We start from the raw sequence: 72,089 nt of genomic DNA, 5'->3' as shown, positions 1-72,089 counted from the left end.
GTGCTCTCCGCCCTGCGGCTCAACGCATCGGCTACCACATTAGCCTTGCCTGGGTGGTACAGGATCTCACAATCATAATCCTTGACCACATCCAACCACCTTCTCTGTCGCATATTTAGGTTGGGCTGATCCATCAAGTACCTCAAACTCTTATGGTCTGTGTAAATCGTACACCGAACCCAATACAAGTAGTGACGCCAAATCTTGAGGGTGAACACTACTGCCCCCAACTCAAGATCATGGGTGGGATATCTCGTCTCATGAGGCTTCAGCTGCCTTGATGCATATGCTATCACATGTGCTCTCTGCATCAGCACTGCTCCCAGCCCCAAAATCGATGCATCACAATATACCACAAAGTCCTCCATCCCTTCCGAGAGAGCCAATACCGGGGCTTCGTACAACCTTTGGTGAAGTGTCTCGAAGGAGGCCTGCTGCTCGGGACCCATGAAAAAGCAACACCCTTCCGGGTCAATCTAGTGAGTGGCACTGCGATCTTGGAGAAATCCTTGATAAATCTCCGATAATACCCCTGCCAACCCAAGGAAACTCCTGATCTCAGAGGGTGACTTCAGCACCTCCCAACTCATCACCGCCTCAACCTTGGCCGGATCGACCAATATCCCTTCCTGGTTAACAAGATGTCCTAAGAACTGGACCTCCCGCAACCAGAAATCACACTTGGAGAACTTTGCATAAAGCCTCTCCGATCTCAGAACCCCAAGGACCTCCCTCAAATGCTCCTCATGATGCTCCCTAGATCTCAAATATATCAGAATTTCATCGATAAATACAATCACCGACCGATCCAACATCGGCCTACATACTCGGTTCATGAGATCCATGAACACAGTCGGGGCATTGGTGAGCCCAAAAGGCATCACCACAAACTGATAATGCCCATAACGCGTCCTGAACGCTGTCTTCTGGACGTCCTCATCCCCCACTCTCACCTGGTGATATCCAGACCTCAAATCGATCTTGGAGAACCAAGATGCTCCCTATAACTGATCGAACAAATCGTCGATCCTCGGCAATAGGTAACGGTTCTTGACCGTCAGCTTGTTCAACTCCCGGTAATCAATGCACATCTGGTGTGAACCATCCTTCTTCTTGACGAACAGGATAGGCTCTCCCCACAACGAGCTGCTCGGCCGAATAAACCCCTTCCCCAGCAGCTCCTGAAGCTGCGAGGATAACTCTTGCATCTCTGGAGGTGCAAGACGATAAGGCACCTTAGCGATAGGCACGGCCCCCGGAACCAAGTCGATACTGAACTCCACTTGCCTCACAGGAGGCACTCCCGGCCACTCCTCGGGAAAAACATCTGGAAATTCACGCACCACCGGAACCTCCTCAACTGAGCTCGGCCTCTCGGGAGCCACCCGCGTATCCATCACATACGCCACAAAACCCCTACAGCCCTGCTGTAGACACTGCCTCGCCCTAGCAGCTGAACAAAAAGCTGATCCCGAACGTGTACCCTCGCCGTACACCGAAAGAACTCCCCCACTAGGGTCTCGTATGGTCACCAGCTGACGCTCGTAGTCGATAACTGCGCCGAATCTGCTCAACCAGTCCATGCCCACAATGACACAGACATCATCCATCGCAATAGGAACCAAGTCAATTAGAACCTCAACCCTGAAAATCTCTAACACACATCCCCGGAGAACCTCCGTGGCACAAATCACTCTCTCGTCAGCTATGGAAACTATCAGAGGCCGACTCAACGCCTCACGACTAACACTGATATGCTAACTAAAGGCCAGAGATACGAAAGACCGACTCGCACCCAAGTCAAATAATACTAAAGCAGGTATAGAATTCACAAGAAAAGTACCTACGCATAAACATGAAATAAGCATAGCATCCCATAAAATAATAATAAATACATGAAAGAATACATACCAGCCACAACATCAGGCGCCGCGCGGACCTCCTCCGCGGTCAACTGGAAAGCTCTCCCACGAGCCCTCGAAGCCTCGGCCTTCACTGGTCGAGTCTCAGCAGCCCTAGCAGCGGGTGCAGATCCCTGGTGAAGCTGAGGGCACTCGGCCTTCCGATGGCCGATCTGGTTGCAATGAAAGCAAACCATAAACACCTTGGGGCAATCCCTAGCAATGTGCCCCTCCTTGCCACACTTGTAGCAAGCACCTGATCGACATGTGTAAGTCCCTAATCTGCCCGTGTATCAGTCAAATCCGTTTGATGGTGCGGAAACCCAATCAAACGGATGATGTTAGGTAAAAATAGAAGAGAAGGAGAAGAAGAATAAGATGAATCTCGATTGTATTAATGATATGAATTAAAGCTCCAGATACAAACGATTCACACACACGTTTCTCTCTTCTCTCTGGCCATAAGCTCTCTAGTTCATCAATCATTACTCCTCACCCTAACACCTCTATTTATACATGTTGGATATGGGCCGGAAACATATGGGCCGTAAATGAGTTTACGGCCGTAAGGTGTTTACGGCCGTAAACTCAGCCGTAAACAAGACCGAAAATTCATAAATATTACACAAAAATATAATTGCCCAGAAAAGTAAAGTATAAACCATATTTTGACCCAACAATCTCCCCCTTGGTTTATAGCTTTCTTTTCTTAATGACCCAACAAGCTCCCCCTAAAAAGTAGCTGGCTTTCTTGATAATCTTCATTGGGAACTTGGCTTCAGCATTAAGCTTCAAATTCTTCACAGCATCAGGATGAACATATAAATCTTCCATGAATGACTTCATCTTGAGCAGTTGGGCTTTTCTTCAGAGTTTGGCATTGATCGCACATTGGGTGAGGAGGCTTGACGTACTGATTCTTGAAAGATGGCGCATTAAGCTTGAGAATCTTCAGAGAGAACATCAGAGAGAACAAATCTTTTGGATCACTTCAACAGGTTCATAGATAGCAGCAGACTAATTGAGGAGGCTTCAATGCAATCCGTCACATAATCTTCAATTGCAGCTTCACCTTGCTTCTAGGGTTGAAGGATTGAATGTTGAAAGAATAATCTTCAATTCTTGCTCCTTCGAATGCGAATTCTTCGATGCTCACGGACAAGGCTTTGGCTCAGAAATCTTCAACACAAACTCCATGAGTCTTATCTATACCTGAAATCACTTTTCAAGACAAAACTAAACTAAAAGAAAACTTAGCACACAAATTAAAACAGAAACAAAAATATTTTTGGATTTTTGATTTTTCTGAACAAGAAATAAAACAGAAATAACACTATTTTTGGATTTTTAATTTCTCTGATTTTTCTTTGATTTTCATTATTTTTAATTTTTAATTCTCCCATAATATTTAAATTAGAAGAAACAATGACAAATTTAACAAAAATAAAAATAAAAATGATATCTAACTTTAAGAGAGATTTGGGATCAAAGTTTTTAGACAGCCTTTATCCACTTATCGGTACCTTCCATATTCACATCTTTGTCTGATCGATCGTCGATATTGTGGTCCACTTAAACACGAACAATTTGTGACAGTTTTAGGACATACTATTTGTTACAAGACAAGGTGAACTTAAGTTCCTTAAAATTATATCTGATCCTAATTTCTTAGATACTATATCTTAAGGACCATTCATCTGACGACGACCAGGGATATTGTTGTCCACCTAAATTGAGCAGCGAGATCTATAGACAATCTGTGTGAGTTTAATTTTTAAGTGTACTGGAACGTGTTTCCCGCTTCCTGATATGCCCCAGCCATCAAGAACTTCCAGATTACTCCTTACATCGGGTGAGTAGACAACCATTCAGAGAGAGAAGAGATTCAGAATTCTATTGCTAACTACTTCAGAGGGGTTGAGAAGAAGAAGGTTGCATATGTTGTGTACCAGGTCGGATTAGAAGTCGCGCAAAGGAGACAACATATGGCTAACAGATGAGAAGTATTTCACACATATATTTCACACACATATATATATCCTGCAGAGAAATAGAGTTGCATATGTTGTGTACCAGGTCAGATTAGAAGTCGCACAAAGGAGACAACATATAACTAACAGACGGAAAGAAAGAAAATGATATTCTACAGACCTAATTTATCGGAATTTACCAGTCGCCCCATCCAACCGGAATTAAGGACAGAATCCGCACATCGAGGAAAAGTTAAGCCACGGTTCCAAGTACGGGTTCAATTAATGTGACGAGTAGATTCCCATATATATCTCCCTGCTCAACCTATCCGAGCGTCGTATTGTCAGGCTGAACGTATCTAACTAGGTCAAGATTTGTCAAGTCTATAAATTTCCTAAGTTCAACTCTCCCTAGTCAAGTCCATTTAAAAATTTTCGTGCCTACCGACGCATCAAGTCAGAGCATAGACCCTTCAACTTCGGGTACGTTATGCAGACTCAGGTTGCCTGTTATCACTTAATAATATCACTTCCCAAAACATCTCCCTCAAACACAGACTCATAATCAATATATTTTTTTTTATTTTCTGATTTTCTGATGTTTTTGGATTTTTTTTTTAAATTTTAAAATTTTTGTTTTGTTTTTATTTCTCCCCCTAAATTTGTGCATAGGAGAGATACAAAAGTAAATGCGCAAATTTAAACTATCCTAAAACAAAAATTAGTCTTTAAAGCGAATCAGGTTAAGAAAAACTTAGGAGTATAGAGAAGAAAACGCAAACCGTAATTCACCGATTGAATCTGCATCCAGAAGGTCTGAGAACAACACATGTAATCTCAGAATAGATCCGAAAATTCTTCATATCATTAAGAATTAACCCCGTGTGATCCCTTCTTTCCTTCCTTCTTTCCTTTCCCGCAAAGGACACATACTCTTGAACAAAATTCTGAGTGTTGTACAGTTGAGAGATGTCCCCAATCATATGCCAGGAGCAGCCACTACCAACAAACCGAAGTCTGATGATATGCCTCCATAGCTGCTCCAGCACAGAGCGGGATCAGTTGGTCTTTGGAACCCAGTCCATTTTGAAACTGGGTCGACCTTTGTCATCAACACACAATACTTTCTCCCATGACATATCCTGCTTATCACAAACAGAAGATGTAGAAACATTAGAGTCGTTAGTTGATTTGGGAGATTGAGCCTTCGGAACCCATTTGTAGTTGGGTTTAACCCATTTCTTTTTCGATCTGATGGGTGCCTTGGCACTTGATTTGGCACTTGAAGCCGATCTTCGAGATGACTTTGACCTAGCCGGTCTTGGTTTTGTTGGGGCATCTCTTGGATTGGACTTCTTGGTCGGCATTCCCTCCTTGCCCTTGGGATTTTGATTCTTGGCCTTCGAAGATTGATTCTTGGCCTTGGGAGTTACATTCTTGGCCTTCTTGACATTCCAGTCGTCAATATCTGAACGTGACCTTGAGGGGTTTCTTTTGGAGTATCTCCCTCTTGGTGCGTTTTTCCATCCTTGTGCGCAGTAGGGAACGTATGCGTGATTTGGACAGTTTCTGGCAATGTGTCCAGGTGTTCCACAGTGAAAACAAGTCTTTTTCTTCACTGTGAAGTTATCTCTTCCTGCCCCTGGTGGCGTATCCTTGCCTCGTTTCTTGTTGTTCCCACATGCACACTTGCCACAAGAACTCTGTTGCGTTGGAATGGGTGGCCTGTATTTTTCAACTGCAGGTTGATCAGAAGCAGTTGAGTTTGAAGCAATAGATTCAGAGTTCAAGGAGTCATCGGTTTGTTCAATAGTGTTCTCCTTGTTCTCATCTTCTGCTACTTTACCTGCACATGAAGTAGCAACATTAGTATCTTCAAAATTAATAACTCCTCCTGACACAAATCCAGCTCGTTTTCCATATTAAAGATGTGCCTCCTTGTCAATTTCTTTCTTTGTCATGGGGATGGATGTGTAGTTATGATTGAAAGGAGGAGGTACACTATCATATCCTAGACCCTTGTGTTGATTCCTTTTAAACTGTATGCTTTGGTCTATCACATTTGCAACCACCTCACTTGAGAAATCATATTTTCTAACATCAAGTTTGGCAGTTTCAAACTTTCCTTTCAAAGATTCAACTTCAGCCACTAGCTCAGCATTTTGTTTGACTACATAATCATAGTTTTCACATTTGTTACTGTAGTCTTCTTGAAGTTTCCTAAAGTCCTTGGTTTTTCCTTCTAACTCAGCCTTCAGGGGTTTCTGTCCTTTCCTGAGTTGATATCCTTTATATCTCAGGTCCTCAACTTCCCTTTTTAATACATCAATTTGTTCCCGAAGAAATTTAATCGTATCTTCACATGATTGAGAACATGAAACTTCACATGAATGAGAACACGACACTTCATTGACCGGAAGGTTTGCTGAACTCATTGTTTTTCGACAATTCAAAGCGTTAAGTTCTTCAATTATATCAGCCAAACTAAGACGATTAAGATCTTTTGTCTTCTTGATGTCAGCCACGTCCATGTCCCACGATTTTGGAAGAGAATTCAATAGCCTTTTGTTTATCTCAGATTTGGTCAAAAAGATCCCAGCAATATTCATCTCAGTAGTGAGAGTAGTAAATCGCTGCAACTGAGTTTCGAGCGTTTCTCCAGGGACATAATCGAAAAAGTTGAAATTTTGTCTTAACATATCCTGACGACTCTCTTTCATGTTTTCAAACCCCTCGTATACCTTAAAATCAATTAATTAAAAAAACAACTAGAAGCAAACGTCAAATTTAAAATGCCCCCTTTTTTTATTTTTTTTATTTTTTTTATTTTTAAAAACAACCTTAAAAGTCAAATTTTAAAAAAATTAAACTTCAAAAGTCAAACTTAAAAATCAAACCGAAAGGTTAAATTTGAAATTTTAAAAATTATAGGAAAAAGTCAAAGTTTAAAATCAAAATTTGAAATAAAAAGTCAAAATTAAAAATAAAAAATAAAAAATAAAAAATAAAAAATAAAAACAATTATTATTATTTAATTAATTAATTTATTATTTTATTTTAATTTTTTTTTAATTTGGATGAAAAAGGAATTTAAAAAATAAAAGAAATTTAGTTTTTGGGCAGAAAGTGTCAAATTGGCGAAACTTGAATGCCACTGGAAGTGTTTAAGAATTAAAAATGGAAGGCTAGTAACAGGTTCCTCCTTGGTTCAACTGGTAAGTCGGAGGGAAGGATGATTTAATAGACCCGGGTTCGATCCTTGCCAGACGCAAAGTTGTTGCCTTTTTATTGAAGCGCTTGCAGCTAGCTGCTGTAGAGCCGAGCTGATCTCCAAGCCGCCACGTCCGAGCTGAGCCGCCAAGCCGAGCCAAGAACTTCCAACTGAGTCGCAAAGCCGCCAAGCCGTAATCTCGGAAACCCTAGCCGTAAACGGTAATCCGCCGCCGGCCGTGAACAGTTTCCGGTCGTAAACAGTTTAAGATTACGTGAAAATTCGACTTTGAAGCTCCAAAACTCGATAAAAAACCTCTTTTATGTGAAAAACTCAAAGAACAAACCCCCCTTATTTTTGCGAGATCTATCCAAAAACGTAGAAATATTACGAAAATAAGATCAAATAATGCCCCAAATAGAGTTTACGGCCCAAGAACTCGGTGTTTACGGCCGTAAGCTTGGACCGTAAACAAAGAATATTTGATTTTTTGAAGAAACAATAAACCTTTTGACTGATACAACCTTGCTCTAATACCAATTGTAAGTCCCTAATCTGCCCGTGTATCAGTCAAATCCGTTTGATGGTGCGGAAACCCAATCAAACGGATGATGTTAGGTAAAAATTGAAGAGAAGGAGAAGAAGAATAAGATGAATCTCGATTGTATTAATGATATGAATTAAAGCTCCAGATACAAACGATTCACACACACGTTTCTCTCTTCTCTCTGGCCGTAAGCTCTCTAGTTCATCAATCATTACTCCTCACCCTAACACCTCTATTTATACATGTTGGATATGGGCCGGAAACATATGGGCCGTAAATGAGTTTACGGTCGTAAGGTGTTTACGGCCGTAAACTCGGCCGTAAACAAGACCGAAAATTCATAAATATTACACAAAAATATAATTGCCCAGAAAAGTAAAGTATAAACCATATTTTGACCCAACAACATGTCCCCTCATGACCCTTGTCGCACTTTCCGCAAGTGCGGCCCTTCTGGCCTCCCATCCTCGAATCGGCGGACTTAGTCCGCTTGGCAGCCGGCTGAGACTGAGCCAGCCGCCGATCCACCCGTTGAGACTCGGCCTCCTCCCTGGCTTGGGTCTCCAACTCAATCTCGCGCTTCCTGGCATTCGCCTGAAGCTCAGCAAAAGTCTGATATGACGAGTTCGATATGAACTCCCGGATATCCCTCCTTAACACTCCCAAATACCAGCTCATCCGAGCCTGCTCTGTGGACACCTGCTCTGGGCAGAACATCGCCCTCTCATGAAACTTCCACGTGATCACCGTGACAGAATCATTACCCTGCTTGAGGGTCAAGAACTCCTGAACCAACCGTTCCCTCTCCACCGGGGGAACGTACTCGTCTCTGAACATAGTAGTAAACCTCTCCCATGTCACAGCTGAAACCTCTGTCAGAGTGAAGTTCGCCGTCACGAACTTCCACCAATCCTTTGCTCCCAGGCGGAGCTGGTTCAAGGCGAACCGTACCCTCAGATGCTCGGGACATGAACAAGTGTAGAAGCATCCCTCGATATCAGCAATCCATCTCATCGCAGCGATCGGATCCAGCGTCCCATCAACCTCAGGTGGCTTCGTGTTGCTGAACTCCCAGAACAGCAACGAGTCACCTCCCTGTAGTCTGGCAGCGGCCACAACTGCGGTAGCTGCAGCGGCTGCAGCCTCAGTCAACGCGGCGTACTGCTCATCAAAGGTCTCCATCAGAGTGGTCTTAATAGACCCAAACATCTCCGGAATCTCAGCCCAGATCGCTGCAGCCACCTCCTCATGAATCATCTGACGAATCTTCTAGTCACTCACACTGCTCGTACTAGGCCTGTGGCGTGGTCCAACCATGATGCCTCTGAAATACAACATAGAAATATCAGAGACTCTACCGAGCATAATCGCACTCGATAACGCAACCTTACTCATTCTCCGATACCCAGGGATTCTTACTTGGGTCGCCCACCGACCCGGTGTCTTCGGTAGTACGGGCCCAATACTACCGACTACACCGCATCAGCATTCATCCCAAGTCCTCCTCCCCAAACCCCGGATCCTGAGTACTCTACTCTTGCCATGCACTAACTACCCACTCGCTCTCAAAGCATCTCATAGCAACAGATTTCCCTAGACTAAGGCATCACAAATCAGGCCACTCTAGTCCTATTATGAATACCTAGTCTTCTAGCATGCATATCATATCATATCTCATAACACAACATTGTAAGGGTATTTTGGGGATTTTTACCGTTCGGGCGCTGGCTGATCGTACACACTGCTTCATTCTTGTTTACCACAAAATCCTTAATAAAAATTTTATGCCTTTGTTTTTTTTTTTTTTGAAAGTTTTCCTCAAATCCTCGGTTTGAGTTCAGTTACGCCCGAAGGTGTACCCGAATCCCTCAAACCAAGGCTCTGATACCAACTTGTAACAACGAAATTTTAAAACAAAATTTTCATTTCTTAAAAATGTATTTCCATCCAAAATAAGGCATAAAGATCCAATGTATCATGTCATAATACAAATCATATAAAATCCCAAGATCATAAATCCTCCATCAGTGTGTACAGATCACATCGGCGCCTTCCCACGGTCCTCGCTAGTACCTGAAACACATACACAACAACTGTAAGCATAAATGCTTAGGGAGTTCCCCAAAATACAACCTACGCACATACGCCTTTCCAGGCCCCGACCTTCCGGTCCATGTGTCTCAGGGGACTTCCGTCCCGACTGGGTAAACCTTCCGGTCCTACCCATGCCAACCTTACAGTCGACATTACAACGCCTTCCGGCCCATAACATATTCGCCTTCCGGCCCATAACATATTCGCCTTCCGGCCCATAACATAATGCCTTCCGGCCCATATCAAGCATATCATAAATAGCACATATAACAATTAACTTATCACATATAGCACATATGTCTCATACCATATCCGACCTTCCGGTCACACAGTCAAAACCCTTCCGGGTACAGTATAGTGAGAAGACTCACCTCGTGAATATCAATAGCTAGCAAATCCCGAAATCAATCGTTCTCGATCCTCCGAGCTATAATCCCCCTATAACATCATATGTCTCTTATTAACACTTTTACCACTAAGGTTGACTACCCTTTTCAAGTCAACACTAGTCAACTCTGGTCAAGGGTCAACGGTCAACTTTGACCGGACTCGGCGAGTGCACTAGGGCGACTCGGCGAGTCTAGACGTTTTCACCAACTCTCTAGGATTCCCTTTTTGACACGTCGAGTATTACCCTGACTCGATGAGTTCCACCTGGTAAGAATCGCGGGGCCACCCCGACTCAACTCGCCGAGTCTCAAGAACAACTCGGCGAGTCCCAGTTCGACTCAGTCCACCTGTCAACCCTCTCTAACTCGCCCTGACTCACTGAGTCAACCTATAACTCGGTAGGACCACTCACTGAGTGGTTAAGGACAATCTTCATGCTACTCGCCGAGTCTGTTCGTCGGACTCGGCGAGTCCATGCCATGCAACAACTCAGACTTGCTTCTGAGGTCAGATCCGCTCCAACAATTCATAGATCTGGCCTTCCTAAGCTGATTCATCACGTAAAGTCCTTATCTTGGTGTTCATAACACACCCCATGGCTCATAAATGGTGTTTTGACCTTAGGCATAAGGATTCCAATCCAAAACCCCCTTGGATTCACAAAAAGCTTGGGCAAAGGGACACTCTGGACCTCCAAGGGTCCAGATCTATATTCTAAATCGCTTAAGGGGCCAAGGAAGCACTAGATCTAGCCTCAAAAGGGCTCAATAAGCCCTAAATCAATATAAACATCAACATAACAGAGAATAGCTCGAAGATAGTACCTCAAATGTGATGTTCTGGACCTCAAACCTTCAGGAAGTGGCTCCTCTTGTTTTCCCTTAGCTAATTCTTCCTTTCCCTTGCAAGATGACACCTCCAAGGTCAATAATGGCTTCCTACTTTGCTCCAAACGCTCACACTCACTAGGGTTTCACTCAAGGGACTGGTGAGCACAATTGACGGCCTAAAGGCCCTTTAAATAGGTCCCAAACCCGAGAAATTAGGGTTTCATTAAACAGCACGGACTCGCCGAGTCCAGGCGCGAACCCATGTCCAGAATCGCGATCCTACTCTGCGAGTCTGAGCTCCAACTCGCCGAGTCCCCTCACAAAACATCAAAATTATAAGCATAAAAGATACCTGGAAATCCGGGCTGTTACACCTTCGAACAATTTCAACCGATGATAATGAATGAATTAACCAACTATAAAAAATGGATAGATAACTAATCCAATGGTTCAACTTACTACTGAACAAAGCCCATGTGGAAATACACATACCAAACTCTGAAGTTGGTTGACAGATCAACAATTGCCCATCCTTGACTATACATAACGATTCGTACGACAAGCTAACCAATCTCTCAATAATAAGTATCAACTTAAGCGGCCCAAATGATTCTAGACCTAATCATTGGCATTTCAAAAAAGAATGACTAACTACAAAGAGATGTTCCCCCAACAGCTTCGATGAAAGGACAATGTCCACATCCCTAAAGGCATTAACCTGATAGAAACTAACTTTGCACTCGTGGTCTGACCAAACCTTAATTATTTCATAACCATGGCAGTTTTTGATAAATCCTTGCGAACATGAAAAGAAACTCCCCAACTCTGAGAACTTTGATGGTAGCCCACCTTCCTTCTTTTGTACCATAATAAACCCGAACCAAAAATCTAGCATACATGTACCACAGATCCCTCAGACCCATTGAGCAAAAACCACAAAATTAAACTAAATGATAATCCTCCAATCAGAATTCCAAGCCCCCCCCCCCCCACCCACACACACACACACTTAGGTTTTGAACCATCATCGATTGATGTCTATCACACTAGAGCCTCAAACCAGCTCATCTAGAGACATACCAACCTTAACTCTCAGAATGCTACATGGAATATGACAATTCCTTCGGATGATGACCAAAAAATCATAAAGAAACCCCGAATCTCTGATGGAGACCTAAGAAACTCTTCCTAGTATCGTTACCTTAATCAAAAGACCGATAAATACCAAAATATGGAAACAAATTATGGTTCCAAACCATGTTACCTACTATCAACTAGCTCCTTAGTATCCCCATGATCTTCCTTACTTTAAGTATAGATCTTGTGCTTCCAATAATACGTGCCCAATACTACCTTCCATACTTATCTGTATTTTCCTCAAGAGTCATAATGTATCTTCTAAGTCATTTCCCTATGACCATTCTCACATATCCTTGCTCTAAACAACATATGAAGGCACTCTGTAGGCTCTCCTAGGATTACACATTCCACATAAGCATGTTCTAACACAATTACTAATCCACTATGAACCCTACCTCACCCTGCTCTCAGCTGTATAAGAAACTTCTATAAATTTTGATTAATATTTTATGAATATAATTACATGAAACAGATATTAAACAATCTTTCAACTAAAATATCATGTCCTACAACGGTTGGACTCAAAAAAGAGTTGCTTAGTAGAGTCGAATCAAGCAATTTAAAATTATTCAGTCTTTGTGGCATGAAAGTTAACGTATATGCTTAACAGTTAATTAACATCGATATAGTTCTTACATAGCACAAGGCAAGTAGCATTTGATTAGTGAAACCGATTGGTAATAAGGCCTCATAAAGATTAGATAATTCTCATACACAATTCCAAAAGATCCTTAGCCTACTCGCAATCAGGCATATCTACCAACTCCTAAACCATGCAGAAAAAGGCATCTCTCCTAAGAAAGCATTCTAGCATGAAACTCTAAGCAAATCATTATTCGAACGTCTAGCATGCATATCACATTATAACACAAATAACATATCAACATGTATGGGTACTTTGGGAATCATTTACTTGAGCCTTCATGCATCACACCCCTCATTTTTAAAAATGTTTTTGGAAAACTCATTTTCTTTCAAAAGATTTTATTAAGTCCTAAGTTTGACTTTAGACACACTCAAGAGTGTGCCCAAATCCCTCAAACCAAGGCTCTGATACCAACTTGTAGCGTCCCAAAAATACGTAGTAAAATTTTCATTTTAAAAAAATAAAAACCATTTATTCATTTGTTCTAGAAGACAATCGGAGTAAATGTATTCTGAAACAATTAGAGTAAAATCATAAACAAACAATGCAAAATAAATCTCCAAGGGACACACTGCGATCAAGTCGGGCCCTTCCCTTTGCAACCAGAAGTACCTGAAAACATTTTAAAGATAAACCGTAATCACAAAGTTTAGTGAGTTCCCTAAAATACCACATACCGTATATAACGGGTCTATTTCAACCATAAGAAGGTACTATGGGCCAAATCGTAGTCTTATCCCCTTCCATGGGCCAAATTATGGTCTTTACTTGTTCAACTGCCAGGTGCTAGATCTTGGTTTTCTATATATTTGTCAGGGGCTAAAACCTGGTCTTTCATGCAAGTGCTAAGGGCCAAACCCTGATAATTCATATAAATTTCTAGGGTCCAAATCCCGGTCTTCCACAAAAGTATCACAAAGACAACTACATCCTACATAGTGCAATGAGAAGACTTACCTAACAATGTAGTCAACAGCTAAACAACTCATATAGGCAAGAAATGGGTAGTACACGCCACCAACCGAATCACACAAGATAAACACTTAGTCTACCTTCCTTTAACATCCCGTGATTCCAGGTATTTTCAAATCCTTCCCTTCGGTAATTAATATGTAACATCCCAAAATTTAAGGCCAAAAATTTTATTTTTAAATAAGTTATTATAAAACCAACAGTATAAGAAAACATCCATAACATCATGTCATGTCCAAACCAAAGTCGAAATAATCAAAACATGTTATCATAAACAATATCAAAGTGTAATCCCAAAGATCTCATGTGCGAAAAACCATAATGTGATGCGGTGCGATCGAGCCGACTCCTTTCCTTTGAAAACGAAGTACCTGAAACCAAAACTAAAAACCGTAAGCAAGAAGCTTAGTGAGTTACCCAAATACCACATACCACACATATCAACATACTGCCTAGCATATATGGGTGTTGGCCTACACCTTCGGTCTCTTTTAACTGGATATTGTCTAGCATTTAAACGCATACTCGCATAGTGTCATACATAACCATGAGCCATACATATATCATGATCATTAAAGATGCTATGTGCCAAAAATAGTCTTGCAATTATGCCATGGGCCGCCACGTTGTCTTTCTTGCCAAGTTGGGGGCCACCCCCTCGGTCTCACAGACAAGTGCCAAGAGCCACCTCCTGGTCTTCCATGCAAGCATCACAAAGACAACTTGCATACATACTACTCTACTTAGCTAATCAGCATATAGTGTGCCAGGAGCCACCTCCTAGTCTTTCATACATAATAGCATACAGTGCTCCGAGCCACCTCCTGGTCTTTCATACATATTACCTAGGGCTAACCCCCAGGTCTTCCAACCATACATAATAACATATTGTGTGCCAAGAGCCGCCTCCTGGTCTTTCATGCATAATGCCTAGGGCTAACCCCCGGGTTTTCCTATCATAAATAAACTAAATGGGCCAGAATTGGTGCCTTAGACCCATACAAATAGTGAGGTGACTCACCTCACACTGCTGAAGTCCCATGGATAAAGTTGTGGCTGCTGGATGACAGATTCGCGAATCTGTTAACATCAAAATAACACCCAATTAATAATTGGGTTCTAACACATAACCATAAGTCCATGCTTGGGGTAAAAGGCTACTTTACCCCTATCTTAGCGTGATTTGAGCCCAAGGCCCAAAAGTAAACTATGAGTCCAAGCCCAACATATGGCCCATCTATGGCCCAATTTTGCAAATTGGGCCCAAACCCCTTACATTGTCTTTACCCTAAGTCCATTTGCATGCTCTTGGATGGCCTAATATTATCCCAATCATCAAGGCCCAATAAGAAGACCCAACTCAAAGTCCAAGTGATATTACGGTTTCACATAAAATGACAATTAAGGTTAAGTGTCCCTACTTAACCCATTAAGGACTTAATCCATTAAGTCCCACATGGCCTTAGGTTAAATGCAAATGGTCATTAATTAATATTTTAATTTAATAAAAGATTCTAGTGTGGGTCCCGATTGATCCAAAGCCCATATATCCAAAAATTAGGGTTTCTAACCCCTCACAACCCAATTAGTCCCAAAACCTAAATCCTTAAGCCCATTAGGGTTTCACTAGGCCCATTAGGGTTTCATGTATCTCAAACGAGGTCCAAATGCAATCAAAGCACACCGCCACCCAACCTGGCGGCTGGTGGCGGCAGGAGGCGACAACCACCACCTCACGGTGGTGGTTTGAGTTTCATTTCATTACTCTTCTTTTAATTACATATTACAACCCAAAATAAACACACACACACACACACTAAGAGGTAAAGACACACACACACACACACAACCACCCTTGTGGTGACCGGCGGTGGCATGTGGTGGCGGTGGCTTTTCCATGAACCTTGGCTAAACAAAACACACATACAATCTCATAACAACCGGAAACAGTAATAACACATGAACATACACCCATAAATACATCCACAGCTACCTCTCACGGTGGTTAGTTGTGGCAAAATAAGGTAGAAACAGAAAAAGATAGCGGCGGCAGTGAGATAGCGACCACACACACAATATTCTTGAGATCTGGAGGCAGCCACCTACCTGGTGGTGCTCATCGAACGATAGAACCCCCAACAGAGGGGATGGCGGCTAGGGTTTAGGATCCCAACTGGTGAACGGAAGAAGCAATACATCGTGTTCCTCCACAGCCCCGATGTCCAGAAACAGCCCTCATCTTCAATGGAGTGAGCGTACGGTGGTCCTCAGCTTCACATCGGCGGTGGAGCGGCGGCACCCTTGATGAAACAGTCGCATGGCGACGGTTACAACATCGAGACCCAACCGCAACCCTTCGATCGATCGTTCCTAAGACCAGTGTCGGTTTCAGCATGTCTCAGATTCATCGGCACTTGTCGGGGGAACATTTCTTGTGGCTCACAACTTCGACTGGTCTACGAGAGTGGCGTTGTTGTGGTGTTTGGACGGTGAAGGAGCAGCGGCAATGGCTACCCCAACTGATCGGAACCGTGAACGAAGGGAGGGGGCGGCTAACTCCACACATGGTGGCTGAACTCTTCCGTTAGGGTTAGGGTTACCGTAAGGGTTATATACCCGGTGCCCTTCTAAACTCCTTTCCATAATGACATAATCGGGCCCTCCTTCCCCTTTTTCTCTCAAAATGAGTCCATAATTTACCCATTTAACCCTGGCTTTGGAAATCTCTTTCAATTTAAATCCAACATATTCCAAACAACCCCTGACTTCAAGAATCTCTTAATAATAGGTCCCGAAATTACGAATCAACCCCTTAAGCCTTCAAATCTTTTTCAAATTAAGTCTTAATAATTACCATGGAGCCCCCGTCTTCATAAATATTGATAAACTGAATCCGAAACTTACACTTTTAACCTCGGACCATTAAAATTGTGACAATTAACTCCTCGAATCCAACACCATGCTATAAGATTATTAATTTTAAGGCTATTATACAATCATTAATTTATTTATTTAATAAACGGGGTGTTACAACTCTCCCCCACTTAAAATAGATTTCATCCTCGAAATCATTCCTTACACGCCCAACTACTCTAGTAACATGGTCACAGTCCTGGGCACACCCTAGCCTTCCTAGGGTAACCATGACCAATATTCACAAAGCCCAAAAATCCACGGGTGAATTAACTCCCCACAACAAGATCACCTCTACTCCATTGGAAATCTTATGTCTCGAGATGGTCTACATCCCTGACAGACTACTCATTCTGAATCATTAACGCTGAATCTAGTCCACTTATTCTCTTAACTGACTACTAAACTTCTGATAACCTAAGGCTCCCACTAGAATACTGAAATCATAAACCCAATTATCCCCGTATGTTATTTAGCGTAACCCAAGCCATCTGTTATTCCGTCCGAACTTGCACCCCTATACACAAATACTGTTATTGCCAATCGTTGAAACCGTCTGAACATTGAACTGCCTGAAGCAGTATGTTGCCACATGGCTACTTCTCAACATCTACCGAGACCTACCTGGTCTCAATTTTTTCGCCAATCATCTGAAATGTTGGGTTCCGGACCGACTGCGAAGCCAAAGGACTCCCGATTAGTCGCCTCACACGAATTCTGAACGAAATCCTTCTCAAGAACTAGTTTCAACTAGTTATCATGCCACTATGACTCTAATAACTTTCTGAACTAACCGATTGGTTCCATGCATCGAATCCTAACGTCACCAAACCCAAGGCTAAAAGTGATTGCTACATGACTATTGGTAACCTTATGTCATGAATGACCTTAAGCAGTCCACTTCTTCCATGCTCTCATAGCTGTAGTGGCGCTTCTACAGTCTTATCACTAACTTAACTAGGCCTAATCCGTCTGGGTAATTCCAAAACCCAATCCGTGGATTTCCATATCCTCACTGCTACACCCGAACTGGTGGGTACTACTGTTCTTTCCGCGCCCTAACAATGTACTCGCACCATCTACCAACCTACTGAATGCTACGACTACACTCGTAGACTTACAACACTCTATCACTATCTGGTTGCCAATGAATGCTACGGCTACACCCGCAGACTTACAACATTTTAACACTATATGGCTGCTAGCGAATGCTACGGCTACCCCCGTAGACTTACAACACTCTAACACTATTTGGATGCTAGTGAATGTTACGGCTACACCCGCAGACTTACAACACTTTCCATACTGGGCTGAATACGCGCTTGACCTACACTCAACTGAACTCATGTCCTGACTGGAATCCCCAACCTGATTCCCTAAGGCTTGCTAGCAAACATTATGCGAATGCGATCTCCTTATTGGCAAGTTTTTCAGAACTTCCATCTCACACTATCCTCAAACCATACAGCTGTTTGGGCTGTCTTCCTTCCAGACAAGGATGCGATTTATATCCCAGTTTCAAAACTGCTCCTACTTCTAAATCCTTGGATAATTCTCCCCCACTTTGATTCAACTAACGTCTTACAGCACACAATACGGGAAGGATTCTCAATCCTTCTTACCATTCTATGCCCAATCAACTGAAAACCATGTTTACCATTGCTAGTGTTTCAATACTAGCCAGTCCAAAAGATCACACCACCTCCAAGAACCCGAATAACTCTCTGATAATAGCCCACTAGACCCAGGTAGCTCCGAATCTCAATTGGAGACCTAGGAATCTCCCACTGCGTCACTGCCTCTATCTTGGCCGGATCGACTAGAATACCCTTCTAATTGACAAGGTGCCCAAGAAATTGCTCCTCGCGCAACCAGACCTCACATTTGGAGTACCTTGCAAAAAGTCTCTCCCTCCTCAAAGACTCTAGCACCTCCCTCAAGTGCTTCTCGTGCGGCTCCTCAGTCTTGGAATAAAACAAGATGACATTCTACTCTCCTAATCCCGCAATTTGGGAAATGATATTTCGCTATCCGCTAATAATTCTCGGTATGCAATTGGCATATGCCATTCTTTGGAAGTATAATTCAAATACACACAGGGGATAACCCAGAGTCACACTTACTTAAACCCTTGGAACGAAAGGCTCCCTTGTGCAGTTTCCCATAAGTGTTGCATCAAATCTGGTACTGCTGGTCTCTCGAAAGCTAATCCTAAATTTAGGGTCTCCTCCCAAGACCCTTCAATATAAGCAACTGATCTGGTTCCCTCTAACCAATGTGCTCCAAGTCCATATCCCGTTCTCAAGCTCTAGAAGTCATATCATTCAGGGTCTTGCACCATGAGATACTCACGATCTCCCTGCTATCATTTTACAGTATGTTCTGATAACTTACCTTCTTCATTTCCTCATCTGCTGCATACTGTGGAACCATATAAGCTCTTTCCCGATACTTGGCAATGATCTCTGCCACAGTCTCAGTCGTCTGGTGGAGAGCTAACAACTCTTGCTCCAACTGTTGCGCCTCAATCGCCTGGGCATGCTCTACCCAGAATCTGGTCTAAAAGTCATCCCATGACATAACATCAACCGCGTCATACTCAACCTTCTACCAAGATTTTCCTATCAATCTCGTGCTCTGTCCCTCAGGAGATAGGAAGTAAATCGGATCTTGTATCCTTTCGATAACAATGGGGTCCCTAACCCCGATAACAATTTGAAGCCTCACAAACTCTGAATTCCCAAAACATCAACGTACGGGTCCTTATCATGACGGCTATCTCAGTGCAGATTGCACTCGGCCTCTCATCACAAATATCTAATATTCCCTCCTTGATCATACTGAGGATCACAAGAGTCTGGTCAATGATACTGTGTAATCTCAAATGGAATGAACTCCCTCATCTGATCATCAAGCTGCCCGGCTACAGAGTCTGAGCCTGATCCCTCATCAACACAAGAACTACCATCTGGTCTACCACGTAGCGTTACTATACTTAGTAATAAACCATCACTAACATCACAATACTCATCAAAAATCGAGGGATCTCACACATTGCAAGTTCCCTGGTCTTATCTCAACCTTCCTTGATTCGAGTACGGATCCTCTGCTTTTAGTAGTACGGGCCCATACTACCTTCCACATCAATCCGTCCTTTCCCCAAGAACTGCCTTGACTCCACCAAGTCCCTTATACTGCTACTGCTCTCTGCTACACTCATCCTAGGTTTGCCCTAGGGTAATCACCAACTCACTCTTCGCTATCAGCTACATAAAAAGTCCCTGTTACCTCCCCCTAACTAGCTCGTGAATACTATTACATATTAGTAAGACTAGATATTTCTTCGAATGAGAGATCCTACCCTACAACAGTTGGACTCAAACAAGAGCTACGTAATAGAGCTAGACCTAACCTTTTGAAATTATTTAATCCTCGCAATATCTAACGTAACATATTCATTTACTAGTTAGTAAAAGATAACTAAAATTCCTAAAAGCACAAAGCAAGCAACATTAAAGCATCGAGTACAAATAATCAAGCATATACTACTCTGGCTATCATACTGGCAATTCTATACTAGCATGCAGTTCTCATAGAGCTGAAACACATATAACAGGCACATAAGGCATCCTTCCTAGAACCTTAGTCCTAATCTATCATGTTGTTCTAATAAAGCTAATAATCATAACATAGCATAAACTTGTATGGGTAATTTGGGAGTGCTAACTTGAGCTCGGCTGATTGCACGCATCACACACCTTGTTCTTTTCAAATTTATTTTCTCTTTTCAAACTTCTTTTTATAAAATGGTTTTACTTTTGAAAATTTTCATACCAAGTCCTTAGTTTGAGTTCAGACACACCTGAGAGTGTGCCAGAATCCCTTAAACCAAGGCTCTGATACCAACTTGTAACATCCTAAAATTTAAGGCCAAAAATTTCATTATTAAATAAGTTATTATAAAACCAACATTATAAGAAAACATCCATAATATCATGTCATTTCAAAACCAAAGTAGAAATAATCAAAACATGTTATCATAAACAATATCAGAGTGTAATCCCAAAGATCTCATGTGCGGAAAACCATAGTGTGATGCGCTGCAATCGAGCCGGCTCCTTTCCTTTGAAAATGAAGTACCTGAAACCAATACTGAAAACCGTAAGCACAAAGCTTAGTGAGTTCCCCAAATACCACATACCACACATATCAACATACTCCCTAGCATATATGGGTGTTGGCCTACCCCTTCGGTCTCTTTCAACCGGATATTGTCTAGCATATAAACACATACTCACATACTGTCATACATAACCATGAGCCATACATATATCATAATCATTAAAGATGCTATGTGCCAAACATAGTCTTGCAATTATGCCATGGGCCTCCATGTTGTCTTTCTTGCCAAGTTAAGGGCCACCCCCTCGGTCTCACAGACAAGTGCCAAGAGCCACTTCCTGGTTTTCCATGCAAGCATCACAAAGACAACTTGCATACATACTACTCTACTTAGCTAATCAGCATATAGTGTACCAGGAGCCACCTCCTGGTCTTTTATACATAATAGCATATAGTGCTCCTAGCCACCTCCTGGTCTTTCATACATATTGCCTAGGGCTAACCCCTGGGTCTTCCTACGATACATAATAACATATTGTGTGCCAGCAGCCACCTCTTGGTCTTTCATGCATAATGCCTAGGGCTAACCCCAGGTCTTCTTGTCATAAATAAACTAAATGGGCCAGCATTGGTGCCTTAGACCAATACAAATAGTGAGGAGACTTACCTCACACTACTGAAGTCCAGTGGATAAAGTTGTGGCTGTTGGATGACAGATTCCCGAATCTGTTAACATCAAAATAACACCCGATTCATAGTTGGGTTCTAACACAAAACCATAAGTCCATGCTTCAGGTAAAAGACTGCTTTACCCCTATCTTACCTTGATTCGATCCCAATGCCCAAAAGTCAACTATGAGTCAAAGCCCAACATATGGTCCATCTATGGCCTAATTTTCCAAATTGGGCCTAAACCCCTTACATGGGCTTTACCCTAAGCCCATTTGCCTTCTCTTGGATGGCCCAATATTATCCCAATCACCAAGTCCCAATTAGAAGACCCAACGCAAAGTCCAAGTGACATTAGGGTTTCACATAAAATGACAATTAGGGTTAAGTGTCCCTACCTAACCCATTAAGGACTTAATCCATTAAGTCCTACATGACCTTAGGTTAAATGCAAATGGTCATTAATTAATATTTTAATTTAATAAAAGATTCTAGTGTGGGTCCCGATTGATCTAAAGCCTATATATCCAAAAATTAGGGTTTCTAACCCCTCACAACCCAATTAGGCCCAAAACCTAAATCCTTAAGCCCATTAGGGTTTCACTAGGCCCATTAGGGTTTCATCCATCTCAAACGAAGTCCAAATGCAATCAAAGCACACCGCCACCCAACAAGGCGGTTGGTGGCGGTAGGAGGCGACAGCCACCACCTCACGGTGGTGATTTGAGTTTCATTTCATTACTCTTCTTTTAATTACATATTACAACCGAAAATAAACGTACACACTAAGAGGTAAACACATACACACAACCACCCTTATGGTGGCCGGCGCTGGCATGTGGCGGCAGCCACCACCTCATGGTGGTGGTGGTGGCTTTTCCATGAACCTCGGCTAAACAAAACACACATACAATCTCATAACAACCGGAAACAGTAATAAGACCTGAACACACAACCATAAATACACCCACAACTACCTCTCATGATGGCTAGTGGGTGCAAAATAATGTAGAAACGGAAGCCATGACGGCGTAGCGGCAGAAGATAGCGGAGGCAGCGACATAGCGACCACACATTCACCATTCTCGAGATCCGGAAGTAGCCACCCACCTGGTGGCGCTCATTGAATGGTAGAACCCCTATCAGCGGGGATGGAGGCTAAGGTTTGGGATCCTGACTGGAAAACGACAGCAGCAGTACATCGTGTTCCTCCACAGCCCCGATGTCTAAAAACATCCCTCTTCTTCAATGGAGTGAGCGCATGGTGGTCCTCAGCTTGACATTGGTGCTGGAGCGGCGGTATCCTTGATGAAACAGTCGCATGGTGGCGTTTACAACACCGATACCCAACCGCAACCCTTTTTATCGGTCCTTCTGAAGAGTAGTGTCGGTCTCAGCATGTCTTAGATTCATCGGCACTCGTCGGGGGAACATTTTTGGTGGCTCACGACTTTGAATGGTCTACCAGAGTGGCGATGTTGTGGTTTTTGGACGGCGAAGGAGCGGCGGCAATGGCTACCCTTACTGATCGAAACAGTGAACGAAAGGAGGGGGTGGATGACTCCACACATGGCGGTTGAACTATCCCGTTAGGTTTAGGGTTCCCGTAAGGGTTATATACCCATTTCCCCTCTAAACTTCTTTCCATAATGACATAATCCGCCCCTCCTTCCCTTTTTTCTCTCAAAATGAGTCCACAATTTGCCCATTAAACCCCGACTTTGGAAATCTCTTTCAATTTAAATCCAACATATTCCAAGCATCCCCTGACTTCAAGAATCTCTTCATAATAGGTCCCAAAATTACCAATCAGCCCACTAATCCTTCAAATCTTTTTCAAATTATGTCCCAATAATTACCACGGAGCCCCCGTCTTCATAAATATTGATAAACTGAATCCGAAACTTACACTTTTAACCCCTGGCCACCATAATTGTGACAATCAACTATTTGAATCCAACACCATGATATAAGATTATTGATTTTAGGGCTATTATACAATCATTAATGTATTTATTTAATAAACGGGGTGTTACATAATATGTCATGTTGGTCTTTGATTTTGGTGGAATTTAGCCCTAAGAGGCCCGAGGGCCAAATTGGTAATTTTGGTTGGAGGTGGGAGTACACTAGGCGTACATATGATTAGACTAGGTCTACAAGGTGTAACGACCCAAAATACGACCCAAAAATTTTTGTTTAATTAATACTAAGGTTATCAACGATTTATAATATATCATGAAATCGTACGTCATAAATCCCAAAAAGTCATAATAGATGTGTCATAACAAAAGAACTGTAACAACATAACATAGTATCTGAAATAAACTCCCAGGACAAAAGTTGAAGCTATGGTGTGTGTAATGCCATCATCCCGAGCTCTTCCCTTAGCTTGCGGAAGTACCTGAAACCAAAACTGAAACTGTAAGCACAAAGCTCAGTGAGCTCCCCCAAACTACCACATACCATACAATAACATATAAAGCACATACTGGGCCTTGCCCACTACATCGGACCGAATTCCGGAAACTGCATTGGACCGAAGTCCGGAAACTAACAAGTTCCTTGCCCTCTGCATCGGACCGAAGTCCGAAAACTGCATCGGACCGAAGTCTGGAACTAACTGGGACCTTGTCCCCTGCATCGGACCGAAGTCCGGAACTAACTGCATCGGACCGAAGTCCGGAACTGACTGGGACCTTGTCCCCTGCATCGGACCGAAGTCCAGAACTGACTGAACATAGCATAGCATAAACACATATCATCTAGCATAAACACATATACTGCATACTGCATCAAACCGAAGTCCGGAACATATAACACATAGACATGCTTGAATCACAAAGACATCAAGCAATCTAACTATTACATTTGACCGAGGTCCGGAACTACTGCTAACTAAACGAGCCGACATTGTGGTCGTAGACCCATTCCTACTGGAAGGAAAACTCACCTCGTACTGCTAGCTGCTGAGATGCTAACTCTAAGAGTGGCTGACTGCTGCTCTGAAACTGTCCAGCTACAAATTCCAAAAACACTAGATCAATTACTGGTAAATGCCCTCAGGGTAAAATGACTATTTTACCCTGGTCAAAGTCAACTCCCTGGTCAAAGTCAACTTCCAGTTGACCGGACTCGCCGAGTCAGGGCGCAGACTCGTTGAGTCCCTTCATCACTAACTCTAACTTTAACTCACTGAGTCCTTTCCCCATTTACTGATTCACCCTGAACTCACAACTCGAAGAAAGACGAGGGACTCGCGACTCGACTCGCCGAGTCCGACGAACAACCCGCCGGGTCCTCACATGCAAATTTCATACAATTGATTTTAATCCATTCAAGAGCATCTAACTCGTAGATCTAAGCTCCTGGGACCATCTAAACACGTAAAGTTGCTAACTTTACATGTAACTAAGAAGGAATGAAGCTATTTCACTCAAACACTACTTTCCTCGGGAAAACACATCCGACTCGCCGAGTTGTTCAAACAACTCGTCGAGTCTAAGGCAATCTTCATCGGACTCGCAGAGTTGCTCAACCAACTTGTCGAGTCAACGGCTATCTTCATATGACTTGCCGAGTCAAGCTTGCGACTCACCAAGTCCATTCAGTCCCTTTTCCATACAAACCTGATTTGAGCCATGCAGCGGCTCCAAATCACAGATCCAAGCTTCTAAGGCATGCTTATCACATAAAGTTGCAAACTTTACATGCATGCATGGCTTTAAAGGCTTAAAATGTCAAAACTAAGCTCTTAATGGGGTTCTAAGCTCAAAAGGGACCTCAATCACAATTTTGACTGAAACTTTACACTTCTAGAATACCATGAGGGTCCAGATCTGAAGTTTCCATAAAAAAGGGAGTCAATATCTCAAGTTTGAATCATAAGATGCTCCAAAGAAGGCATAACAAGCATTTAAATGGAGGGATGCACAAGGTCAAATCTTCATTACCTGAATGAGAAACAAATGGAAGCTAACTCCTAGATCTCCCTTCTCTTCTATGGACCTTCTTTCCTTCTTTCTCTTCCCAAGGCTTCCAACCTAGCACCAACACACTCAAACTCAACAATGGGGATAGGGTTTACAGGGGAAATGTTCCGAGAGTGATAGAGGCGAGATTGGGGCGTATAAGTGTGTTTAAATTGGGTGTAAACCCTTAAAATTAGGCTTCATCCAGACAGGCGGACTCGCCGAGTCCCAGCGTATGGACTCGTCGAGTAGCCAACTCAATTTGTGTGATCATCCTGTCTCTACTTGACGAGTCGGGCTATAGAATTGTCGAGTACCCCCCCCCCCTTAAGAATGAAATTACTTTATTTAAATCACATACCGGAAATGAGGCGTTACACAAGGGCACACCCTAATGCGCTATGTTACACAAGGGCACACCCTGGTGCGCTATGTGTACGTATATGTATGCAGGGTGTACGTATGTCCGAGTGAAACCCTAACTTTTAGGGGTTGTTTGGTATTTAAACCCTATTATGGACCCTTTACCCCCATCCTTTTAGCCTCCAAGTCCTGCAATCATTTTTGGGAAACCCTAGCTTCTCTTTGGTGTGTGCATGAGCAAGTAGTGTGTTCTTATGTGGTTGAAGAAGAAGAAGAAGTTGCATCAAGGTGTTTGGAGAACGAAGCAAGCTTGTAGATCTTGGATGATATTGTCATTTAGAAGCTCCAGAAGCGAAAAAGCTTCTGCCTTTGTGTTTGTATTATGTAGATCTTTTTTTGATAGCTTTTTGGTACTCTTCTTATCCCAAAAGTCCCAATATTTTGCATCCTATGTTATGGACGTTTTAAGCTGTCATTTCAGACCCTGGGAAGGGTTCTAAGTGATAAAAATGAAGTTTCAATGGTTGGAAGTGTCCCATGCATTTGGTAGAAAGTTCTTAACGGGCTAAGATCTTGTATTAAGAACTTTTGGAAGTCTAAAGTTGTAAAGTTGCAAACTTTATTACTCTAAGGTTTATTTGGACCATGTGAAGTTAAGGCTTAAGTGCTTAAGTCATTAAGCATTATTTGAGTTTTGGAATCTACGAGAGTACGCCATGCTTAGGCAGTCAAGGCTCTTATTTCCAGTTAAAGCGAGGCCCCAGTATGCCCTGCGTAGCCTCAGAATATGCCTATGTACATCTTCTAAAGAGCTTTTGTGAGTTGGGCTGCGATTTTGGGCCATCTTTGGGCCAACTCGTCTTGGGCCCTTTTTGGACTATCTAAGTATGAGTATTGGACCAGTTAGAAAGTTGGACCTTAGGATAAGGCCCAATAAGGAGTTGGGCCCAATTTAGAAAATTGGGGCAATCATAGGCCTTTAAGTAATTGTGTCTTTGGTTCTAACATTTGGACTTGGGTCTTGGCCCAATTAAGGAAAGGGTGAAGTAGACAATTACCCTATGTTTGGGCCCTTAGCCAAGAGTGGTATTCCAACTATTGATTGAGTGTTCGATTATTGTGATAGTTTGGGACTTTCGGTGAGTCAGAAGTCAGAGGTTTCAGTTCAGTTCGACATTATGAGGTGAGTCTTCCTCACTATACTTTTGGGTTGAAGGCATCAAGGTTGGCCCATTGGTTTGATAACCTGATATTGCTAATATGCTGAGTATGATATAGTTATGTATGCTAGTCTTGTTATGCTAGTCTGGTAGATCTGTAGGACTACCTGCGAATTGCTTGTTTATCTTCTTATGATATTATCTGTTATATGTCGACATATTATGTGAGTTGGTTTGAGGTTATACTGATTTGTGTTGTAGCCAATACCAGATATGAGATAAGGACCAGGGAGGTCATGCCAGACTCATATTGAGGGCTCATGGGCATTCCAGATAAGAGCTGAGGACCAAGTAGGGCATACCAGACTCGTACTAAGGGTTGGGGAGCAAACCAGACATAAGTTGCGGGCCAAAAGGGTAAATGCAGACTTATATTGTGGGATCAAGGGTAATCCAGTCTGTTAGTTGTAGTCCCATTGCATGTTGATATTATATAGATGTACTATTTGTTATGTATTGCTATTTTGGGGAAACTCACTAAGCTTTGGGCTTACAGTTTTGGGTCATGTTTAAAGTACTTCAAAGGATTTCGAGAAGGAGAAGGCATGATCGTTCACCTCCTAATGTTTTGTGTTATGATTTCTGAGAAGACTCTGATGTGAAACTTATTTTGAAACAAGTTGTAATCAATTATGATTTGGGGTTCGTTTTAAAAAAGATAAATTTTTTCATGAATCTTATGAATGTTACAAGTTGGTATCAGAGCCTTGGTTTGAGTGAATTTGAGTAACACTCATGTGAATCCAATCTCAAACTAAGGAAAAGATTTTCAAAATGATTTTCAAACGGTTTTCAAAATAATAAAGGAGGATGTGAAGTGTATGATCAGCTGAAGCTAGTAAGTAGACCCCAAAATACCATAGTATTGTTTGATGATTGTGATATGATAGAAATGTATGCTAGTGATAGGATAGGGATCTTTAGGAATTGCATGATAGAATTGCCTGATTATATGATACCTGATAGCCTAGGGTCTTTCTTTTATGAAATTGACATCATTACTGTAGTTGCTTAGTTTATGCATCATGGTTATATATAACTAAGATCTTATAGCCTGAGAATGTTTGGTTTGACCTTATTTCCTATTCTTGTTTGATTAAGGGCTTAGGGTAGGATCAAATATTCAAAAGTCTATAAGGTCCAATGTTATGTATGGCTAGCATACACGAGTGTTGCAGGGTTGGTGGAAGTTTCATAGATGAATCGTGAGGGGTGAGTCGACCAGTAGTGAGATGTTTAGCTTTTCCTCTAGGAGTGAGGAATATGCTTTCATTTATGCTTATGAGTATTGTTAGGGTGTTGAGATGATCCATGAGACAAACTAGGGTAGGTGTGAAGGTAGTATGGGCACGTACTACTAAAAGCACAGGACCCGTATGCATAGCAAGGAAGCTGCAACCCCTATGGCTTCCTTGGGAGATGGTTCCCCATTACTTATATGGATTAACTAATATCTTCCTGGTGTATTTTTTCAGTATGGTGGTTACAAGATGATTCGAGAACGGATCCGGGTCGGGATCTGGAGCTGGCAGTCAGGGTAGGCCAGCCTTGTCAAAGGACCGTGTTAGGGAGATCATCCGTGAGGAAGTGGTTGCTATCATTCGGAGTCAGATTCTGGAGATGTTCGGGTCTATCAAGACCGTGATGATGGAGTTCTTTGATGACCGTTATGCAGCCATTGTTGAGACGGTTGTTGTTGCTGCCTCCGCAGTCGTGGCGGCTGTAGGTGTTGGGACAGGCTGAGCCTTTCAATATCGGGACTTCGATAATATGAAGCCCCCAAATTTTGACGGAGTTCAGGATCCGTTGTAGCCATGAGGTGGATATTTGATATGCAGGGATGTTTCTTCACTTGTTCATGCCCTACTGACCAAAAGGTCAGGTGCGCTCTGAACCTTATGAGGTCTAGAGTGAAGGATTCGTGGAGACTCGTTACGAGATCATACTCTGATGAGCAGATGGCTGCAATATCTTGGGATCAGTTCAGGGAAATGTTTCACACTCGCTACATACCACGAGTCGAGTGTGAGAGGTTGGCTCAAGAGTTTTTTGATTTGAGGTAGATATCGGAGTCGGTAATGGAGATCACCCGGATGTTTACTAAGAGGGCCATGTTTTGCCCTGAATTTGCTGCGGAGCAGGCACATACGACCCGTTACTTGAGCATGCTAAAGACGAATAGTCGGTAGTTTTTTTCTACTCAACGGTGTGATACCTTGTTGGAGTTGTAGGAGGCTGCTAGGCGACGTGAACTTGAGATAGAGTTCCATTGAGAGAGCAGAGGCAGACCCCAATGCATTCACAACCTATTCTAAAGCGGTTTAAAACCACAAATGATAGATCCGGGGGCCAGAAAGGTCGTACTTGTGCCAAGTACGGCAAGGCGCATGAGGGTGCTTGTTGGTATTCTTCTGGGTGCCACAATTGTGGTCGGCAGAGTCACATGGCGAGGGATTGCCACCAACAGGCTCTAAAGCTCAGTTATAGGATTTGCTATCATTACGATCAGGTTGGCCATGTGAAGGCCAACTGTCCATCACTCGTTGCCAGGCCGGTGCAGACTCCAGCGTTGGCTAGTTTGAGGATCACTGACTGAAGTTAGGGCAGGGTGGAACCCCCAAGGGCTCGAGGTCACGCTTTCGAGATCACTACCGAGGAGGCCAGGACAGCACCAGATGTTGTGAAAGGTATGTTTGTATCCCTTATGTTACTAATTATATTTGTTTTATGCTCATATGTTTGTACCATTGTTAGGAACATTCCTAGTGAACTCTTTCCTTTCTCTAGTGTTGTTTGACTCAGGTATGAGTCGGTATTTCATTTCTCGATCCTTCATTAAAGAGTTTGTTTTGTCCATGAGAGAGTTGGAGTGTCCGTTGTTAGTTTCTATTGCCAACGAACATGGGGTTTCTGCTTCTTCGGTTTATCAGGGATGTGTTCTAAAGATTTTTGGGGTATCCTTTCTGATCGATTTGATTTTGGTTCCTATGGGGGATGTTTCTGTGATCGTAGGTATGGACTGGTTGAGCCATCTTGGTGCCATGATTGACTGCAAGGGTCAGCGTGTGTTGGTTTGAACCCTGAGTGGGGGAGAACTGGTTATTATCGGGGTATCCTTTCCGATCGATTTGATTTTGATTCCAATGGGGGATGTTTTGTGCTTGTGTTATTGATTTTGGTGGAAGCTGAGACTCCTACCTACCTTTTGCAAAGTTCTCCTACAACAATAGTTTCCACTCTAGTATTGGCGCCCCGCCTTTTGAGCTTTTGTATGGACAGAGATATCGTACTCCAGTCTGTTGGGGTGAGGTTGGCCACAGGGTCATGGGTCGGACCGAGGTGGTTCTGTAGACTATGGAGATGATTCAGTAGATCAGCCAGCAGTTGCAAACTAATCAGAGTCGGAAGAAGAGTTATGTCGACCAGCGTCGATCTGAGTTGGAGTTTCAGGTCAATGACATGGTGTTGCTGAAGGTCTCACCCTGGAAGGGTGTGATCCGCTTCAGGAAGAGAGGGAAGTTGGGCCCTCAATATATTGGACCATTCTGGGTTATTGCCAAGGTTGGCAAGGTTGCTTATAGGTTGGATCTCCCGAAGGAGCTCAGTCAGATTCAAATTACTTTCAATGTATCGCAGTTGCGAAAGTGTGCTTTGGACGAGGATGTAGTGATATCATTAGATGATGTTAAGCTTGATGAGTATCTAAACTATGTCGAGAGGTCGGTAGTGTAACAGCCCGGAATTTCAGGTATTGCTTTAATATTATTTTGGGGCATTTTAGGAAGGGACTCGGCGAGTTGGAGCCAGACTCGCCGAGTAGGGCCCCAGACTTGGTCGCGGGTTCGCGACTACGCTGTTCAGCAGAAACCCTAGCCGTTTGGTTTTGGATCGTATATAACGTCCCATATGCCGTCATTGTCCGTCTTTTGGCCGATTGAGAAGAACCCTAAGCGTCTGTGGACTTCTAGAGCAGGAGTGAAGGCTATTGGGACCTTGAAGAAATTGTTAGGCAAGAAGAAGAAGAGTTTTGGCCAAAGGAATATCAAGGGGATCGAGTTCTGAGGTTTGGGGACACAGAGAGGGTGTTATTCAGGTAATATTTCGGATCATTTCTACTATATTGATGTGTGCACGAATTTAGGGTTTATGAAACCCATTTGGTGATTAGATGGATTATTATATTGTTATCCAAACGTTTGTAACCCAGTAATAGGATGTTTAGAGGTCCAGAAGGTCCCATGATTGTGCATTTCGGGACCATACGTATTTCAGGAAGCAGTTTGATCGACTGCATGGCATGGACTCGCCGAGTCCAATGAACAGACTCGGCGAGTGGCTTGAAGATTGACTGGGACTCGCCGAGTTGTTCTTCAGACTCGGCGAGTGGCTTGAAGATTGACTGGAACTCGTCGAGTTGTTCTTCAGACTCGGCGAGTGGAGTCGGGGTGGCCCCGCGATTCTTCCACGTGGATCTCGTCGAGTCAAGGGGGATACTCGACGAGTAGAAAGGGAACAACAGGGAAAGTTGGGGAGGACGTCTAGACTCGTCGAGTCTCCCTTGCACTCGACGAGTCCGGTCAAGTTGACCGTTGACCAGAGTTGACCTGCATGTAATTTCTTAGGGTCAGTGTCTTGGATGATAAGGGTATTAATAAGGGTATATGGTATTATAGGGAGTCTGCGGATCGGCGGATCGAGTGCGAGTGGTTTCAAGAGTTGATAGTTTTCATTACCACGAGGTGAGTCTTCTCACTATACTACACCCAGAAGGGTTTGACTGTGAGACCGGAAGGTCGAATATGATATGTGTTATTTATGCTATAAATAGAAAGGTAGTTGCTATGCATGATATGTATGTTTATACCGGCCGAAAGGCGATATGTTATGTGATAGAAAGGTCAGGTATGATGTATGATATATGTGTTATGTGTGCTAGATTAAATGTATTATGTGTCGTAAATGTTATGGGCCGGAAGGCAATATGTTATGGGCCGGAAGGCAATATGTTACGGGCCGGAAGGCAATATGTTATGGGCCGGAAGGCAATATGTTATGGGCCGGAAGGCGATTATGTTACGGGCCGGAAGGCAATGTATTGTGGACCGGAAGGTCAGGGCCTGGAAAGGCGTATATGTGTAAGTCGTATACTGGGGAACTCACTAAGCATTTATGCTTACAAGTTGTTATGTATGTGTTTCAGGTACTAGCAAGGACCGTGGGAAGGCGCCGGCATGATGCATACACACTGCTGCTATTTGAGATCTTGGGGATTTTTATATATGTATTTGATGTGAAACATGGAATAAATGTTATTGGTTGAGTAAAATCACTTTATTTTAAATGAAAAATTTATTTGAAAATTTGCGTTGTTACAATTGGTATCAGAGCCTTGGTTTGAGGGATTCGGGTGTACCTTCGGGTGTAACTGAACTCAAACCGAGGATTTGAGGAAAAATCTTTTAAAAATAATAAAGACATAAATTTTTATAAATGGTAAAGTGGTAAACAAGAACGGAGCAGTGTGTACGATCAGCCAGCGCCCGAACGGTAAAGATCCCCAGAATACCTTACAATGTTATGTTATGCACTGAATTATGAATTGTTATGCATGCTAGAAGACTAGGTATACATGATAGGACTAGAATGGCTTGTTTTGTGATGCCTTAGTCTAGGGAGATTACTTATATGAGATATTCGGCAGCGTGCAAGTAGATAGTGCATACTAGAAGTAGAGTACTCATTATTCGGGGTTTGGGGAGGAAGATTTGGGACGAATACTGATACGGTGTGGTCGGTAGTATTGGGCCCGTACTACCGAAGGCACCGGGTCGGTGGAAGACCCAAGTAAGAATCCCTGGATATCGGAGACTGAGTAGGGTTGCGTTATCGAGTACAATAGTACTTGATGGAGTCTCTGATAATTTTATGTTGTATTTCAGAGACATCATGGTTATCACACGTCATGGGGCGAGTTCGAGCACCGTGAGTGACGAGGATATTCGTCAGATGATCCAGGAGGAGGTAGCTGCAGCGATCCGGGCCGAGATCCCGGAGATGTTTGGGTCTATTAAGACCACATTGATGGAGACGTTCGAGGAGCGGTACGCCGCACTGACTGATGCTGCAGCCGCTGCCGCTACCGCAGCTGTGGCCGCTGCCAGGCCGCAGGGGGGGGCGATTCGTTGTTGTTCCGGGAATTCAGCAACACGAAACCCCCTGAGTTCGATGGGACGCAGGACCCGATTGCTACTATGAGGTGGATCGCCGACATTGAGGGGTGCTTCTACACTTGCTCATGCCCGGAGCATCTGAGGGTACGGTTCGCCTTGAACCAGCTCCGTCTGGGAGCGAAGGATTGGTGGAAGTTCGTGACGGCGAACTTCACTCTGGCGGAGATTACAGCGGTGACATGGGAGAGGTTTACTGAGATGTTCAGGGACGAGTATGTTCCTCCAGTGGAGAGGGAACGGTTGATTCAGGAGTTCTTGACCCTTAAGCAGGGTACTGATTCCGTTGCGGTGGTCACACGGAAGTTTCACGAGAGGGCGATGTTCTGCCCAGAGCTGGTGTCTTCGGAGCAGTCACGGATGAGCCGGTATTTAGGCGTTCTGAGGAGGGATATCCGGGAGTTCGTGTCAAACTCCACCTATCGTACTTTCGCTGAGCTTCAGGCGAACGCCAGGAAGCGCGAGATCGAGTTGGAGACCCAGGCCAAGAAGGAGGCCGAGTCTCGGCAGGTGGATCGGCGGCCGGCTCAGTCTCAGCCGGCAGCCAAGCGGATCAAGTCCGCTGATTCGAGGATGGGAGGTCCGAAGGGCCGCACTTGCGGAAAGTGTGGCAAGAGTCATGAGGGGGCGTGTCGAGCTGGTGGTTGTTACAAGTGTGGTAAGGAGGGACACATTGCCAGGGATTGCCCTAAGGGGTTTATGGTTTGCTTTCACTGCAACCAGACAGGCCATCGGAAGGCCGAGTGCCCGCAGCTTCGTCAGGGATCTACACCGACTACCAGGACTACTGAGACCCGACCGGCGAAGGTCGAGGCCCCGAGGGCTCGCGGGAGAGCCTTTCAGCTGACTGCGGAGGAGGTCCGCGCTGCGCCCGATGTTGTGGCAGGTATGCTATAATTCACGTATTTACTTTAAAGTCGAAATGTTATGCTTATGTTAATGTATGTGTAGGTACTTTTCTTGTGAACTCTATGCCTGCCCTAGTTTTATTTGATTCGGGTGCGAGTAGATCCTTTGTATCTTTAGCTTTTAGTCAGCATATCAGCATTAGTCGTGAGCCGTTAAGTCGGCCTCTGAGCGCTTCTATAGCGGCCGAGAGGGTGGTTTGTGCCACGGAGGTTCTTTGGGGATGCGTACTAGAGATTTTTGGGGTTGCGTTTCCGATTGACCTAATTCCTATTGCGATGGGGGATGTCTGTGTCATCGTGGGCATGGACTGGTTGAGCCGATTCAGCGTTGTCATCGACTGTGAGCGCCAGCTGGTGACTATACGAGACCCTAGTGGGGGAGTTCTTACGGTATACGGCGAGGGTACCCGTTCAGGATCAGCTTTTTGTTCGGCCGCTAGGGCGAGGCAATGCCTCCAGCAGGGATGTAAAGGTTTTGTGGCGTATGTGATGGATACGCGGGAGGCTTCTGAGAGACCAAGGACAGTGGAGGAGATTCCAGTGGTGCGTGAGTTTCCAGATGTTTTTCCCGAGGAGTTGCCAGGAGTACCTCCTGCGAGGCAAGTGGAGTTTGGTATCGATCTGATTCCGGGGGCTGCGCCTGTTGCGAAGGTGCCTTATCGTCTTGCACCTCCAGAGATGCAGGAGTTGTCCTCGCAACTCCAGGAGTTGCTGGGGAAGGGATTTATTCGGCCGAGTAGCTCGCCGTGGGGAGCACCGATTCTGTTCGTCAAGAAGAAGGATGGTTCACACCGGATGTGTATTGATTACCGGGAGTTGAACAAGGTGACGGTCAAGAACCGTTATCCGTTACCGAGGATCGACGATCTATTCGATCAGTTGCAAGGGGCATCTTGGTTTTCCAAGATCGATTTGAGATCAGGGTACCATCAGGTAAGAGTACGGGATGAGGACGTTCAGAAGACAGCATTCAGGACGCGGTATGGGCATTATGAGTTCGTGGTGATGCCTTTCGGGCTCACCAATGCCCCGGCAGTGTTCATGGACCTCATGAACAGGGTATGCAGGCCGATGCTGGATCGGTCTGTGATTGTATTTATCGACGACATCCTAGTGTATTCGCGAACTAGAGAGCAGCATGAGGGACATTTGAGAGAGGTCCTCGAGGTACTGAGGTCGGAGAAGCTATATGCAAAATTCTCCAAATGTGATTTCTGGTTGCGGGAGGTCCAATTTCTTGGACATGTTGTTAATCAGTCAGGGATATTGGTCGATCCAGCCAAGGTGGAAGCAGTGATGAGTTGGGAAGCACCGAAGTCACCTTCCGAGATCAGGAGTTTCTTTGGGTTGGCGGGGTACTATCGGAGGTTTATTAGGGACTTCTCCAAGATCGCAGTACCGCTCACCAGATTGACCCGGAAGGGTGTTACATTCTCATGGGGACCCGAGCAACAGACTTCCTTCGAGACACTACGCCAGAGACTGTGTGAAGCCTCGGTATTAGCCCTCCCGGAAGGGATGGAAGATTTTGTTGTATATTGCGACGCATCGATTTCGGGACTGGGTGCAGTGTTGATGCAGAGGGGCCATGTGATAGCTTATGCATCGAGGCAATTAAAGCCTCACGAGGCGAGATATCCCATGCATGACTTGGAGTTGGGGGCAGTGGTGTTCGCTCTCAAGATTTGGCGTCACTACCTGTATGGGGTTCGTTGTACTATATACACGGACCATAAGAGTTTGAAGTATTTGATGGATCAACCCAACCTAAATATGCGTCAGAGGAGATGGTTGGACGTGGTTAAGGATTATGACTGTGAGATCCTATACCACCCAGGCAAGGCTAATGTGGTAGCCGATGCATTGAGTCGTAGGGCGGAGAGCACTCCATTGCGAGATGTATGTCTGAGACTGACGGTGATGACTCCGGTATTGGATGCTATTCGTGGAGCGCAGGCCGAGGTTGTGAGATCCGAGATGCAGAAAAAAGAACGGGTCGTTGGGTTAATTTCAGAGTTCGTTAAGGATGGACGAGGACTTCTGACATTTCAAGGTCGGATTTGGGTACCATTCGTGGGCGGTACGCGTACTACTTTGATGGAGGAGGCTCATAGATCGAAATTCTCGATCCATCCCGGTGCTACGAAGATGTATTTGGACTTGAGGAAGGAATATTGGTGGCCTTGTATGAAGAGAGACGTCGCATGGTTCGTTGAGAGGTGTTTGACCTGCCGTAGGGTTAAGGCCGAGCACCAGAGACCGCATGGTAAGTTGCAGCCCTTGGAGATTCCCGAGTGGAAGTGGGAACAGATTACTATGGATTTCATCACCAAATTGCCGAGAACCGCCAGGGGAGTCGATGCAATTTGGGTGATTGTGGATAGGTTGACGAAGAGTGCACACTTCCTTGCCATTAGCGAGAGTTCATCAGCGGAGAAGTTGGCAGAGTTATACGTGAGAGAGGTAATATCTCGGCATGGAGTGCCGATCTCGATTGTCTCAGACCGTGATGTACGTTTCACTTCCAGATTCTGGAAGAAATTCCATGAGGAGTTGGGTACTAAACTACATTTTAGTACCGCATACCATCCCCAGACAGACGGTCAGAGCGAGCGGACGATTCAGACATTGGAAGACATGCTTAGAGCGTGTGTGTTAGACTTCGGGGGTAGCTGGGATGCGCATTTACCCTTGGCTGAGTTCTCCTACAACAACAGCCATCATTCGAGCATTGGTATGCCACCTTTTGAGTTGTTGTATGGTAGGAGGTGTCGGACTCCCATTTGCTGGGGAGAGGTGGGACAGAGAGTGATGGGTAGTACAGAGATCGTACTTCAGACGACCGAGCAGATTCAGCAGGTTAGGCAGAGGTTATTGACCGCCCAGAGCCGACAGAAGAGTTATGCGGACAGGCGCCGGTCCGAGCTTGAATTCCAGGTTGGCGACTTCGTTCTCCTGAAGGTTTCTCCTTGGAAAGGAGTGATCCGGTTCAGAAAGAGGGGCAAGTTGGGGCCCCGGTTCATAGGTCCATTCCGTGTGATTGCAAGGGTAGGTCGGGTAGCTTATCGGTTAGAGTTGCCAGCAGAGTTGGGACAGATTCACAATACCTTTCACGTATCGCAGTTGAGGAAGTGTATAGCCGATGAATCGGCAGTGGTTCCGTTAGAGGATATTCAGGTGGATACGAGCCTGAATTACGCCGAGAGACCAGTAGCTATCAGGGATCGGAAGATCAAGGTTCTGCGGAACAAGGAAGTACCTCTGGTGTTGCTTCAGTGGCAACACCGGAAAGGATCGGAGATGACTTGGGAGCCGGAGCGTGAGATGCGGGAGCAACATCCGGAGTTATTCGTAGAGTGAGGCTTCGAGGGCGAAGTCTAGTTCTAGTGGGGGAGAGTTGTAACAGCCCGGAATTTCAGGTATTGCTTTAATATTATTTTGGGGCATTTTAGGAAGGGACTCGGCGAGTTGGAGCCAGACTCGCCGAGTAGGGCCCCAGACTTGGTCGCGGGTTCGCGACTACGCTGTTCAGCAGAAACCCTAGCCGTTTGGTTTTGGATCGTATATAACGTCCCATATGCCGTCATTGTCCGTCTTTTGGCCGATTGAGAAGAACCCTAAGCGTCTGTGGACTTCTAGAGCAGGAGTGAAGGCTATTGGGACCTTGAAGAAATTGTTAGGCAAGAAGAAGAAGAGTTTTGGCCAAAGGAATATCAAGGGGATCGAGTTCTGAGGTTTGGGGACACAGAGAGGGTGTTATTCAGGTAATATTTCGGATCATTTCTACTATATTGATGTGTGCACGAATTTAGGGTTTATGAAACCCATTTGGTGATTAGATGGATTATTATATTGTTATCCAAACGTTTGTAACCCAGTAATAGGATGTTTAGAGGTCCAGAAGGTCCCATGATTGTGCATTTCGGGACCATACGTATTTCAGGAAGCAGTTTGATCGACTGCATGGCATGGACTCGCCGAGTCCAATGAACAGACTCGGCGAGTGGCTTGAAGATTGACTGGGACTCGCCGAGTTGTTCTTCAGACTCGGCGAGTGGCTTGAAGATTGACTGGGACTCGTCGAGTTGTTCTTCAGACTCGGCGAGTGGAGTCGGGGTGGCCCCGCGATTCTTCCACGTGGATCTCGTCGAGTCAAGGGGGATACTCGACGAGTAGAAAGGGAACAACAGGGAAAGTTGGGGAGGACGTCTAGACTCGTCGAGTCGCCCTTGCACTCGACGAGTCCGGTCAAGTTGACCGTTGACCAGAGTTGACTTGCATGTAATTTCTTAGGGTCAGTGTCTTGGATGATAAGGGTATTAATAAGGGTATATGGTATTATAGGGAGTCTGCGGATCGGCGGATCGAGTGCGAGTGGTTTCAAGAGTTGATAGTTTTCATTACCACGAGGTGAGTCTTCTCACTATACTACACCCAGAAGGGTTTGACTGTGAGACCGGAAGGTCGAATATGATATGTGTTATTTATGCTATAAATAGAAAGGTAGTTGCTATGCATGATATGTATGTTTATACCGGCCGAAAGGCGATATGTTATGTGATAGAAAGGTCAGGTATGATGTATGATATATGTGTTATGTGTGCTAGATTAAATGTATTATGTGTCGTAAATGTTATGGGCCGGAAGGCAATATGTTATGGGCCGGAAGGCAATATGTTACGGGCCGAAAGGCAATATGTTATGGGCCGGAAGGCAATATGTTATGGGCCGGAAGGCGATTATGTTACGGGCCGGAAGGCAATGTATTGTGGACCGGAAGGTCAGGGCCTGGAAAGGCGTATATGTGTAAGTCGTATACTGGGGAACTCACTAAGCATTTATGCTTACAAGTTGTTATGTATGTGTTTCAGGTACTAGCAAGGACCGTGGGAAGGCGCCGGCATGATGCATACACACTACTGCTATTTGAGATCTTGGGGATTTTTATATATGTATTTGATGTGAAACATGGAATAAATGTTATTGGTTGAGTAAAATCACTTTATTTTAAATGAAAATTTTATTTGAAAATTTGCGTTGTTACAGGTAGCTATTCTAGAAAGGAAGGTGAAGATTTTACGCAACAAGGAGGTACCTTCGGTAAAGGTACAGTGGCAGCTACGGAAGGGATCCGAGTGGACCTGGAAGTCGGAGGCTGAGATGCGGGAGCATTATTTGGATTTGTTTGTTGTAGCAGACTTCAAGGATGAAGTCTAGTTTGAGTGAGGGAGAGTTGTAACATCCCGTGATTCCATGATTTTCAAATCCTTCCCCTCGGTAATTAATATGTCATGTTGGTCTTTGAATTTGGTGGAACTTAGCCCTAAGAGGCCCGAGGGGAAAATTGGTAATTTTGGTTGGAGGCGGAGTATGCTAGGCGTACATATGAATACACTAGGTGTACTAGGGCACACCCTAGTATGTTAGGCGTACACATATGTACATAGGGCATATGTTTGTCTGATTGCAACACTAACTTTTAGGGTTTGTTGGGTATTTAAACCCCATTATGGACCCTTTACCCCCATCCTTTCAGCCTCCAAGTCCTGAGATTGTTTTTGGCAAAACCTAGCTTCTCTTTGGTGTGTGTGGGTGTGTATGAGCTAATAGTGTGTTATTGTGTGGTTGAAGAAGAATAAGTTGCATGAAGGTGTTTAGAGAGTGAAGCAAGTTTGTAGATCTGGGATCATCTGGTCATTTAGAAGCTCCAGAAGGTAAAAAGTTTCTATCTTTGCGTTTTTATTGTGTAGATCTTGTTTTGATAGCTTTTTGGTACTCTTCTTGTCCTAAAAGTCCCAATATTGTGCATGCTATGTTTTGGACGTTTTAAGTTGTCCTTTCAGACCTTAAGAAAGGTTCTAAGTGATAAAAATGAAGTTCCAATGGCAAGAACCGTCCCATGCATTTGGTAGAAAGGTCTTATTGGGCTAAGATCTTGTATTAAGAACTTTTGGATGTCTAAAGTTGTAAATTTGGAAACTTATGACTCTAAGGTTTATTTGGATCATGGATCTGAAGTTAGGGCTTAAGTGCTTAATCCATTAAGCACTTATTGGAGTTTTGGAATCTATGAGGGTATGCCCCGCATATAGAGAAGTATGCCCTGCGTAGGAGGTCAGCGCTCCCGTTTCCGGTCAATGAGAGGCTCCAGTACGCCCCATATAGCCTCGGAGTACTCCCAACGTACGTCTTCTGATGGGCCTTTGCGAGTTGGGTTGTAGTTTTGGGCCATCTTTGGACCAGTTCTTCTTGGGCCCTTGTTGGACTGTCTGAGTAGGAGTGTTGGACCAGTTAGAAAGTTGGACCTTAGGATAAGGCCCAATAAGGAGTTAGGCCCAATTTGGAAAATTAGGCCAATCATGGGCCTTTAAGTAATTGGGTCTTTGGATGTAAGATTTAGACTTCGGCCTTGGCCTAATTAAGGAAAGGGTGAAGTGAAAAATTACTCTATGTTTAGGCTCTTACCCAAGAAGTGGTGTTCCAATTATTGATTTAGTGTTCGTTTATTCTAATAATTCGGGATTTTCGGTCAGTCAGCAATCGGTGGTTTCAGTTCAGTTTGACATTCTGAGGTGAGTCTTCCTCACAATACTTTCGAGTCAAAGGCACAGAGGTGGTCCATTTGTTTGATAACCTGATATTGTTAATATGTTGAGTATGATATATATATATATATATATATATATATATATATATATATATATATATATATATATATATATATGCATGCTAGTCTTGTTATGCTAGTCTGGTAGATCTGTAGGACTACCTATGAATTGCTTGTTTATCTGCTTATGATATTATCTGTTATATGTCGACATATTGTGTGGGTTGGGTTGAGGTTGTACTGCTTTGTGTTGTAGCCAACAAACCCCAGAGGATACCAGATATGAGTTGAGGGCCAGGGAGGGCATGTTAGACTCATACTGAGGGCTCATGGGCATTCCAGATACGAGCTGAGGGCCAAGTACGGCATACTAGACTCGTACTGAGGGTCGTGGAGCAAGCCAGACATCAGTTGTACACCAAAAGGGCAAGCCTCTTAGCTATGGACCCCTTACATGCAAATATTATATATGTACTATCTGTTATGTATTGGTATTTTCGACGAACTCACTAAGTTTTAGGCTTACATTTTTGGGTCATGTTTCAGGTACTTCATAAGATCACAGGAAGGCAAATGAGTGATTGTGCACCTCCTCATGTTTTGTGTTATGATTTCTCGGAAAACTCTAATGTGAAACTTATTTTGAAACAATTTGTAAACATTGATGATTTGGGGTTCGCTTTAAAAAGTTTAAATTGTTCATGAATCTTATAAACGTTACACTTCCGTAACTAGCAATTTGACTAAAAGCCAAACCCGATCAATAGTCAACGGTCAAAGTCAACATCAGTTGACCTCTACGTTGTGGCCATCCATTGTCCACATCATGGCACCTTCTTGACAAAACAATCATGATTTCCAATTTCACCACGTCGTGGCAACCGGTTGAAAATAGCTTATTTCATTATGCTCTTAATACTTCAAGCTACTCATTTATACTTTCCAGAAAGCTTCCTTGTACCTAAAACATCATAAAAATCGTTGCTTTATAGACATGCATGTCTTATGCTTAAGCTATGTCAAATGGAGATAAAATGAACTAAAACTCATGAAAGATTCTCCAAAACTCATACAACTTCTAGATCCAGAAGATATGGTGACCAAGGGACCAAGCTAAGCTATAAAGTTGCAAACTTTGTCTCATTTAACCAACCACCAAAGCCAAAAATGAGTCAAATCATGAAGAAAAACCTAGATCTAAGAATATAGAGCCAAAAAGGGGGAAACTTGATGACTTACAAAGAGTCTAGAAGATACACACAAGCAGGAGAAACAATTTGCTTAGAGATCTATTCATAAAAAAACTCGTTCTTCTTACTTTCAATATCACAAAACACCAACAATGAGCCAATAATTTCAAAGATAGGCTAGGGTTTAACAATGATTCCTTGAGAGGTGATCGAGGCTAAGGAGAAAGGAAACCCTAGATATCACTTCCCTTAAATAGTGCACAAAACCTAAAAATCGAGGGTTTGTATATCAGTCGTCACCATGTCGTGGCAATCCGATTGCCACATCGTGGTGCCCTTTAATGTAACATGCAATTTATGTTGAATGGCATGCCGTGGTGACCCCTCCACCACGTCGTGGCCAACCAAAAATCTAAAATTTTCAAAGTGAAATTCATACTTGAAACAGGGTGTTACGACTAGGGTTTGTAAATCAACTAACAACACGAACCCATAATACATGGTTTTATAGTAAAAGCAAGTTTGTAAGAATCCCTAAAATTCAGATATTTCACTCAATCTACATAAATTTAAAGTATATTCGATATCCCGATATCAGATCTACTAACTAACTACGCATATATCTATAAATACAAAACATGAGATTATCATGTTGATGTGACTTCGTGTACAAGACTTCACGCTGAGGATGTTGGCGATGAGAGATGTTAGCATGACTTGGAGCTAATGATATGTTAACGTTGATGAAAGTCAATTTGAATTGGTTTTGCTTCATCAGATTCTAAGGTTCGGCCTTACATGGTTTCAATGTGTGATGTCTTGTTCTTGGGATAAATTTAATTTGTGGGCTAAAAGCTAGGATAAGGTAATTAGATATACTAAGGATATATTAGATATGGAGTTGCTAGAAGTCATGGGAGGAAAGATTGAAAATGAGTAAAGATTGAAAAATGTCAGAAGATAATGGACATGGGCTCGTATAATTAAATCTTAATAAACACACAAATCTATTTACATATGGGTTGCCCATATTCGTATTCGAATTTCTGAATCGGTTAATATAACTACTCTCATCTGTTGAAGTGTTCATTACACAAACAATTTCTCTCACACTCTCAACAACGGCGACCCTAGGGTCATGTGGGTGTGCGGTCATATTGGACCTCTAATTGTAAGGGGCCTCAGATTGAGAATATCCTTAAATATTGTATTACTAAAAAAATTTAGAAGAAAATAAAAATAATATACGAATTAAAGTATAATTGTATGTTACAAATCTCATTTATATTATTAACAATAAAAATTCTGTTTGTTAAAGTAGTAGATTTTTTTTGTCTTTAGCATTAAGAAATTTCTTTAATAACATTTAACTGTACGAGGTCTTAATTTAATTTTTATACAGGATCTCCAAAATTCAAAATTTAAGGGTGTGACTCTCAAGAAACTCTTTTGTTTTCTTGTTTCTCTTAGTTTTAGGGTTTACTCTTCGCAAATCTATTTAGATCTTCACTGATATCATTAGGTTATGATTTCATGTTGTATTCTTTTTCCGTTTATTGTTTGAGTTGAGATTTAGTTATCAATTCATTGAAACTTCTTAAAGTTAAGTTCATATTTTATGAATCAAAAAGTGTGTTTTCTGTTTAAAACCCATATTAAAGTAACCTATTAAATGACCAACTTAAAAGAGCTTCTAACAAAACAAAATAAACCTTCTAACATATAACAAAATCAAAAATTGGTTAGAAATATTCCAAGACCATTTCAACGATAAAACAGAGATTTTAATTACCAAAAAAAAAAACTTTTGAAAATTTGTTTTTGGTTATTTTCGTAGATAATTAAAATCTACGTTTTCACTATCTGCAGAAACAAAAAATTAAAATTTCTTTTTCTTTCATAAGACATCTCCTATCACTTACATCTATCATTTTACAATAATGGCATGTAATTTGACTAATTTCACACATGTCATTGCATAATTTGATATCTAATGACCTGATTAAATATAGAAAAAAAATACTGGTATAGAAATTATTTGGGGTTGAATTCCAAAATATAGACACAAAAAATTGAATTTACGGGTATAAACATGGATTTCAATCCACTGTAGCTCTACGGTATGGCAAAATCGTAAATAAATGAGGGAATTAAAAAAAAATAACTTAAAGATCCATTCCACGGAATTAGCTCCGAGAAATGGATCTTTAGTGGGAAAAAAATCACCTATAATGATTCTTTTATGGAAAGATCTGAAATAAAAAAACCAATTTTTTTCCACCTTACATTCATTCCAAACATTGTCAAGAAAAATTCATACTGTTATAATCTTTTCTTAAAAATAATTAGTTAGGAATAAATATAAACCCCGAAGAATCAATTTGAAATAAGAATTCTATCAATTCCTCGGAGCTATCTCCGCGGAATGAGTTCATTCCTCGGAGGTAGCCCCCGGAATGGATCTTGAGTTTTTTTTTTTAATTCCTCCATTTATTTTCGATTTTGTCATTCCGCGGAGCTATATCTGTGGAATCTATGTTTATACTCGAAAGTTCAATTTTGTGTCTCTATTTTAGAATTCAACCCAAAAAATGTCTATAGCGGATATTTTTTAGTATTTATCTTTATCTCTTAATATTAAGATAATTAAAGGTTAAAGCCCTATTTAATAAATATATCATTAATCCTTTTGTAAAAAAAAAAAATAATAATAATAATAAGTGTTTTCTTACTTTACCCCAAAATGCAAAGACAGAATACCTGTGTCCCCGTTCCTCTTATCACCTTCCATTTGCAATTTCCTCCATACTTCCAGGCTTCAAAGATCTCACCTTCTTCCTCCATACTACATTCTTCCACTCACTCAGCCCAATGCACACCGTCCTCATTCCATGGATCTGTAACATTCATATATAAAAAGCAACTGCTGATCGCCTTCAAGTTTGGATCTAAAGATATCTTGCAAAGATCTTTAATGGGTTCTTTTAACAGAATCAAGAAATTTCTTGTCATTTCATGCTTGATTTTTGAATTTGGTCATGGTTATTATCTTCCTGGTAGTTTCCCACATAAATACGACGTAGGTGATCAATTATCCGTAAAAGTAAACTCTTTAACCTCCATTGATACAGAAATCCCATATGGGTATTACAGTTTACCCTTCTGTAAGCCTCCTGATGGCATCAAAGACAGTGCTGAGAATCTTGGTGAGCTTCTAATGGGAGATAGAATCGAAAACTCCCCGTATCGGTTTAAGATGTTCAAGAATGAGACCGAGATCGTAATGTGTACAACGAATCCTATATCACATGATGAATACCAAACTTTGAAAGAACGAATCGATGAAATGTATCAGGTTAATGTGAATCTTGACAATCTCCCAGCGATTAGGTATATGCAAAGAGATGGATTTTATGTTAGATGGACTGGCTATCCTGTTGGAATTAAGGTTCAAGATGCTTATTATCTTTTTAATCATCTGAAGTTTACAGTTTTGGTTCACAAGTACGAACACGATAACGTTGTTTCGGTGGTTGGGACTGGAGATGGAGAGCTCATCACACCAACCAACGAAACCATGGGTGATGGTTACATGGTTGTCGGATTTGAGGTTGTTCCTTGTAGCGTCAATCATGATCAAGCTTTACTGAAGAACATTACACCATATGGTACATACCCAGCTAAGATCAAATGTGATCCGGTTTCCGTAGGGATGATGTTGAAAGAAAACGAGCCGGTTAGTTTTACATATGAGGTTTCTTTTGTTAAAAGTGATATAAAATGGCCTTCGAGATGGGATGCTTATTTGAAGATGGAAGGTGCAAAAGTTCATTGGTTTTCAATTTTGAATTCGTTGATGGTTGTGACATTTCTTGCTGGGATTGTTCTTGTGATATTCTTGAGGACGATTCGTAGAGATTTGGCTCGTTATGAGGAGTTAGATAGGGAAGCGCAGGCTCAAATGAATGAGGAGTTATCTGGGTGGAAGCTTGTGGTGGCTGATGTTTTTCGGCCACCAGAAAACTCTCAACTGCTGTGTGTAATGGTGGCTGATGGTTGTCGGATCCTTGCAATGGCTATTGTCACCATCTTCTTCGCTGCTCTTGGGTTCATGTCCCCAGCTGCTCGTGGCACTCTCATCACAGGTTTGCTTATAATTAATCACTTAAACAACTATGTCTTCAATGATGCCAAACTCGATCATTAATCAGACAATATATATAAACCAAATGATGAACACTATTTTCATATATATGTAGGTATGCTTATGTTCTATGTGTTTCTCGGCGTTGTTGCTGGTTACGTGGCGGTGTGGCTATGGAAAACCCTAGCAGCCGGTGAACCTCGAGGGTGGTTTTCAGTGTCATGGAGAGTTGCATGTTTCTTCCCCGGTATTTCGTTCTTAATCCTGACGATATTAAATTCGCTCTTGTGGGGAAGTGGTAGCACCGGTGCTATTCCATTCACCACCTTTTTGGTTCTGATCTTGATGTGGTTTTGTATCTCGGTGCCATTGACGTTGATCGGCGGATTAGTGGCCACAAAAGGTCGATATATGGAGTACCCAGTTCGCACAAATCAAATCCCTAGAGAGGTCCCACCTCAAAGGTTCCCATCTTGGGTCTTAGTTCTAGGAGCTGGAACTCTTCCATTTGGTACTCTTTTCATCGAGTTATTCTTCATTATGTCAAGCATTTGGCTTGGTCGAGTTTACTATGTTTTTGGGTTTTTATTCATCGTTTTGATCTTGCTTGTGACTGTTTGTGCTGAGGTGTCATTGGTACTCACTTACATGCACCTTTGTGTTGAGGACTGGAGGTGGTGGTGGAAGTCGTTCTTTGCATCTGGTTCTGTCTCTCTTTATGTGTTTTTGTATTCGATTAACTATCTTGTTTTTGATCTAAAAACCTTGAGTGGCCCTGTATCCGCAATGCTTTACTTGGGTTATTCGTTGTTCATGGTCACGGCTATGTTGCTTGCTACGGGTGCAGTTGGATTCTTGACATCTTTCTTCTTCGTTCATCGCCTTTTCTCATCTGTTAAGATAGACTAAACAATTGATAAATACTTTTTACATTCGTTTTATCGGAATGATATGTGTTCGTTTTAAGTTAATAATGATTTGGTGCTGTTTAAACGGACATGTTTTCTTGATTCCATAGTTAATTATGTATGAGCTACAAGAATTTACTTAGAAATAGAAGTAATGTGAATACAATGACCCACTTATGTCTTTCCTGTCTATAGATGATCCATTATTATAAAAGCTGTTGCTCAAACCAAAATATGTTCCTTAATAAGCATAATCTGGTCCCAGTTTTTAATTTGTTTGCAACCGAATTAGCAAAGAAGGTGGTTGTTACTAATGAGGCTGATGCTAACTCAAATATTAGCGTGTGTATCTCTTAGTGGTTGTTAGAGTAGCAATGGAGTTAATTGTCATATAGCTGCTAATTAGAAAATCAAATTGAGTCGTTGGTAATGTAAGAATCTAGGAACAATATGTACTTTATTGCTTGTCATAAGCACTAGCAATGAAAGTAATATTGATCACTAATTACTTGTTTAGCAACGAACTGTTAGTTATTGCTATGGCTTAAAACAATCACCCCGGAAATGGTACAAAACTTCTTGATGTTCCAAGACTCTAAGCAATATTAGGTTTTGATTCTTGTGTATACCTCAAAATCAATAAGGGTCATCCTATATATTTACTACTTTTTGTTGATTTTTGTGCTTACTTGTACTACTATTTCCACACTAAAAAACAATTTAGCCAGGAAATTGGGACAAAAGACTTAGGGTCATAAAAAGAAGATTATTGGAATGGAGATTTTAAGAAATCGATCCGTAGGCAGGTGTCAAGAAAGGAGTATTCTTATATACGAGATCAAAACGATGATTACATTACATCATAAAATACAAGCTAGTAGCCTTTATATTTATAGGCATTAAAATGGTACAACCCTAACAGGCCTAAACATAGAACTTGACCAGGTCCAAGAAAGTCCACCTTCGATGCCAACTACAGCACCAACTATAACACCAACTTTAGGAACATCAAGTCACATTTAACAATCTCACCTTGATTTGAGTATTCTCCAAGTTCTGAAAACCAAGATCTTCCTATTCTAAGTTGTCTTTGTGATTCTTGTATAGAAGACCAAGGCTTGGCCCCTGACATTTGTATGAAAGACCAAGGTTTAACCTCTGGCATTTTCATGGAAGACCAGGATTTTGGCCCCTGGTAATAGCATGGAAGACCAAGATCTGGCTCATGGCACTTGTACAAGTAAAGACCATGATTTGGCCCATAACAAGAAATAATTGTAAAGCTATAAGTTGGCCCATACCATTCACCTGTGTAACATCCCAAAATTCAAGCCCAAAAATTTCATTTTGATTAATTAACTCATAAAACATTCATTAGAAAGTATTGTATAAACACCGCATCTCAAAACCAAGTATCATATTTGAAACCCACAACCATGAACAAATGTCATATCAGAGTACAATCCCAGAAAACACCATGCAGAAAAATCATATGTATGTGTGTGATGCCATGCTACGCCGTCGGCTTCTTCCCCTTAGACGCAGAGGTACCTGAAACCAAAAACTGAAACCGTAAACACAAAGCTTAGTGAGTTCCCCCATCATACCACATACCATACAATACCATCGGTATCTTTCAACCGGTAATCATCATCGGTATCTTTCAACCGGTAATCGTCATTGGTATCTTTCAACCGGTAATCGTCATCGGTATCTTTCAACTGGTAACTGGGGACTATTCCACCCCCTACCACTAGCATACGATAGCAAGATAAAAGCACACATTCAGACATATTCGGGTACTGACCTACCCCCTTGGTCCTAAGGACCACTATCAGGGAAACTATCCCTATCATGTAACATATCATATAGATATAACTCATAACCAAACGCATACCAGACCAAGATAAATTATCACAAAGAAAATTATCTTCTAAATACTCCTCAATGGTGGGCCTGCATTGTGGCCTTAGACCCACCTGATAAGTTATAAAAACTCTTTGATCGATTAGATCTTTGTAACAGATAAATAAAGAACGTAAAAAACAGTGAAATAAAAAACAAGTATGGATCTGAATGAGTCAAATGATTAGATTAACTCAATCCTTAGCAGAGCTCGATTAAGAACTTCCACTATAGAGGATTCTAGGGTTACAAAAACAAGAACGATGAATACGCTTGAAAATACTTATCTAATCCTCTCGTTCTAGGATGCATGCAAGCATCTATTTATAATAAACCCTACATAAAACTCACGGATGGACAGGCCCATACCGGAGACAAAACACGGACTAGCTAACGAGCCCAATAGACACAACACTAAGCTGGACCTAAAAATCTCCCCCTTTGCGTCAATTTGGAGCGAGACTATCATTTCTTCTTGCTTGGACCAGCTGCTGGAACTTTCTTGGTTGTATCAAACAGACGCTAGATCAGGGCGAGAATAGTCTGTCTGAAGCGAATGTACCATTGAATCATATCATCAAAGTACTTCTTGTCATCCGCTGAATTTTGCTTGCACCGATGGATGATCCCTAAGACATGTTCCAGACATGTAGTGGTATAGAGATGTTTGTCTGCCAAAGCGAAAAGACATTTCTGGCCTTCGTTTCTGGTAAACATAACGGAGTTTCTCTTTGGATCTATCTTCCCCATCTGCATCATGTTTAGGTCACTTGCTGAGCCAACATGAGATATGGTAGGCTTTTTCTTGAATACAGTCGCTATCTCCTGACCCATCTTGGCAACTTCCATAATGTAACAAACAAGCATCCTCTTGATGTGGTCTATGATCGGACCATATTCTGCTTCATTAGTAAGAAGGATGTTGTGCAAGATGATCCAGTCATGTGGATTCAAGTTGGGAAGATCAGCAAGCGAGATGGCATGTTCGGTCTTGGCAGATCCTCTCAGCACCTTAAACCGAACGTTAGTGAAGTTTCCTTCCTTCTACGGCTTTAGAACCCGAACATTGATAATCTTCTGAGCGCTCCATGTTTGGTACTGTGGTTAAGCGGCCCTCAGATAGAAATCAACTAAGTCCCTGTCAACCTTTGGATGTGGATGAGGGAACTCAGTAACATTGTCAAAGGCATGAAATACGAACACCTTTCGGGTCAGTGGCATATCGAACTGAGAATCGATAGTATTAGAACGATCTAAAGAGATCACCGGTTCTAGCCACAAGATGTTGGGTGTTTCGATGGCTTCATTCAGCAGCTTTTCAAGAGCCCAAGGAGGAAAAAGAGTTTTCCTGCTCTCGAGAAGGTCGTGAGCTTCTTTCTGTCTTCTTTCGGCTTCTTCAGCCTCTCTAGCTACACAAGCACTGAGATCAGCATCTTTATCTCGTCCATGCTTCTTTAGAAGGTCGGCAATGGTCTCCTTATCTTCATCATCGCTCTACTCAGCAATTTTCTTGCCCTTGTCTTTAACACCGGAACCTGAGGGTTGGCCTGTAGGAGGAGGTTCGGTTGTTTGTGTTGCTGTTGAAGAAGGAGGCGGTTGAGATACATTCTCTTTTTCTCCCCCTTGTTTTGGAATGGACATGAAATCAAGGAGCCCTTCAATCTTGCTCAGTAGAGAGAGGGCAGGAGCAAGCTTTTCTGCAAGAGTTCGCCTGACAGAATAGTTGAGTATCGGGTCATGTGCTTCCAGGATGTTGGATATGGCTGAGTGGACATCCAAAACACACGAAGAAATTATCTCTCTTTCAGATCGAAGAGACTCAATCTCCTTTTGTGAGTTGGAGAGGTGAATACTCTTGACCTTAAGAGTGGTGGTCTTCCGAGCAAGAGCATCCATGAGGGAGTTCTCAGCAGCTAGATCGTCTTGAAGCTTGGCGAGGCGCTCCTTAATGGTTGTCTTGAAAGCTGAGTTGTCGTCAGAGAGAGTTTGACGAAGAGAAGCAAACGACTTTAGCTCTGATGCAACTGATGTAGCCAGCTGGTTGACAAGGGGTTCCAGCTTTGTTTTGGTGGCTTCAGCATTTTCCTGTAATGATTGTAATAAAGAAGACGCATCAGTGAATATTTTATCGACTTTTTCGGTCGCTGCCTCACAGGCTTTGGTTGAGGCATCAATGGTTGCAGTAGCGGAGTCTAGAGAGACTTGATGAGCTTTGGAAAAAGCATCAACAATCTTTTGAATGGCAGCTTCAGAGATGGTAGACTGGGATGAAGAAGAGGAGGCGATGAGCGAATCGATCTTGTCGTGAAGCTCCTTGAGATGCCTCTTGGTAACAGGAGCATCATCGTCGTCGTCACTTTGTACTTGAAACGGACTGTAATAGACCGAATCAAAAGTCATATCCTCCCCGCCGAGGAATGGTTCTTCATCCTCTGCTGCCTGAGCAGGAGATGATGGTGATGGTGAGGCTGGAGGCTCAGTATTTGTAGTAGGTTCGGGTTGGGTGGTATGTTTGGTAGTCGGTGAGGGTTCGGGGGCTGAAGTGGCTTTGGGTGCGTCAGTATGAGCCCCCGTATCAGATACGTTGGTTATTACGTCTGCAGTGGTGGTGGTTGCTTCGGTAAAGATGGGTGGTGGTACTGGGATGGAGGTGGATGGTATTTGAGTGGTGGATGTTATGGGGGGAATAGAAATAGGATTTGTAACTGGTGGAGAAGAGATTGGAAAAGTTGAAAAGTGAGCTTCTGGAGTAGGCGGTCGTGGTGGAGTGTTACCACGAGGAGATCCATCAGAGGCAGAATTCTCTTCCTCAGATTCGCTTGAGGAGGAGGCGATTATCAGCTTTCGCCTTGGTTGAGTTTTTCTCTTCTTCATTGGAGGGGATTGGGCAGCCTTGGTGGTTTTTCTTTTCTTGGGAGAAGGGCCTTTCCCTCCCTTTGCAATCTGCTTGTCTTTGCCCTTGTCAGTCTTCTTTCCTTTTGCAGCAGGCTTGTCAGCCTCATGAATAGACTTGAGCATCTCAGGAGTAAGCTCTCTCGGACCAGAGCATCGAAACTCCTTGTAGGTGCGAATAATCCTGTTGTCGGCAGGGACATCTCCATACATCGTCTCTGGGATTGAGCCAATAAATTGAAATTTTGAGGCATCAGAGACAATGATCTTCGTGGTATGGAAAGTAACAATCGAAGACATTGGAGAACCAGCAACAATGGGGACTTGATACTTGTCCATCACCCATTTTGTAATGAGAGTCCAAAATCGAGCATAGGAAATCTCGGAATGTCGAGAAGTAGAAGACAGACTCTGAATGAGTTGTTGCCATAGGACCGACCCGTAGTCCAAGTTGATACCATTGTAGATCTCGTAGAGTATCGAGATGAACAGACGACTTGCTTCGTCTGATCCAGCACTTCGTTTAGACAGACCCTTGAATAGTACTGTAAACAACCCATTCCACTGAGGAGGCAGGCACGATTTCTTGAATTTCGTGACTGTAGTCAGCACCTCAGTGTACCCCATGTTGTAGAATATTGAAAACAGGTGACCCACCGGAATCGATTCAGGGTTAACCCTAGTTGAATCAGGTTCAAACCCCAAAATCGAGCAAAAACGTTGCTTGGAGATCGACGCCTTGTGATCGAGCATGTCGAAGAAAATCCTGTCGACTGCCTTGTCGTAATGAGCAGTGGCGAAGATCTGAGATAAGAACTCCATAGGAACTGCTTCAACCTTGGTAAGAGCAGGAGCAATCGGCGAGAAATTGAGACACTCGATTATCGGTAACATGAAAGCGTCATACACCTGAGGAGTAAGATCGATGATCAAACTCTGTTGGGGACGAATCAGCAAGATGTGAGAGGTTGCATGAACTGATGAAGAATCCGCCATTGTTGTGAAGAAGATGGTAGAGATGATGAATAGTAGAATGCTTGAGGGTTTCTTGCTCTCTGAAACATGGGGGCAGTAAAGAGGTAAACAATGGTTTACGTTACCTTTTATACTGTAAGTAGAGGAGAGAGAAGAATATGTCCCAAATCTTCGAGGGAAATGCGAAGGGTTTTTCAGAAGTGATTGATGCGTGACAGGTATGAGCACCGATGATCACGCATGAGAGAGAGTGTCAGTCCCGATTAGCACGCCTTCCCATCAGGCGCCGTTTAGAAATGAAACGGTTCCTCTTCACACGCCTGGCTGTCAAGCGCTGTTTGAAAATCAAATCGATTGGACTCCCGCCTGAGTCAGCGAATTATCATCTTATCCTTTTAATGTCATCGTAAAGCAAAGATGCCCACGTGGATCAATATTAACCACAACCCTTTTTTTATAATTTCACATCTCAAAAAAAACTTTATAACTGATGAAACCAGAATTTTGGAAAATCAAAATGATTTTCGTGCTAAGTGTGTAAAAGAAAAGGAAATAAAGCAACACATATGAGGGATTTTGTGATGTCATTAAAGACACGAAACAAAGGATCCCGGGCACGAATCTCTTCCTTCAAAGTCAAGAGAGACTTTAAAGTGTTTGTGTGGTTTCCCGTTAAATAACAATCAGACACTTATTGAGAAGTGTTGAAAGGCTTCTTTTAATTAGGCTAATTTGGGTGGCTTTCGCTTCAGTTCAGAATTCCTGATCTTGATATAAGACAGAAATCGAACGAAGTACTTGTGAGACCAATGTAGTCTGTTGAACAAGTAGGTTTGAAATAATTTAAGTGGCTAGATAAAGTAGTTTATGTAAAATCTCAAAAAAAAAAAAAAAAAAAAAAAAAAAAAAAAAAAAAAAACTGGATTCCAAGGGAAGAAATGGTATTGGTTTTAACAATTTCATAGAAATCACTCAAAAGGAAATTAGAGATTTTACTTTGTATCCCCATGGATAAGTCCGTCAATTCATTAGTGAAATCTAGAGCAAATTTATTGTTCACCGTCAATGCATAGTAGGTATGGAAGTGTGGGTTTCACTTAGCACGTAGTGGCACGAAGCTAAGATCATAAACACAGAAATTGGGTAACCATAAACCTCAGTGGTAATTTCTGAGAGTCTCAAGGGTTACATTTATGAAGCGAATGAGATGGAGAAGTAGTGTAGATGGTGTAAAGAAACCAAAGTACCTCTGCTGTCAAAATAGGGACTAAGCAGAAAACTCTTATATCATGTGAGAAGAGAGTTAGGTAGCTCATGATTAGAATAAATATGAAAGCCTAATTGGGAAGACAAGGTTTGTTTGTACCAAGTTAGTAGGGCTATTATTCAGAATCAGGTGAGGCTTTGCACACATACAGCAGCATGCTTCTAGGGACACTTAACTAGTGAAATGATTACCCCACAAATAGACACACAAAAAGATAAGACATAAAAAATATAAAAAAATAATAAAAAATATTTTTGGAGTTTTTGAAGTAACGAAAAGAAAACAAGAAAAAAAGAGAAAAAAAATATTTTTGGAATTTTTGAAAAAAAAAACTTAAAAAAAATGGAAACACAAAAAAAAAATTTGGAACCGAACCCGAGCTTTCGGTCTATTTCGGTTTAAAAAAAAATTGGAACCGAACCCGAGCGTTCGGTCTATTTCGGTTGATAAAAAAATAAGTTTGAAAAAGAAGATAACTTTGAAAATGAGTAAAATGAATAAAGAAAATGATACAAAAGGTTTACAACCAAAGAAACTACCTTAGAGTGATAAGCGACGATCAGATGATACGACCGAACCCGAGCGTTCGGTTCATTTCGGTATACCAAAACAAGATCCGAACCCGAGCGTTCGGTCTATTTCGCTTCCAACTTTTAATTTTGAGAAGTAGTCTTTGGTACTGACTCCGATTCCATCATTCCTAGCCCTTGTAGAATTTTGTTGAAAGATGCTTCAGGAAGAGCTTTGGTGAAGATGTCAGCCAGTTGATCAGTGGTTCGAACAAAGTGAATTTCGACGTTCCCATCTTCCACATGATCTTTAATGAAGTGATACCTCAGTTATATATGTTTGGTCTTGGAATGTTGCACTGGGTTATGACAGATCCTAATTGCACTTTCTGAGTCACAATACAGTGGGATCTTTTTCATATTGAGTCCATAGTCCCGGAGTTGGCTTTGGATCCAAATCACTTGAGATGTACACGAGGCAGCTGCGATGTATTCTGCTTCGGCTGTAGACAGAGATACACTGTTTTGTTTCTTTGATTGACAGCTAACCAACTTCCCGTCTAGGAATTGACAGCCTCCAGTTGTGCTTTTCCTGTCTAAACCACAACCCCCAAGGTCTGCATCTAAGTAGGCTTGAACGAAGAAGCCTGAGTTTGATAGATACCATAAACCGAGAGAGGTGGTTCGTTTCAGATACCGGAGTATGTTTTTCATAGCAAGCATATGGGGTTCACGAGGATTCGCCTGAAATCTAGCATAGTAACAAACAGAAAACATTATATCAGGCCTGCTAGCAGTAAGGTACATTAGAGAACCAATCATCTGGCGATATAACATAATATCGACTGCCGGTTTTTCCAATGATGGTGTGAGATTGGTGTCGAATGCCATTGGAACTTTAACCTTTGAGTCTCCCATCATGCCAAATTTAGCAAGAAGAGTCTTGGTGTAAGCTTCCTGGTTGATAAAGATGCCTTCGGGTCCCTGTCTAATATTTAAACCAAGGAAAAAGTTAATCGAACCCATTGAGCTCATTTCAAATTTAGTCTCCATCAGCTTTCTGAATTCAGCTGTTAAGCTAGGATTCGTTGAGCCAAAGATGATATCATCGACATAGATTTGAACAATCATAAGGTGGTTACTTTCCTTCTTACGAAAGAAGGTTGGGTCAACCGAACCTTGTTTGAATTTTGACATCTTTAAAAGCTTAGTTAGCATTTCATACCATGCCCTAGGTGCTTGTTTCAGACCGTAAACTGCCTTGTCCAGAATATAACAGTGATTGGGGTACTTTTCATTAACAAATCCAGGAGGTTGCTCCACATAAACTGTTTCTTCAAGTTCTCTATTAAGAAAGGCGCATTTCACGTCCATTTGGTAGACCTCGAAGTTCTTGTGTGCAACATAGGCCAGAAATATTCGAACAGATTCCAGCCTCGCTACGGGAGCAAAAGTTTCCTCATAGTCAATTCCTTCCTCTTGGTAATATCCTTTCACCATGAGACGAGCTTTGTTTCGAATCACATTGCCTTCCTTTTCCATTTTATTTCTGAATACCCTTTTGAGACCAACAACTGAGGCGTCTTTAGGAGTTGGAATGAGGCGCCAAACCTTATTTCTTTCAAACTCGTTGAGTTCGTCTTGCATAGATTGAACCCAGTCAGAGTGATCAAGAGCAGTATTAACTGTCTTTGGTTCAACTTTTGAGACGAAAGAATTGTACATACAGAACTCTACTTTGGAGAATACAGAAGTTTGCTTTGCCTTCAGTTGAGATCGGGTCAAAACCTTTTCAGAGACATTACCCACTACCTGAGATACAGGATGATCTCTGGTCCACTTAACAAGAGGAGGGTAATTTGGATCATAGGATGGATCCAATTCAGCATTTACCATTTCTTCTATTTCGGATTAACTATCATCGTCGTAGAACATGTCGGCATTCTCCCCCTCGACTGATGAGCTTTCTGGTATAGCTGGACTTTCTGGTGCTACAGGACTTTCGGGTGGTGTTGAGCTTTCGGGTGGAACTGTAATGGAATTCCCCCTCAATTTGTGATCTCGGTTGTTTTGAAGAAGGTGGATTCTCCCCCTCAACTGAAGCACCATGCTTTGGAGGTTCGTTTGGAACATGTTCTCCTTCACCCATTCGTTTGGCGGCATTTTCGACGATTTGCTTCAGATGGTCGACTTTGTTGTCTGCTGCCTTGGCTTCCGAGAGAGTAGCTTTCTCCGGTTCATCGAATAGTTCTACAAACTGCTCAAACAAATTAGCAATCGAGGCCGTGACTTGACCTGTTTGAGTGAAAATCTCTCCAATTGCTTCTTCAGTAGCCTTTAGCTTCTTGATCTAGCTGTCGTCGAAAGTCACATAATACGTTTCTTCGATCTTCCTCGAACGCTTATTTAAAACCCGGTATGCTTTTGAAGTGAGTGAGTATCCCAGAAAAATTCCTTCATCAGCTTTAACGTCGAACTTGTTACGATGTTCTTTAGAGTTGAAGATGAAGCATCGTGAGCCAAATACATGGAAGAATTTTACGTTCGGCTTCCTGTTGTTGATGATCTCATAAGGGGTAAGAGAAAAACGCTTGTTGAGATAGGACATGTTCTGCGTAAAACATGTTGCAGCAATAGCATTAGCCCAGAAATATAAAGGTAGAGAAGCGAAACTTAGCATTGTTCGGGCTGCCTCACACAAGGATCGATTTCGTCTTTCGACAATACCGTTCTGTTGAGGGGTGTAGGGGGCTGAGAAGTTGTGACTGGTTCCTTTTTCTGCCAAAAAGTATTCAAATTCTTTGTTTTTGAACTCCAGTCCATTGTCGCTCCTGATGTTGCGAACGACTTTTCTCAGTTGCACTTTAACCTGCTTAATAAACATCTCCAGCTTGAGAGTGGCCTCAAATTTGTGCTTCAGAAAGAATATCCATGTAAAACGTGAAAAGTCATCAACAATAACAAGAATATACTTGTTACCGCCAATGCTTTCGATAGATGATGGACCACATAAGTCAATGTGAAGTAACTCAAGCGGTTCAACAACTTTAGTGTTTATAATGGATGGGTGACTTTGACGACTCTGCTTCCCCATTTCACACGCAGCACACAAATGTTCTCGATCAAACTTGAGCAATGGGAGACCCCTAACATGACCTCCTGTGACAAGCTTGTTGATGTCTTTGAAGTTAAGGTGTGAGAGCCTTCGGTGCCACAACCAGCTTTCGTCAGAATGTACTTTGGATAAAAGACATATAGCTGGGTTTCCTTTTATAGGTTTGAGATTGAGAGGAAACATTTCGCCTTTGCGTTCTGATTTGAGAATCACTCTCTTTGTTTTCTTTTCTATGATTTCTGAACCTTCATCGTCAAATGAAACTTTGAGACCGGTACCTCCTACCAGTTGAGATACACTGATGAGATTATGATGTAGCCCTTCAAAGTACACCACCTTTCTTATGGTGAAGTCACCATTGGTTATCATACCATAACCCTTTATCGTTCCATATGAGTTGTTCCCGAACTTGACATTCCCATCATTCTGAAGAGATCGAAACTCCCTTAGCTCCTCCTTCCTCCCTGTCATGTGACGTGAGCAACCACTGTCAATGTACCATTCTTCGTCGAACTGCTCGTCACTAATAACCTGCAAAAATTAAGCAGATTTAGGAACCCAAAGTTTCTTGGGTCCACGTGAGCCTTTCACAGGAACAGGAATAGTAAGAGAAACATCAACAAGATATGTTCTTTTTATTAATGTTGTTTCATCATTTCTTTTAATGGTGAACACTTTGATTTTGTTAGGATTAGCAACAGTGGGTTTGGTTTCAGGTTTTGATGTTTAGGCTTTTGACTGCATTTGGTCTTCCTAGACAGAGGAAATCTTCGATTTTCCTTTCAGGTTCGTTGATGATTTAGAATGTTGAGCACGAACAAAATTAGGTTTAGAAGAGAATTAAGAACTAGAAGATTTAGAATGGGAATTTCTTCTGTCTTGCGGTTCGATATGACCCTTTTGTTTTTGGTCATTAGGAGGAGTGAACCTGGACGTTCGGTAGCTTTTGCTTTCGGGACCGAACCTGTCCTTTCGGTTGCTGCTTGAACCGAACTTGTCTTTTCGGTTGTTGTTGCTCTCTGAACCGAACGTGTCCTTTCGGTTATGTTCCTCATGTGGCCTGAAATCCTTTTTCTCTTGCGTTGAATTCTTATCGTGATATGAGAAATGAGCGTTTTGAGATCGCCAAAACTGCTTTCGCTCTGAGAGGTTCTTTTTGTATCTCAGATTCCTCTGTTGCTTTTGATCTTTCACTTGTTTTGGCTGTTTGTGGATGTTAGCCTTTTGCTTCTGCTTCTTATCAGCCAGTTCACTTTTCACAGATGACGTTTCGCTTGTGGAAGTGACTTCTTCTATAGGGACTTCTTTTGTACCACTAGTGCTTGGCACGTCAAAGTTGTCAGGCTTGTTCAGTGGCTCTGGTACATATCTACCTTTGGTTTTCCAGGACGTCCGCTCTGACAGACCAACAGTTTCGTCAGCATTATCTATAGGAGCAGACCAGAAAAACTCATCACAGCCATCTGTGTTATCTTCATTCACTATGGCAGTGAGTTCGGCTGTTTGATGTCTAGTTACTCCTGTGACCTTATATACCTTATTTGGTGTTGTTCTCACCTTTTGGTACACAACAGCCTTTTCTTCTAGAATCGGGGACTTATTTTGGGACAAACGTGCAAACTCCACAGAATTTTCAGAAATAAGATTTTTGTGGTTTTCGGGTTCGCTCTTGACAAACTCAGAACAGTCGACTTCATCCTCTACAGAAATTACACTCATATCATCGTCTTCATTAAGTTCAGACGCGTTTTCAACATCAATTTTATTTTCTGAACTTAAATTGGCATTCAATGAGTCAAATTTTTGTATAGTTCCGGTTCTTAGTTTCAGCTTATCATTTTCATCCAAAAGGTTTTCCAGCATGTCCTTATGGTCTTTGGACTTTATGAAAGATTATATTTTGTCCAGACCATACATGTAAGTGGGATTTACATCATCAGACGAAACAACACTTTCGCAGTTATAGCCCTCAGCATCGATTTCATCCTCCTTAAATTCAAGGAAGGGCAAAATCATGCGATGAATTTTCTGCCTTATTTCACAGTTCAGATGCAGTTGAGTGATGTTAGCATAAAGACGTTTAGCAATTAAACAAAAAACATTTCTCTGTTTAAAAGTTTTAAATTGTCTCTTTGTAAATAAATGTTTTCGTCCTTAGACTTAATCAGCTCCGACTCCTCCTGCTCTATCCACATCCTCCGTTCCTCACTCTTGGATGACACCCTACTTATTTGGTCAGTTAGGTTAGAATTGGTGACCCTTGTCTGAGTTAAACAACTATCCAGATTTGAGATTCTTGAATTTAAGCTATTTAATTCTTTTTCATATGATTTCTGTGGGACTTTGAATGAAACAAAAAGAGATTGTACCTTCTTGATCAATTCATCAAGCTCATTGATCTGCACACTGAGAGGTTTTGCTGTGAAGCATAGGTCCTCTCGCTCCTTGGTGTCCTCTTTTCTGCCATCAGTATTGTATCCCCTCATGTGAGATACATCAGTCACCATTAAACACTTCCCGTTGCTTTCGTCATCTCTTGCAACATATGCCTTTCCATGTGAAGGCTTTCTCACTTCATCATCCTCTGAGTCGGTTGACCATACCTGCACGCCATCGAACTCGTCATCCTCTGCCGAACCCTGTACAATAAGAGCATTCATATAAGGGTTAGTGGCAGCTTTCTTTCTCTTGATATCTTCAAGCCTTTTCATCAAGACAACCTCTTCGTCTTTCTCCTCATCCTTCTCTGCCATTTTCTTCAGAACACAGTCTTTGGCATAATGGTTCTTTCCTCCACAGTAGTAGCAGTTCACACCAGAATCTCCATCAACCTTTGCCTCTTTCTTTGGTTCCTCAGTCTTCGGCTCCTCCCTAACCTTTTCAGAACTATAGCTTCCCTGCCAATTTCGGTTCTTATTGGTAGGGAACCTTTTCTTGATAAACCTTTTTGGATTAGACACCATCATGGCATAATCTTCAGAGGTAAGATCATAGTCTTCTAGGTTCAGATCTTCATCTTCTACCATATTTTTGCTTTTAGATAGGAGGGCCAAGGATCCCAAACTTGAGACCACATTCTTCTCTTGCATGACAATCTTTTCTTGGGATTTCAAAATTCCCACCAGCTTTGCCAGCGAATAAGACTTGAACTGCTCATGAGCTTTGACTGTAGACACAACAGCTCTCCATTCGGGTCTTAGGCCATTCAAAAAGGTGACCTTTTGTTCAATCAGCTTCCTTTCTATATCATGTTTGATCATCTTGCTAAGAAGATGATTGAAGAGATCGAATGTCTGAGTGACAGTTTCATCAGAATTCTGCTTAAATTCACCAAACTCAGACAACAGCAACGTCTGAATGGAATGCTCCAAATCTTCATCTGTGGAATAAAGCTCTCGCAACCTATCCCATATTTCTTTAGCGGTACTGCAGGAACTCACCAACCTGAATGTATCAGATTGAAGAGCGAATCGGATCAGTCTCAATGCTTTGATAATGCACTAAAACTTTTCCTTTTCGTCTTGAGCAACATCTTTTACATCTTTTAACAGATCATTGTATTCTTTCTGAGTTTTGATGATCTTTGATGTTCCTGAGTAAGCGAATGGTCCAGACACGATTGCTTCCCAAATAAGATATCCATTATCTTCAGATCCGATGACATAATCTTCAAAATGATGCACCCATACTTCATAATCTTGGGTGTAAAGAATAGGAATCTTTGTCGTTGATCCAATGTTGTTTGAGATGTTAATAGGATTATATTGAGACTCGTCCATGCTTGATCGTTTAACCTGTTTGAAAGATCAGACTTGTAATATGTAATATTAGGGCAAAACAAATAAATGCTGAGTTACGTCAATTATGGAATGACGGCTCAATAAATATCAGTTAATGCGGAATAACCCTAATCGTAAACTCTTTCACAGAAAAGATGTGTATGGATTACACAGCCTCCCGCTCTGATACCAATTGATAAGTTATAAAAACTCTTTGATCGATTAGATCTTTGTAACAGGTAAATAAAGAACGTAAAAAACACTGAAATAAAACACAAGTATGGATCTGAATGAGTCGAATGATTAGATTAACTCAATCCTCAGCAGAGCTCGATTAAGAACTTCCACTGTAGAGGATTCTAGGGTTAGAAAAACAAGAACGATGAATACGCTTGAAAATACTTATCTAATCCTCTCGTTCTAGGATGCATGTAAGCATCTATTTATAATAAACCCTACATAAAACTCACGGATGGACAGTCCCATACCGGAGACAAAACACGGACTAGCTAACGAGCCCAATAGACGCAACACTAAGCTGGACCTAACACCACCCCTACTAAAAGGTAACTCACCTCGTATCTTCTGAACTATGTAGGAATCCTCTGACTGCTGCCACTGCTGCTCCATAAATTCACCGGCTAAAATTCCCACAAAACACTTAGTCAGAAACTGACATCTACCCTTAGGGTAAAATGACCATTTTACCCCTTGACCAAATCAAAGTCAAAGTCAAAGTCAACTTCCAGTTGACCTGACTCGGCAGTTGACTCGTCAGCTCGCCGAGTCCCTATCCTTCCATCAGATCTCATACCCGTCTCTACTCATCGAGCTAGGCGATGACTCGACGAGTTTTCTTTCTAAATGAACATCGACTGAATCCACATCCGACTCGCCGAGTTGTATGAACAACTCGTCGAGTTCATCATCAACTGATACTCATGTCCGGACTTGACTCGCCGAGTTGTATGAACAACTCGTCGAGTTACTCTTCATCCTATGAACACGTTCTGTCCTTGACTAGCCGAGTTGATGAACAACTCGCCAAGTTCCATGAAGATTGTCTTGGACTCGACGAGTCCGTTCATGCACTCGCCGTGTACCATAAATTCCCATAACACTTTGCTTAGTCCAGAACATTGGGTCACTCCCTGGGACTCCTAAAACCCTTCCACACTCAACTGGTCCTTATGACCCTCACTGATATGGGACCAAAACCTTTGGACTCGCCGAGTCCAGGAATGGAATCGCCGATTCTATCACATTCCTTACTAAGAACTTTGATTTCTAATGTACAACACTTAACCAAATGATAGATCCAGGCCCCCAAACTCAATCTAGCACGTAAAGTTACAGACTTTACATGCATGCATGGGACATTAGAGCTTAAATAGCTCTAAAATGGTTCTTTTGTTGCATGGGGCCTTCCTTGGCGCAAAAGCAACCTAGATCTGACTTGTGACTCATAAAATGACATGATACAGAAGCCCAAACCCCCAACCATGTTTACAAACATGGTTGGCCACCAAAAATGGCTTATGAAAGCCCTAAATCACCCCAAAGAGGGATCTAACAAAAGAATGAGCAAGGTTCAGACTTTATACCTTCCAAAGACTGCAAATGATGAACCAAACTCGAATCCTTCACTCCCCTCTTGATCCTTCTATGCTCTTCCTTCTTCCTTGAGATCAAAACTCACAAGAATCACTCAAAAAGCCTTAGATCTTCACAAAAACGGCTAGGGTTTGCTATGAGGAGTGTTTGGGAGCATAAAGGGGGAGAGGAGGCTGCATAAGGTCATTTAAATAGGGTGAAAACCCCTGGATTAGGGTTTTTGCCCAAACAGCAGCCACTCGCCGAGTCCGCAACTTAATCCTCGCACTTCATCCCGCTTCTACTCGGCGAGTCAGTCCTTCGACTCGCCGAGTCCAAGGCCAAAAATTCCAAAAATACATGAAGATTTAATAACAGAATACATACCAAGAACCAGGTACTACAACCTGGGGTTGAACTAGACCCGTTATGTTATGTATGGTGTTGGGTTTAAGTTTAAAAATAGTTTCAAAAACTCATAATAATAATAGCAACGAAACTCTTAAATTTTTTGAACATAATAACAATTTACAATCCACCAAGGATCTTCTTGCAGGTAATGGAAAGATAAAACACAACCATAGAAGGAAGAAGTAAGAACAACCTTTGATGAACTTTGGATCCTCTAGGGAAGGCTTGGAAGTTGAAGAAGATGGATAAACTTTAAGACACCAACAGTTGTTGAGAATGCTAGTTCTTTGAAAGCTATTAAGCTTGGAAACAAATACCCAAGTATTTGATCAAAGAGAGTGAAAGTAAGTAACAAATCTTCAAGAGTGCAAGACTAGAGAAAAGAGGGAGAAGTTGTGACACTTTTAGGAGAACCATATCCCCGACCTGGAATTCCAGGTCTGAGCGATGCTTATCGACGTAACTTTTCTGCCGACTCTGGGCAGTCTGAAGCCTGCTCCGGACCTGCTGAATCTTCTCTGTCGTCTTGAGCACTACTTCGGTGCTCCCCATGACTCTCTGGCCAACCTCGCCCCAACATATCGGGGTCCTGCACCTCCTCCCATATAACATCTCGATGGGAGGACAGTCGATACTCGCATGATAGTTGTTATTATATGAGAACTCCGCCAACGGGAGGTAGGTATCCCAACTACCTCCGAAATCTAAAACGCATGCCCGCAGCATATCCTCCAGAGTCTGGATGGTCCGCTCGCTCTGGCCATCCGTCTGTGGGTGAAAAGCGGTGCTAAAATGCAGACGAGTACCCAGCTCATCATGAAACCTCTTCCAAAACCTGGAAGTAAACCGCACGTCTATGTCCGAAATCATCGAAACTGGCACTCTGTGTCGCGCCACCACCTCCCTGATATAGATATCGGCCAATTTCTCGGCCGAGATGCTCTCCTGAATCGGAATAAAGTGTGCGCTCTTGGTCAATCAATCCACGATGACCCATATCGAATCCATCCCTTGCGCGGTCCTGGGAAGTTTTGTGATAAAATCCATCGTAATATCCTCTCATTTCCACAGCGGGATATCCAACGGTTGCATCTTGTCGTGTTGTCTCTGATGCTCGGCCTTGACCTTCCTGTAGGTCAAGCATCGCTCCATGTACCATGCCACATCCTGCTTCATGCAGGGCCACCAATAGTCCAAACGAAGATCCCTATACATCTTCGTCGCCCCGGGATTAATGGAGAATCGGGATTTGTGCGCCTCCTCCATCAGGACCTGGCGTACTCCTCCATGATAAGGGACCCACACCCTACGGTGAAGAGTCAATAAACCCCGGCTATCATAGTCGAAAGAGGAAACCTGCCCCATAATCCGCTCACTCTTCCGATGTTCCTCCTTCATGGCCTCCTGCTGAGCCTCCCGGATCCGCTCCAAAAGCGGGGTCACCACTGTCATCCTTAGATAAATATCCCTGATCGGCGCTGCCTTGTGGCTAAGCGTATCGGCCACGACGTTGGCCTTCCCGGATGGTAGAGGATCTCACAATCATAATCCTTCACCACATCAAGCCACCGATGCTGCCTCATATTTAGATTTGGCTGGTCCATGAGATACCTCAAACTCTTGTGGTCCGTGTAAATCGTACAACGAACCCCATAGAGGTAATGATGCCAAATATTGAGGTCGAACACAACAGCCCCCAGCTCCAAATCATGCGTCGGGTAGTTCGCCTCATGAGGCTTCAGCTGCCTCGACACGTAGGCGATGACATGCCCTCCCTGCATCAATCCTGCTCCCAAACATGCGATGGATGCATTGCAGTACACAACAAAATCTTCCATGCTCTCTGGCAGGGCTAATATTGGCGCCTCGCACAATCTCTATCTCAGCGTCTCAAATGCGGCCTGCTGCTTAGGCCCCCAGCGATACATCACCGACTTCTTAGTCAGTCGGGTGAGCGGAACTGCTATCTTGGAGAAGTCCTGAATAAATCTCCGATAGTAGCCTGCCAATCCTAGAAAGCTCTGAATCTCAGATGGAGACCTCGGAACCTCCCAATTCATCATGGCCTCTACCTTGGCCGGATCTACCGAAATCCTGTTCTGGTTGACAAGGTGCCCAAGAAATTGCACCTCGCGCAACCAGATGTCACACTTGGAGAACTTAGCATACAAGTTCTCCCTCCTTAAAGTCTCCAGAACATCCCGCAGATGCTCCTCATGTTGCTCCCGTGTCTTGGAATAAACCAAGATGTCATCAATAAATACTATCACAGACCGATCCAACATCGGTCTACACACACGGTTCATGAGATCCATGAACGCGGCAGGAGCATTGGTGAGCCCGAAAGGTATCACCACAAACTCATAATGGCCATAACGCGTCTGAAACGCAGTCTTCTGTACATCCTCCTCTCTGACCCTCATCTAATGATACCCTGAACACAAATCAATCTTGGAGAACCAAGATGCTCCCTGAAGCTGGTCAAAGAGGTCATCAATCCTCGGGAGTAGGTAGCGGTTCTTCACCGTTACCTTTTTCAGCTCCCAATAATCTATACACATCCGATGCGACTCGTCCTTCTTCCTCACGAACAGAATCGGGGCTCCCCAGGGTGAACTGCTCGGTCTAATGAAACCCTTGTCTAACAGCTCCAACAGCTGTGTAGACAACTCTTGCATCTCAGGAGGAGCCAACCGATACGGTGCCTTGGCTATCGGAGCCGCACCAGGAACTAGGTCGATCCTGAATTCCACCTGTCGTTCCGGAGGTATCCCAGGCAACTCCTCGGGGAATACATCCGCAAACTCCCGTACCACAGGTACATCATCCATCGTCACCTTACCCGTTTCCCGGGTATCCATAACATACGCGACATAACCTGCGCAACCTTGCTGGAGGTAGCGCCTAGCTCTTGATGCTGAACATAAAGCTGGTCCTCGTTGTGGCCTCTCGCCCTGAATTACCAGCTCTCCCCCACTTGGGGTCCTAACCCGCACCAACTGCTACGCGCAGTCGATCACTGCCCCATTAGGGCTGAGCCAATCCATGCCTATAACCCCTTTGTTCCCATGCAATGGAATGGGAACCAAGTCTACCAAGTAGTGCTCCTTAAATAACCTCAGCACACAATCTCGAAATACCGTCGATGCCCGCAGGTCGTCTGCAATCTCTACCTCTAGAGGGCAATCCAACGTGCCCGAAGACTCGGAAAATCTCTTGCTAAGCGCAAGAGACACAAATGATCGGGTAGCGCCCGAGTCAAACAATACCAGAACCGGGATGCCGTTCACATGGAACGATCCTAAACAGAGCACATATCAATAATACAATCACAACAAAATAAGATCAAAGGGAAAGAATTATACCCGTCACCACATCAGGTGTAGCGCGTGCCTCCTCGGCTGTCAGCTGAAATGCTCGGCTCCGCACCACTGGAACCTCTGTCTTGACCTTCCGGCCATCTGTAACCTGCGTTGTCACTGAGTCCAGCGCCGCCGCTGGCACTGCTGCTGACGCTGCTATCAATCTCGGGCAATTGGCCCTTTTATGGCCCATCTGATTGCAATGGAAGCAAATCAGGTCTGTCATCTGTACCGCAGGGGCAGGGGCAGTACAATCCCTGCCAAAATGCCCCACCTTGCCACACTTATAGCAGCCCAAACCCGACCCAATACGACAAGCTCCCTCGTGTGACCGACCGCATTTCCCACAGTGGTCCCGTCCTGCCTGGCCTTTCGGCCTACCATCAGATCCCTTGGGCTTCTTCCCCGAAGCCCCAGTCGTCATCCCCTCCACTGCCTTCCTTTTCTGGACGTGCTTCAGATCAATCTCCCTCTCCCTAGCCCTGGCAATCATGGAATCCAAGGTAGGGCAAGCTGAAAAACTAACATGCTCCCGAATGTCAGCTCGTAGCATGTCATGGAAGCGGGTCCTCCTCATATCCTCATCACCTGCGTATTGGGGCACCAGCAATGCCCTCTCCCGGAACTTGGCGGTGATCTCCGCCACAGTCTCCGTAGTTTGCCTCATATCCAAAAACTCCCTGGCCAGCTGCTAAAGCTCCACAGCTGGCGCAAACTCCGCCCTGAATCTGGTCACAAAATCCGACCAAGTCATAGGGGTCGACCTGAAGATGATAGGGGTCGACTCAAGGATGCCCCTCGTGATCTCAGACGCGATGAACTCGCGTAGCCCATCATCAACCTGCTCGGATCCCGAACCCGAGCCCGATCCTGATCCTGATCTGGAACCTCCTGCTCCAAGTCGTGTGGTCACCGGACTGGAAATACATGCATAAAGGTCAGGATCATTCACATACTCGAGGGATCTAACATACTTCCCAAGGTTCCCGATTTCGTCTAGGCCCTCCTTGATTCGAGTACGGGTCCTCTGCTTTCAGTAGTACGTGATGGGTTTTAGCCATAAGAACTTTCCTATGTGCGCATGCAAAACCCTAATGCTTGGATCTAGGCTTTCTAATAAACATGCTTTGAATCCAAGTCTTCCAATGACTAATTAGGTTAAATAACAACATTGAAATAGATCTAGAATCATACCTTTGAGTTCCTTGTTAATCTTGAGGTCTTGGAGCTTCTAAAGTCACAAATGTCACTCCTCTAATGGCTTACAAACACCAATAGCAAGAAGAATGATTTAGGAGAGATGAGAGGGGAGGAATTTCGACTAGAGTTCTCTTACTTTTTGAGATGTGTCGAATTCCCTATGCCATGGGGTCTATTTATACTTGTAGACTCCTTAAGGGTTACAACCTAAACCCTAATTGGATAATCTTCTCTTAAGGCTATCCAAATCCATTCCATAGATAAGCATATGGACGATTTTAGCTATCCTAAAGCTCTTAGAATTCGTCCATACCATATCCAAATGGATTTACAGTCTAAAGCTTAACTATCAAACAATTGACAGTTTATACCCCTTTATTTAGTTAATCTCTTTAAGTCACCAAATTAATTCTAATTAATTCTATGACTTATATTAATCAAATAACAAATATATTATTCATTATATTATTCTCATAATATATTAATAATATTTACTCTCTTTTAATAAATCATCCTATCAAGTTGCTATGGTGAAGGCAACCCAAAAGGACCATGCACAACCGGGTCAAGTACTTGCCCAATATAGTTGCAGCCTTAGACACTATTCCAACAGTCTCCCACTTGGATAAGTCTAGTAACTATACAAGTACAATTCGGTTTGCAATCGTAGCTCTCAAAGACGCTGTCAACTCTGATCTAATCAATCTTGTCCTTTAGATAAGGGAACGTACAGTCCTCTGTTAGATATCATGCTGACAATCCTATGGAATGGTTAGTCAAGCATTTAGGTTTCTCGATCTCTGATTTATTTGACATAGAACTTAATCGAACACATCAATTCAGTTCTGACCAGGCCCGGCACATAAGTCAAATCAAATCATCGAGCGGCCGAGATATCGCTTTTACCTTCTTAGATAAAAGTTACAGATAAACTTCGACTTATATGCATTTACTTATTCATTAATCGACTATACACAACAATGCGTGTTATAACACCGAGTTACTGATGCGTTTTTCGCATTATCAATGAACAATCAATTAACAAATAATAAACCATATATCTAGGTTTTAAGACTATATGATATTATCGTCTTGCGATCACCTTTTATATCGTATTCCATAAGGCGATTCCAGCAAGCGCGGGTTTGTTCCAATGCTCAAAACTAGTTCATAAGCACTCATGAACGTTGCAGCAACCCTTTGCTATGTCTAACACCATTTAGACAATCTACACACCAATTCATGGCAATCTTCATTCATATCTACTCCCAACATATGAACGATTGTGGACCATTTGAACAATTCTATTATTCCTCATAAACTCAATTATTCTGGAAGTCAAAACATGCAAAGTGAAACAATAGCTAAACAATTAACATAAGATAGTAACATTACTCATAAATAAAACTCCTTTATTTAATCATCAAATGTCAATTACATTTATCTATTACACGTTCCTAATACTATCTAATCTATGCTAATATCATCCTTCAGCCCAATACTCCTAGCATGCTGCAAGTGCTTAACCCTACTCAGTCCCTTCGTAAGCGGATCTGCTGGGTTATCTTCTGATGATATCCTCTTCACTACGAGTTGTCCTTCTTCTACACGATGTCTAATGAAGTGATACTTTCTGTCGATATGTCTTGATCTACCATGATCCCTCGGTTCCTTGGTCAAGGCAACCGCGCCTTCGTTATCACAGAAAATCTCCATTGGCTCCTTTATGGCAGGTACAACTCCAAGATCACCGATGAAGTTCTTTAGCCATATTGCCTCCTTCGACGCTTCGCTCGCTGCAACGTACTCTGATTCGCACGTTGAATCAGCTACGGTTTCCTGCTTGGAACTCTTCCATGTCACTGCTCCTCCATTTAGGGTAAAGACCCAGCCCGACTGCGAACGGTAGTTGTCCCTGTCGGTCTGAAAGCTGGCATCACTATACCCTCGCACCTTCAAGTCATCACTCCCTCCGAGGACTAAGAACCATTCCTTCGTCCTCCGAAGGTACTTAAGGATGTTTTTCACCGCAATCCAATGTGCTTTGCCAGGATTCCCTTGATATCTGCTAACCATGCTCAAAGCGAAGGCTACATTAGGGCGGGTACAATTCATAGCGTACATGATTGAGCCAACTGCGGAAGCGTATGGTACTCGGCTCATTTCTACTATCTCAGCTTCGGTACTCGGACTTTGAGTCTTACTCAATTTGGCATTACTTTGTATCGGTAGTTCTCCCTTCTTTGAGTTTTCCATACTAAAACGTTTTAGTACCTTCTCTAAGTAAGTATTCTGACTAAGTCCAATTAGTCTCTTACTTCTTTCTCTTACTATCCTTATTCCCAAAATGTAAGAAGCCTCTCCGAGGTCCTTCATAGTGAAGCACTTCCCGAGCCAGGACTTAACCTCCAGCAGAGTCGGGATGTCGTTTCCTATGAGTAATATGTTATCGACATATAGAACAAGGAAGCTTACTATACTCCCACTAGGTTTGACATATACACAAGATTCGTCTTCACTTCGTACAAATTCAAACTCTTTGAATTTCTCATCGAAGCAAAGATTCCATCTGCGAGACGCTTGCTTATGTCCATAAATGGACTTCTCAAGCTTACACACTCTATCCGGATGCTTCGGATCCACAAACCCCTCTGGCTGAGCCATGTAAACATCCTCAGCCAACTTTCCGTTAAGGAAAGCGGTCTTGACATCCATTTGCCAAATCTCATAATCATGAAATGCGGCAATTGCTAGCATCACTCTAATAGATTTAATCTTTGCAACTGGCGAGAAGGTCTCATCATAGTCAACTCCGGGAGTTTGAGTAAAGCCCTTCGCGACCAATCGCGCTTTATATGTGTGTACGTTCCCATCCACGTCGGTCTTCTTCTTGAAGATCCATTTGCACCCAACGGTCTTACGTCCGGGCACGTAATCAACCAAATTCCAAACTTGGTTATCATACATGGATTGGATCTCGCTTTCCATTGCCTCTTTCCACTTTGCAGACTCCGGGCCTGCCATGGCTTCCTTATAGCTATTAGGTTCATCAAGGTTTACCAGTGTACCATCACTAATATACGTGTCCCCTTCGGTAGTAATATGAAATCCATAAAACTGGGGATGAACTCTAACTCTATCGGAACGTCTAAGAGGTAGGGATTCGTCAATCGGTTCAACCGGAGTTTCCTCCTCGGGTTGAGTGCCAGCGGTAGAGGTTCCTTCATCTATCGACTCTTGAATCTCTTCAAGTTCGATTTGCCTCCCACTGTCTCCTTGGCTTATGAGTTCTCGCTCTCGGAAAACTCCTCTCCTCGCAACGAAGACAACATTGTCCTTCGGTCTATAGAAGAGATATCCAAAGGATGTCTGTGGGTAGCCGATGAAAATACATCGCTCACTTCGAGGTTCAAGCTTGTCGTGAGTATCTCGTCTTACGAAAGCCTCGCAACCCCAAACCTTGATATGTGCCAACGAGGGAGCTTTCCCTGTCCACATCTCGTGAGGTGTTTTTGCAACCTTCTTAGTAGGGACTCAGTTAAGGATATGGGCGGCAGTCTCTAAGGCATACCCCCAAAAAGAGATTGGTAGCGAAGCATGACTCATCATAGAGCGAACCATATCCAATAAGGTTCGATTACGCCTTTCTGCCACACCATTCAACTGCGGTGTCCTAGGAGGCGTCAATTGTGAAACTATTCCACACTCCTTGAGATAATCGTGGAATTCAAGACTTAGGTACTCTCCTCCTCGATCGGATCGAAGCATCTTGATTTTCTTGCCCAATTGATTCTCCACTTCATTCTTGAACTCTTTGAACTTTTCAAAGGTGTCTGACTTTTGCTTGATTAAGTAGATATACCCATATCTACTATAGTCATCGGTAAAAGTCACATAGAAGCGGTTCCCATCCTTCGTGGTTGATCTAAACGGTCCACATACATCGGTATGTATTAGGTCCAATAGACCCTCGCCCCTTTCACATGTACTCGTGAAGGGTGACTTAGTCATCTTTCCAAGTAAACAAGACTCGCATGTGTCATCTTCCCTAAGGTCGAATGACTCCAACACTCCATCCTTTTGGAGTTGGGCTATGCGTTTCTTGTTGACATGTCCAAGACGACAATGCCACAAGGAT

The 72,089-nt window shown here is 42.8% G+C and overlaps 1 protein-coding gene across 1 annotated transcript; it reads left to right on the top strand.

The window, feature by feature from the left end:
- Positions 1-44,670: 44,670 nt before the first annotated feature.
- On the top strand, positions 44,671-46,977 carry LOC145051059 (transmembrane 9 superfamily member 11-like). The gene is made up of 2 exons (XM_078999207.1): positions 44,671-46,036; positions 46,151-46,977. The coding sequence occupies exons 1-2, from the start codon at positions 44,866-44,868 to the stop codon at positions 46,942-46,944; spliced, it is 1,965 nt and encodes a 654-aa protein (XP_078855333.1). The 5' UTR covers positions 44,671-44,865; the 3' UTR covers positions 46,945-46,977.
- Positions 46,978-72,089: the final 25,112 nt, after the last annotated feature.

The sequence above is a fragment of the Lactuca serriola genome, chromosome 5, assembly GCF_051521515.1.
Source record: "Lactuca serriola cultivar US96UC23 chromosome 5, Lser_US96UC23_V15, whole genome shotgun sequence".
Lineage (NCBI taxonomy): Eukaryota > Viridiplantae > Streptophyta > Magnoliopsida > Asterales > Asteraceae > Lactuca > Lactuca serriola.
The sequence above is the reverse complement of the archived record's forward strand: the minus strand, read 5'-3'. Positions and strand labels throughout refer to the sequence as shown.

Coding starts and splice junctions, on each gene's coding strand:
- LOC145051059 (XM_078999207.1), top strand. CDS start 44,866: ATGGGTTCTTTTAACAGAATCAAGAAATTTCTTGTCATTTCATGCTTG. Junction 46,037..46,150: donor TCGTGGCACTCTCATCACAG/GTTTGCTTATAA, acceptor ATATATATGTAG/GTATGCTTATGTTCTATGTG.